This window comes from Coffea arabica, chromosome 6e (assembly GCF_036785885.1).
Source record: "Coffea arabica cultivar ET-39 chromosome 6e, Coffea Arabica ET-39 HiFi, whole genome shotgun sequence".
NCBI lineage: Eukaryota > Viridiplantae > Streptophyta > Magnoliopsida > Gentianales > Rubiaceae > Coffea > Coffea arabica.
Genome location: NC_092321.1, coordinates 54,293,678 through 54,365,766, shown reverse-complemented (window position 1 = coordinate 54,365,766; position 72,089 = coordinate 54,293,678). Strand labels below are relative to the sequence as shown.

Below are 72,089 nucleotides of genomic sequence, written 5' to 3'. Positions count from 1 at the left end.
AACATAACAAAGCTCAAGGTACAAATCAATTTCATCCCTAAACAATAAGATGGTTATTAAATTTAATCAACTTATCAACTTTAACTATGGTTGGATTTCAAACTTGGCAAAATTTTTGGGGCAAAAAACATGCTAGGAAGGAAATAAGCTAAAGCCTCAAGAATTAACTTTACCTAATACCAGAAAAAAAAAAAATTTTAGCCACCTTCAAGCAGCCCTCATAAGAGAGGGCCAAAATGAATTGGCAGAGGGCTTGGGAAAGTGTGCAGAGCAACTTAGAGAGTGCACCAAAGAAAAGCAAAGCTATCCGGTTGATTATTTCATGCGTGCCTTGAGAGTGTTCAACTGGAATGCGTCTCAGTAGGTGATTGAAAGGGCGATGTGCAGCGCGACGCAGAGACGGAGAGATGGAGAAAACAGAGGGATTGTATTGGTGTACTTCGATGTTGAGAGAGGCCGGCCGTGAGATGGTGAGAGAACTGAGGAATGTGTATATGAACTGAGGAATGTCCAAAGCACATTTGCACCATTTTTAAGAGAGACATGCAACTTTACCAGCTTCCAATTGCTTCCACGTAAGCTAACAAAATCAACCAACTCTATTTGTACAACACCAATGCATCAAGTTGACCCTACTCATGGTGCCCATAGGGGACCATGACTATTACTATTCGTAAGCCAACTCCTCTTTTCAATCATTTACTATGTCTTGGGATTAATCTTGGTATTAAAATTATTGGAGAATATAGTTTCTGGGTCTTTGGGTCATTTTAATTTTGCCTATTATATTTCTTTTATGATCAACTTTGAACTCTTAAATGTGCAGCATTTTGCTTTCTCCATTAATTTGCCTCCACTATACTTTAAGCAACCCCTTGGACCTTTTTTCTTTTTTTCTTTTGTTTATTTTACTTATTTGATATTCTAGAAGTAGCTAACACAAAATTAACAGAATAACCAAAACGTAGGTTCAATGGATTAATTGACGAAAAAAATTGATAGGAAAAAATGGAGTTCCAAACTATTTGTTGGTTACTACTAGCACACTTTAGCTGATTAAGTTAATTTTCTCAGAAGAAGAAACACTTTAGTTGATTAATAATTTTTGAATACCACAATGAATAAAAGTAACGTTTTACCCCTTTTTTTACTTTTCTTTTTTTCTTTTTTTTTAATTTTGGTCTAATTCTTTTTTGTAAAGGAGGAAGATGGGGTTATAGGTAAAATGGAGAATTTTTATATCTCATCTTACAAGTTACAATCTTAATTTCATCCTTTTGAACATCATAACATATAAGATATAAGCAATATTTCTATGTATAAAGATACGATTAACGTAAAAAAAGTTAAACAGTAATTGGGTGACATGAATGATGTTGCATCTATGACAATTGAAAAATAATGATCATAATAGAATAGTCTGCACCAAGCATTTTTCCAACAAATTTTTCTTGTTGTTTGCCCCACATTTTTTTAAATAAATTTTTTATTTTTTAATCATTTTCTTATTTCACAGCAAAACTCTGGGCCAGCCTTTATGGGCTCAAGTTAGATTGGCATGTGGGAGAGAATCAAGTCCTTGTCAGCCCACCAAGATCTATTAGCATGCAATGGGCTTGGAGCCCATCTTCATCTAGACCCCCGAAACAAAATGCTGTAATATAAAAATAATCTGTATAAAAGTTAAATTTCAAATTCAAATTTTATATAGTTGTCATTACCCAATGCTAACAATCTATACACTGTCAGTGTAAAAATGATTAATCTTTAAAATAAAACTTTTACAAATAATCTTCAATCTAATGAAGGGTCTAATTGAAATATAGAAAACTTTTATAAAAGGCATTCGTTGTGCTCTAGTCCTTATTCCGTTATTAGTTGGGGGAGAGTAACCAAATTATTAAACCACTTTTTTTAATTATTAAACCACTTGTTAATTCTAAGCTACTCCTTTTTGTTATATTTTTCTAATCCTTTTTTTCAGCACATACTTTTCTTATCTTAAAGTCCTGCAAGCTAGTTCTACATTAAAACCATCGCCATTGTGCAACACAGATGCAATTGTTAGAATTTGATGCTCTTGTGCTTTTCATTGAATAATTATCTTTTATGTCAATGTTACATTCTGATATGAGCACAAAATTGATAGTACCCTTAAAAAAAATTAATTGGTACCCTTAAAGAAATTAAGAGCTAATTGGATTTTGTGCCCTTAAAATTTATTGCTATTCTGACATCACAATCTAAATTGAACTTTTGGACACTTTTTCTCAAAATGAAGTTGTTTATTCCGACTGCATCCCAAACTTTAATTTTGAGACATTTTCCAACCTCAAATTGTTTTATATATTTCTCTTTGGGAAAGAATAGTTTATAATGTTTAAAAATTGATTGATTCATGAATAGATTGGAATTAGATATTCAGGAAGTGAATTGGTGTTTAACAATGACACTCTTTTTGGACCCCAGAAATATTAAAAAATGAACCCAACCACCTTGCACCAAGTAGCAATCACTAGAAATTAAAGACCCTAGCTTCAATTCTTCGTTGTCCCTGCTTGCTTCTAAAATCCGACTCTTCCTCAACTAAAAAATTAAAAATAAAAAGAAGTGACAACCACCAGTTGTAATTTTAATGTTTTGATGGTCTCTGACTCTTTAACTGATACTAAAGTAAGCAAATTCTTATGCATATCCGTACTAATTACCTTGGTAATTAGCCAAAATAGTTGAAAGTACCAATATCATACTATCGAGTTTGGAAAATTTAAACATACCAATTACTGAGCATATTAAAATGAAATAAGGAGTGAACTGGGGATATGATGTTCATACCAGGAGAAGGGATCTTAGAATTCTTTTTTCCACTGTCAAGTTTAGGTTTCGAATTTTGCGTCTAGCAGTTAGGGGTGAGAAAAGTGTCGGGGGAAGTGAGAAATATTTTTTTAAAAAAAAATATCTAAATGAATAATGCAAACCTAACTAGCTAATTTAAGCAATCGCATGTTATTGTATAACATTTGTCATAGCCGCCCAAATTATATCATCACAATTCGCCACCCCAAAGATCAGGCAAGATACGATTGTTGCCTTGTTTTGCTATTTTAATACGGTGCTATCTTCCTCTCTTCTGAACCTTCTCAACTTGTCTTGTTCAATTAAAATCCATTTATTGTTCTTTAAAATTTTGTGTCCCTTCCACATGCGATTCGAGAGTTTTAGTGTATTTTGATTTGCAATTACCTTTCCCAGTTTCAATTCAATGCAATTTTGCTTAGCTTAACAGTACCATTACAGTAACTACCAAAATTAAAAGGAATATTGAAAGCCTAATTTACTTGAAATGCATTAAAAATTTCCAATGCACTCGAAAAGGGAAAATGCTTGTTTTCATCCTTAAAACTTTAGGTCATTGATACATTTCATTCTCAAACTATCTAGTGTAATATATTTAGTATTTGAACTATCAATGTTTGACAAATTTCATCCTGAAATGTGAAGTTAATTAATTTGAACAGAAATTGGAGTTGGAAAGAAAGATAGTTTTAAAGTTGGTAAAGTAAAAATAAATTTTCTATTCTACTGATTTTAATTCATGCAACATTTTCTACTTAACGGTTTCATGCTTATCACGTGTTGATTTGAAGTCATACAAGGCTTTTGATTTAACGGGCTCATGCCCATCACATGCCCAATTTCCATTCAAATTGATTTCCTGTTTGAGAATGAAATTAGTCAAGAATTGATAGTTTAGATACTATATGTATTATACCAGAAAATTTGAGGATGAAATATGTTCATGGCCTAATGTTTAGGGATAAAACTGTCATTTTCCCCGCTCGAAAGCTTATGGATGAACTATTCGTGCATTATATATGGGGATGATTCTGAAATCTCCCTTAAAGTTCTAACAATTGCAGTCATCTCTTCTGAAATTTGAAAAATTATACATTGCTAACTAGGTGTTATGAAAAGATTATAATAGCTTTCATAAACTCTACAAATCTGAAGTAAAAAAATAAGTTTAAAAGAGAGGTAAAAAAACCCTTTCTTGCTAACATTCTTTTATCCAAAAACTCTAACATTATCTTATCTAGTACATTATATTTCATTCCCAATTTCTCTACATAGACTTTTGCTCAACTCTATAAGAGCAGATAACCAATAGGAACGCATTTGTTAAAAGAAGAATTTTCACAAATTGCTTTACAAAAAAAAAAGGTCAGAGCACCAAAACTTGATTTAAAAATTTTTTTACAAAGAACTACCTTAAAATTTTTACCTTGAGAGTAACGGTAATATTTGATTTCTTTTATCCTTTTCATTTGTTTTAAAAACCTGATAGAGGTAATATGAGATATTCACAGGACACTTTATATTTGTATCACCAATTGCTACCAAGAGATGCTTTTTATAATTATATCACCAATTGGCAGCAAGGGGAACATTGACACATGACAAAATTTTCAAGTTGGAATACTCTTTTGTCCAATCAACAGCCCTTTGGGGAGTTGACCACCACCAAAGATTATAAGTTTTGGTGGAGTGGGAGATTAAGGGTTCAAATCTTACTTTCCATCAATGTGCTATTATATGTGACTTCTTCTAAATTCATACGGATGCATAGTGCACGCTTCTGGTTCAATGATAGTTCAATTTTCATCGATTTCTCTAGGCTTCGTAATGCCTCTCCCCCATAGTGTAGGTTAGAGTAGGAGTAGAAGTAAGGTAGACTAACCGCTGCTGTATGATTAAAAAAAAAATTGCTCTTTTGTACACTGAATAATAGCACAAAACAGCTCCTTTATCAGGCTTTAAGGATGCTCGCCAGATGCCCATATAAATAGTTTGGGAAATTCGCCAATTTAGTTCTCAAACTATTTTACTAAAGCCGATTTGGTCCTTAAAAGTTTTATCGCACCAATTAAATCCCTTAACTAAAATGCTTGTGCCAATTGAGGACTTATACGGCGTCGCCACCCAAAACTCATGTATCTGTACAGAAAACAACGGCCAGGCAGGGGCCTTTTTGGAAGTTCGCATCCTAATTTCTACGGGAAACAAGACAGAGCCTATTTTACATCCGAATTGGGGGAAACCTGTGAAATTAGGGGTTTTCCAAGACAGAATATAGCTGCTAGCATCAGTGGTAATAAATAGTTCATCTACGTTCTACCATTTTGATGCATTTTTCCAGTGAAAATATCCAATCCTTTCTGAGTTTGCAACTTGCATCTCTCTCTATCTAAGCTTCTGGTCCAAAACATCAAAGTATATAAGAAACAGATTCAACACTAATAAATCAGTAAGAAAGCTGGGGAGGGGGATTTTTTTAACCTTTCAAACTGCTTAAAATGAAAGACTTCTTATTTAGCAGCATGTGCCCAGTATGCTAGAACATAAGAAACCTACTATTCCGATGTTTTGATTCTCAGATTCATAAAATGAAAATGAGAATACTGTTAACAACAGTGCAAGAAGAAGTAACACATGCAAATGCACTTTGCCCTGTTAGTAAGCCAAAAAGCAATTTGAAATGCTAATAGACTTTGCCACGATATTTTTTTCTTCAATGATGATGTATCTTCAACTTTTCTTAAAATTTTCAATGATAATATGTCTTCAACTTTTCTTTCTTCGATAATGATATAACTTCAACTTTTCTTCAAGCACAACATTCAAGTACCTATTCATCATTCCGAGTGAAACCTTTTAAGTAGCTCAGAACTATGCATGTTTATTTTAATGATCATGAATTAGTTTGGGTTTTCACATTCACCTTTGACCCCACAGAATTGTCTATCCACCTTAAAAAAAAAAACTGTTGTAAGCGGAGCTTATCAAAATCTGGGAGAACATATCCTACACCATGAACAGAACTGTGATAGAAGTTCCTTCCAGCATCTTCTTTATTACCATCGCACATGCAGGCCAAGACTTACCGGAAATCCTCGCTGCCATCCCGTCGGAATATTCATCCTCCAGCTTTTCCTTGCGCTGCTCTGTTGCCCGCGAACCAATTTGGGAATTCCGCTCTGTTTTCGTCATCTTATCTCCCTACTGTGTGGAATTTTGAATCGGTTTCAAACCCCCAATTTCTTCCGCTATTTGCATGCAAAATGGGTTTCTGTCTTGGAAAACCCTTAATTTCATAGGTTTCCCCAATTCGGATGCAAAATAGGCTCTGTCTTGCTTCCCGTATAAATTAGGATGCGAACTTCCAAAAAGGCCCTTGCCTGGCCGTTGTTTTCTGTGCAGATACATGAGTTTTGGGTGGCGACGCCGTATAAGTCCTCAATTGGCACAAGCATTTTCGTTAAGGGACTTAATTGGTGCGATAAAACTTTCAGGGACCAAATCGACTTTAGTAAAATAGTTTGAGGACTAAATTGGCGATTTTCCCTAAATAGTTTTTTCCATTTGATTGGTAACTCATCTTGCTTTCTTCAACCAATTGATTTTATTACTGATTTGATGGTTGGAGTGACATTGGAGAAAGGTCCGACCATTTAATTTTCCATCATTCGACCATATATTGTCCACCCTCCAGCTCGTATCCAACTCAGAACTTTATCTTGGTAAACTTATTCTGTCCAAAAAAAAAATCTGACATGAAAACTTGACTTCTCAAAACTCAAAAGCGTGTAACCTTCATGCCGTGCTTCCTTAGCTTTTGAAATTGAGACACATGAGAAAGCCTTTCAGGTTGGAACACTCTTTTATTTACTGTATAATAACATGAAGCACCACTTTATCCAGTTTGAAGGGCACCCTCCAACTGTCTGTTAAACAAGTTCTTCTCCGTTTTAGTGGTAACTCATCTTACTTTCTTCAACTCTTTAATTTTAAAGTTGACTTGATCGTTGGAGTGAAATTGAGAAGAAAGCCCCAACCTCCAGCTCTTGTCCAACCTGAACTTCCATCTCAGTGGAATTAATATTTCAACAGTTAGGGGAAAAAATATGTACTGACAATATATATACTTACGGGTTTAGATGCATGTCATACACGTAAAGTCTGGTATTTAAATTCACATTTAGACTCATTAATGTGTATATTAGCAGTGTAAAAAAATTAATAGAAAAAAAACTCTAACATGAAAATTTGAACTTTTCATATTTGTAACCCACATGCCTGTGCTTAATTTGTAGCTTTTGAAATCCGCGGCTAAATTAAGTAGGGCAGGGGTGAAATTTATTTCAGAAGTAAAGGTCCTAAGACTTTTGGAATCCTACTTCCAAGGTAATTTTTGGTGACTGGTTTCCTCCTCCTACCAGCAACCAAAGAAAGAAAAAAACATTGAGGTACCATTTGGACCCATTTCGTGATTTTGCAGGTGTAAGGAACCAACTTTAGTATTTTGCTTTGCTTGCAGCTTAAACTTCTCTACCCTGATTCTATAGCTGGATCCCAATTTTACTCTTGTCAGGGATATGACGGTTGTGTTCCTTTTAGCTTTCTACACTATACAGGAATCCACTTTATATTTTATGGCGTGGAAGTTCGAATTTCCAACCTACTCTGGGGTATCCTGTTTCATGCTTTAGTTTATCGGCTCCATGTCAATTCCTCAGCCGCACTAAACCAGACTAAAAAGTCGTATAAAGTCCAGCGATTTCCATCCTGGCATTGCCTTGTTTGGATCGTAGATTTTTAGAATTTTTGTATAAAAAATGTATCAAAATAATATAGTGCGTATAAAGTGAAAAAGTGATTAAAAAATATGTAGAGATAATTTTTCTACAAAAACTCGCAATTCAAACAAGAGCTTAGTTTTGCTAGAGGAAACCTCGAGTACCAAGTAATGTTTTCCAACTCAAGTGAGGTTTGATTTCGGCTTATTCTCAAATGATTTTTTTCTTTTTGATATCAAAAGTGGTAAAAATATTAGTAATAAGAAATGTCCTCATTAAGAGTGGAAATTACAAAGTTTGGAGGGGAATCTCTTTAAACAACAAAATCATTGAAAAAAACTAGCATTCCTCTCTAATACATGCGCAACATCATTATGAATCCTAGGAACCAAGAAACTTTCCAAGCAGAAAAACTTTGAAGAGCAGCAATGATGTCCGAAATCAATATTGCCACGCTCGAATTATCAATATCCTGACCATGAATGGATGAAACAACTGTTTTCTTATTATCTCCTTCAAGAACAATGTGCTGGAAATTCAGGTGATGTAAAAGCTGGACAGCAAATTTGGCTGCATAAGCTTCTAACTCATTTGAGGAAAATTCACCAAGCAACTTTTTGTACAATCCTGCTTCAAAAAGTTGTGCCATCAAAATTTGCCTTAAAGGATCCATGTCTAGGCTTCATCCATATGGAATTGGTTGACTGAATTTGACGTTATTCTCAAATGATTCTAGACACCTGATTTTAAATTTTGATTCATTATTGTGTTCTATTCTCTATTGCTTATCAAGACCTATTTTTTAACCCAAAAAAAAAAGCTGAAAATCAAAAGCGACATAATAGGTTCATTTAGATTCTGATTGTGCTTTTCAATATCAAAAGCAATTGTGGACAAGCCCTTTGTCTCTCTTTTTGTTTTTTGCTTTTGTTTTTCGGCAGAAAAAGATTGAATTGGTTCTCTAATGGCTTTCTTGGTCACTTAATTTGGCAAAATTTAATGTGGTTAAAGTTCCAACATAATAGATGAAATGAAAGAAACGATTCTAAGTCGGTCAAGCCATCCTGCTTTTCTCCTTTTTATTCCCTTTGACTGATTGTTTCTATGTGTTCTCACTTTGACATGCCAGGTATTGATTAGTCTACGGACTAGTGTCTTAGTTGTAATAGATGTTTTCTAAGGACCGGCTGCTGCCTACTTTAGCTGCCAAAGTTGTTGGTAGTTTACCATTACCGTGAACTTCAGCAGCAATCACTTGAATTAGGTACCGTACATGAATATAGAATTTGGAATTTAATCATTCAGACATTAGATGTATTTGGTAGAAGACAATTCCTTAGTTTGGTTTTACAAATGATAAATGAAATGCATTGACTAGCCAAATTCATGTTATTCTATGGATGTTATTTTGTATTGGAGTAGAATATACCAAGTTTCCTAAATCTCAAGGGTAATCATAAAAAATTTAGCAGCAAAGAAGGGCTAAGGCCCCGTTTGATAAAAATGAAGTTTAAAAATTAAATGTTGAAAATATTAAGTTGCTGAATTGATAAAAAAAAACTATATGTATTTGATAACTAACTGAATTATGGTACTGAATCAAAATGTCGCATAAATATTATACTTTCATGTTTGAAAAAAAAATTGTCTTTTATTATATTTGGAGAGAAAGAAAAATATTTTGTGTGAGAGAAAAAATTAATCAATTGAGATATAATACTTAAGTGTGTGTCTCTATGTATGTGTCTGCGTGTGTGTTGAACAAAATGAGGGCAAGTGTATTACTTTGTACGAAAGCATGTGCGAGAATGAATCATACATATGAGACGTATAATATATGTGATCAATTTAGAAAATTCAATAAAAAAATTTCACCTAAAGTTTTGTAAACAAATTAAATAGTGCTTAATATATTAAGTGGTTAGATATTTCAATTAGCAAACATGTTGAATACAGAAAAAGTTATGAATGAATTAATTTTTAGCATGAAGTTGAATTATCGAATGTGTCCTCCTATAATTACACTCTTTTTAGGACAATTTGTGCCCCTACGAATCTTGAACACCAATATAGATGATTGTTAGCACGTGGCATTTAGGATACAATGAATAAAATCAAAATTGTCACTTCCATTGATATGCACAATCAAAGGAAGCAAAAGTTTTTCCATGCGCCTTACTTTTGCCCAAAAATAAAGTTATGAGAACTTAGAAGAATTTATCATTAGAGAAAATTGTTGTCAAAATTCTCCAAAAGATTACCTTCATATTTAGTTTCAAGTTTTAAGTTACATATCCACATATAGTGTATAAAAGGTTCGTTTTGGTGATAAAAATAGTAACTCATGTAGAAACTAAGATTTGAAACCCCAAAACGTAGTGTTATAAAATTTGTAATGCTAATGATTAAAACCCAATAATTCTTTCTTTTCAAAAATTTGAAAGAATTAACTCCTGAAACTAAGGCTTCATAATATGGAAGGTGCAAATGGGTGAAATTTTATTCGACACATTGGTAGTAAACCTTTTAGTAACTTTTTTTACTTGCATTTTACTTAATTTTGTAGGGTTTCTATTGTTAGTGAAACTGTTAAATGTAGTTCATTAAATGTTAAAAATTTTCAATACATAAAGATTGGCTAGAGTACCTAAATTCCAAAAAAAAAAAAAAACCTCATAACTATTCTAACCAAAATGAATAATCTTATGCTTAACTGTTTTGGATTTATCATGTGAAAAGAGGATAATTTTTTTTTTTTTTTTTGTAAGCAGGAGGACTCGAACCCGAGACCTCTCACTTACACTCACTCCCCCCGTACCACCCAACCCAACCCTCCCCCCAAAAGAGGATAAAAATTGTTTTTTCTTTTCTAATTAGTAAATGCATCCACAATAATCGTATGAATGCTAGCTCATCATTAGATTATAACCAATCCACAAATAGTTCAATAAGTATTAAATTACTATTAGACTAAACTCACAACTTATAATTGTATGATTCGAAGCTGAGATCTTTTATACATGAGGTCTCTCTCTTTTTATTTCACTGTCCGACTAAGGCCTCATAGGCTTAAAAGACTATAAAATAGCTTTACAAACACTGAAATAAAATTAAGAGATGATAGTGGATTGGCTAATAGTAGTTTTACATTTCATAGTTAAATTGACTGGCTAAATATAAAGGATATTCTAATCGATCTAGATGTCACATTAAGTAAATTTTGATAATTATCCTTTAAACAATGCCAAGTCAAAGCTAATTTGGTAAACTAATTAATTGCCAACCATTATCCTTTTTCAAGAACATTCATGCGTCAATCACAATCAGTAGCTAGGTGCAGATAAAATGCTTAGAATTAGATTCTCACTCTGAGAAACGTGGGCTAACGGCAGGCAGACGTTTATTCAAATTTAGGACACAAATGTGAAGTTTTCAAAGCAAGAAATAAGAACCATAATTGAAGAATTTTTCGAGGGTGGTGTAGATTTCCTAAACATTGTAGCTAAATGCCAATCAATTTGCTTAATGCACAAATTGTGGCTGCCGGCAAATTTCTGGCATCAAAATGTCTTCACATGGCATCCTTTTCTTGGCCTTGTTTTCCAGTCAATTAATTAGGCACCTCGTCACCAAGAATTGAATATCCAGAAATATATTTTTGACGAAATAATTTCATTAGAAATAATTCATGATTTGCATGTGATCATTTTTTAGGTATAGAAAGGTTAGATCCCACTTGTGTAGGGGCAAAAAATTAATATGGATCAGGTTAGGTCTTACTATTTTAGGAAAAAAAATGAATATAGTTCGGATCAAATTCCATTTTTTAGAGACAAAAGTGAATATGGATCAGGTCATTTGTTTAACTACAAATGATATCTAATTTTTTGGCCTCTACTAAAAAATAATCATGTGTGAGTCACGTAACAGATTCAAGATAAAAAGTGGTTGAAAACCCATGTTGTGACCAAATTATGCCGATTTAAATTTATAAAGGATGTAAAATTAATATTTTAAAAGTGAATGATGAAAAAAATCATTTGGTAAAATATGATTGACGTTTTGAACAATTTTTTCTTGGTACTATAATATTATTGTGTTTTTGCACGTAATTCTATTGATTATGGTGTTACGGACTTGCAACATTTATTATTGTTATAAAAAGAACGAACACGAAAAAAAAAAAAAAAAAAAAAGAGAGAGAGAAAAACATAACGCGGCTGGCACTGTAGTGTGAGAATGTTGCAATCAATACGCAACCAATCATGTGAATCCACAATAAATGTTTAATTTCTTTTGTTCACACTGCACAAGGGAAATGCAATAGTTGAACTTGGTAACATTCAAATCTCAAGGAGTTTGCAAAGTCAAACCATGTTAGTCTCTCACCATCTTTTGTGGTTGACCATGGGACAGACTGCTTCTTGATACATGTAGTGGACAACTACTAAGTCAATAAGGATAGAAATAAAAAGAAGGAAAATAAAACCGTTTCCTCTGTCTAATAGTACTTGGAAGTATTCATGAACACGAGATAATAAAATAGTTTTTTTGCAACCCAAGATGATAAAAGAGATAATAATCTATTCTTGTTACATGTAGAAAATAACAATTATGGACTATTTCCTGTCACTCCATTTGAAATTTGAAACTACAAAGTACAGCCGAAGTACTTAATTAATTGGGCAAATTACATTTTACCCCTATAGTTTAGTATTTCTATACATAACCTCCTTATAGTTTTAAAAACTATATATAATCCCCTCATAGTTTGGATTAAAATGTTAAAGTGGCGGTAATGATCATTCGTAACGAAACCTTTGAAAATATTGAAATTACCCTTGTTTAAAAATTAAAATGGTTGAAATGACAAAAATATATAAATATAATATACATGACACACTAATCCCATATGATTTTATATTTTATCATATCACCCCCCTTATGATTTAATGCTTTATGATATAACCCTCTTATGGTTTTCAAAATATACACATAATTCCCCTATAGTTAATAAATAATTTTCAACTTTACATAGGGGTATTTTGATATTTTAGGTGATTTCGTTATGGATTGCAAATTCCGTTACTTTGAAACTTTAATCCAAACCATGAAAAGGTTATATATAGTTTTTGAAACCATAAGGGGGTTATGTAAAAAAATACTAAATCACAAGGGGGTAAAATATAATTTGCCCTAATTAATTACCCTAATCTGCTAAAAGATGGCATTATTTTCTACCATTTATTTTCTATGGTTAAACAAATTCTGGAGCAAAATAGCAATTAAACAAAGACTTTGGTTTATTTTTGTTAAAGTACATGAATGATTATGAAGGGTTGAATAGATTAACTTTTCTTACACTATTTAATTTTCTGTAGATAACTTGAAAATATTCACAACTCAAATTATAGACGTAACAATTCACTCCAAGATTATATTTGTCAAAATTCAACTATGACTATAACATGAATAAGTATGACTAGCCTTATCAAAGTCTTGATCAATAAGTATTTTTAAAAAGTAGTTCAAGATTTCGTGTTAGTTGAAATTAAAAAATGTACTATATGATGTCAAAAGCTATAATAAGTATAGATTGAATTTTGTAAGACCGTGTGTTAAAGTTTTCTAGTTATGTTCTAAAGTTTACGTGATACGAGTCATCAATATGTTAATATTCACCATCAATGTAAACAATGATGTAAAAAAACCAAAAAAAAAGATTTACACTGAATGCGTGATAAGATTAATTTTTTCTATACTGTCAGTGTAAGCATTATTTTACACTAGTTAGAAGATCTAAATGAATGATATACAACAAGTGCTCAAATCTAATTATTATTATTATTATTATTATTATTATTATTATTATTATTATTATTATTATTATGTTGCATGTGGCACGTATCCAAACTAGTATTCAAGAAGCTCTATTATGATTGCATAGGAAAGGTTAATTTCTTCTTTAAAGATTAAATTATTCTACACAGTTATACTATTTATTTTTATGTTACATGTGTTAATTCTACACTATTAGTGTTAAAACAATCTTTACATCTATTGTCTTTTATCTTTATCTAACATCAACAATCTAATGTACTCTTATGTCATGAGGGGAAAGAAGGGATCCAACTGAGCTCTCTGATTTAAATCTACTGCATTCTCTAATTTTTTTTTTTTAAGAAAAAAAGTATATTCGAACCTCCAACATGGTGTATGGAAGAGCTCTAAGAGACTTTCGATGCACAAAAAATTTATCCTTTCCACTAATTTGCAAACTTAAAAGAGTGTTAAAACCAAAAAGAGAAGGAAACAACAAAAAACAAAAAAAGGAGGAGCAAATAATCTTTGGTGCTGTACCTTGCGAAATGCTTGACGCCTTCATGATGGCTGCTTTTTTTTATTATAGCGAGCAAAGGCGCCGCAATGTGAAAAGTGTAAAAAAAAAAAATTGAAACTTGATTGGATGATTGGTTTGATGACATTAGCGGTGATGGCGCGGTCAGGGCACGTGCTCACGTGCCTTCGCATGTGAACCGATTTTTAATTTAATTAGAGCCAAAGCGAAGCAAAGCAAAGCATGGCGCGCGAGCCAGGCCACCGCCGTCCATAGTCGGCCCTTGGCTGTCAACTCATCCTCCTCTTGCCACGTGGTTCACTCACAACTCAAGCATTCTCTGACTCCAACCAGATCCACGGCAAAAGAAAGACTTGCTTATGAATTAAGCCTAAGGGTCTATTTCCATTGAGCTCCCTTGAGATGAGGCAATTGTCACTTTGAACCGTAATCGTTCAATTGGTTCAATCAATTCCCCATAGTAAGTTTGATTTTCTCACCAAAAACCTTACTATCTTTAATATAAATGTTGAGAGCGAAGTAATATGAAAAGTTTATACTCATTTATTTCTGTGCTGAAATATTGAAGGAATCTATGAAATTAAGGGGCAGCTTTGGATGCTTTCGAACATTTTATTTGTTCTTTATTAGTATAGAGGATTAAGAGCATTGATAAAATGTGTATGCTTTAGTGAATTGAGTTTTTATTAAGTTGTTGTTTCTCATTTTGAGTTTTTTTTTTAAAAAAAAAAGAAAGAAAGAGAGAGAATCACATCGACCTCAAACGAAATTTTGAGATTCAGAACTAGTAGATGCAACTTGAATCACTAAAATATAGATTAAGAAATTGTGAATTATTAGGTTGGAGTATTCTTTATTTTTAACTTTCTAAATATGGGTGTACGCATGGTTGTACATTCACACACAAACATTTTCATAAACCAAATATGTGGATCAAAATTATAAATAAAAAAGTAAAACAAAAAGATGAATTGAACTTTTAAGTTGAATCTTGAGCCTATATCAAACTCAAAGGCAAAATAATTTTCTTTGCCTCACGAAACCAATTCGACACCAGCGTAGTCGTAAATTCAAAATTTGGTGAATGCAAAAGATATTGTAAAGTTTTATGGGACTAATTGATGCACTTAAATTGCTATGGAGGCAAAATGATGATTAGGTACCTTTTAAAGGGGAAAACTAAAATTAACTTTAAAGGTAAAGGCATAACAAGAAATCTAAGGCCGTCATGGTACAAATACAATAGCAAGAAAGATTCTTTGCATAAAGACACCAAGTCAGCAACCGAATGAACAGAGCCACCTAATAAGTGCAAAGCAGCACACTGCAACGTTTTGAGCATATAAATATATCCCTTCTCCAAACATACCATTTGGCAGAGTCCTAAATTGCAAACAACTCAAATAAAAGCATTTTCGTCATCCAACCTTCCACCTTCAATTTCTCTATTCCTTCTTCAATGGGATGCTGGACTAGGGGTCCGATTATCGGACGGGGGTCCTCCGCAACGGTTTCTCTAGCCACCACGGCTTCCGGCGAACTCTTGGCCGTGAAGTCCGCTGATCTTTCTTGCTCAAGCTTGCTGCAAAAAGAGAAAAGCTTGATTTCTGAACTTTCCTCACCTTACATAGTTAAATATGTAGGCTGTGATGTTACAACAGAAAATGATAAGCCTTTGTACAATTTGTTGATGGAGTATGTTCCCGGTGGCACGCTTTCTGATCAAATAAGGAAGCAGGGAGGTCCATTGGAGGAGTCCATGATTCAAGTCTTTGCACATCAAATCTTGCAAGGATTGGATTACCTTCATTTGAAGGGAATTGTTCACTGTGATATCAAGGGCCAGAATGTGTTAATTGGCAGAGACGGGGCGAAAATTGGAGATTTGGGATGCGCTAGGATGGTTGAAGAAGGAAATGGGATGGCCGGAAAATCAGTAATCTCTGGCACACCTATGTTCATGGCACCAGAGGTTGCTCGTGGAGAAGAACAAGGATTTGCTGCTGATATATGGGCTCTGGGGTGCACTATCATCGAAGTGGCGACGGGGAATAATCCTTGGCCTGATATGGAGGACCCTGTTTCTGCTTTGTATAGAATTGGTTATTCAGGGGATGTGCCAGAATTTCCATGGTGGCTTTCAGATAGTGCTAATGAGTTCTTGAGCAAGTGCTTGAAAAGAGATGCAAAGAAAAGATGGACGGCTCGAGAGCTTCTTCATCATCCATTTTTTCATGGTGTTGGGGAGGAGAAGGAAGCAGAGTTTGTGAGGAATTCTCCTACTACTGTGTTGGATCAAGGCTTTTGGGATTCCATGGAGGTAGCTGAATCTTCTTTGCAGGATTCTTCCCACATTGTTTCCTCTTTGGGTTCTCCAGCTGATAGGATCAAGAATTTGATGGGAAATTTGTTTTCAACAAACGCAAATTTTCCCAATTGGTCAGAGGATGGAGATTGGGTCACAGTTAGAGGCACCGACTCGCAAGAAATCCAACCAGTTTCTCAGCAGAATGAGAATTCAGAAGTCCATGATTCCCAATTAGCTATGGATCCTTTTTTGTACTCAATTGATCTTGAAGAAGAGCTCGAGAGCTCAATTGTGATTGATGACTTGTTAATCAATTGCTTAGTTGATGAGATTAGTAATGTTGGAAATGTTAGTGGTGGATTAAATCTGACATTGTCCTGTGATAATGTGGAAGAAACTTTCAATTTTCTAGCTAAAATTCTTGATTTTGATATGAATATAATGAAATGTTGGTTTCTCATTAATTCCATACTCTCAGAAGCCCATGTCTTTTTATGTCTACTTTACTTCAAAGTTTCAACATATTTGATGCCATTAACCTTCAATCAAACTTTAGCATCTTGATAGCATAATAAGGTCCTTTCTGCCACCTTGGCGTCAAACAAAGTTTGGTTGGTTTAATGAACAAGTCATCATTTTGGGGACATACTATTAAAGAACGGTTGGTATGTGAATGATTAACACTGTCTATAGGATTTGCCGACCCCAAAAAGGAAAAAAAGAAAAGGGTTTTTTTACCAAATTACTGCCCTCTTAAGAAGAGTCTTGTGATCTAGTAATTCTTGATCGATAAAGATACTTTTTGTTATTATGCTTGTATAAAAGTTGACATACACAAATAAAATACGAATCATATATTGAGTAAAATAACACAATTTATGTTTGCTCACCAATTTTTAAAACCATTACACTTATTACATAGTATTGCACCATGAATAATTTTTTGTTTTGAATACAACAATTATACTTGATTCTATACTAGGAGGAGGGGGACGGGAACGGGGACAGTAACAAGTGTAGTAAAATACCCTCTGATAGTGAAATCAAGAAACTGGCAGATGATACAGTAAGATAATGTATTTAAGGTATCCTCTAAAAGTAACGTCAAAAAACATGGCAAATGATGCATTAAGATACATGATATATAAGTTGGGGATTAGATCCCACCTGCACCTAGGGAGGGACTAATCCCTTTTCCTAGTGGCGACTGGGCTAGAACCCAATGGTTACCACGAACAATTGTGCTTGCGTGAAATCGCATTTCATGTTGTTTGCTTTGACGTGTAAAGGCCAGTGCCGATCAAGGAGTGCGTGGTTTCGGTGGGGCTCGGTCACATCTGCTGGCGTGATGCATGACCGGCATGTATTAACACGCCGGCCAAGTCAAATTCTACACGGCCAGGTCCTTAAACAACCGTGGTGGCTGCCCGATCTTGACCGGAGCATATTGGCCCTGTTGTAATGGGAAGGTAATGACTTTAGATGAAGTCAAGTCACTCAAGTCAACCCCTCTCATTCACACTCATCCTCGTGTGAACAAGGAAGACTTCTATCATTTTCATTTTTGGGTTTTATATAAATAAAGACTTTTGGTGGTCAATGCCTTTTAGGCTTTTCGTGACATTGTATACCTATTCTAGAACAAAGAAAGAGAAGAACATCAATTATGGGAACGAAGTCAACGAATAATCCTCATTTGTTCCCATTAAACTATGACCAAATATGGTCAATGGAACTGGTGATACTTTTTGGAAGTATGGAGTTTGGCTGCCTTTAAGTTGACAAATTCTCTTAGTGGGTCAATTGGGTGTCCGATGACACCCGTTTTGCTATGCAGTATTTGTATGGTGTAGTGCAGGAGTGGTTGCAACTTGCAACTTACTACTAGAAAGTACAAGCTTGCTTTTTAAGTCTGGAGTTTATCCAAATTTGAACCAATCTTTTGGAATTCAATAAAAGGTGGTAGTAGCAACTCAATCAAGAGAGGCAGTAGGTTGCCAATTAGTTTTTCCCCCCAATCATTTTGTGGTCAAGGGGAAAGTGATTTGCACCTTTGATGGCTATATGCTTATCTAACATGAGAAAAGATTGCAACACAAATACATTAAGATTCTTTGTCATTTAATTTTTTAGTCCTTATATTAGCAAGTCATAATTGGGACTATAGTTAATTGTTATTATCTTACTATATATAAAATAGGAGGGAGGGATTTGGTGTAAAAAAATTATGTCATTTAATATATTACCTAATCTACCCTTACTTCTAAAGAGAATTATATTATTTTTAACTATTCACCTCTGTATAATTACTCCATATCTGTTGAATTAACCGTCACTTCTCTAATAAAAAAACTACCTTTTTTTTAAAAAAAAAAAAAACTACAACAGTTTAACTATTTTAAATTACTACTTTTCCAACAAAAAAATAATACTAATCATTTTTTATATCTTTTATTAGTAGAACACACATTGGGTGTACTTTCACCACTAGTTGCTATTATTGTTTGATAAGATTACAATTAACCCACAATATAAAGATCAAATTCTAGCTCTTTTTTTTTCAAAAAAAAAAAAAAAAAAGACAAACGGTAAGACTTATACTATTTTATTGTAAGGAAGGAGAACTCAGTTGAATTATATACTGGATTAGAGAGGAAAGGCTAATCTAGTCTAAATAGGTACATAATTACACATTCTTTGGATTTTTTTTTTCAGTGCAGTCTTTTAATTGGAGTTTGAAGGGGTTTTAACATCCAACCTACAATTAAGAGAGAAATTTTAAATTCATCCTAGTGGTCAATTTGCCTTTGACAAATTGACTAAAATCAAATTATAATTCAATAATTGCAAATTACAACTCAACAACATTACGAATTATTGCATAAATAATGGTCGAACACTAACATTTAAATTCATCCTAGTGGTCAATTTGCCTTTGACAAATTGACTAAAATCAAATTATAATTCAATAATTACAAATTACAACTCAACAACATTACGAATTAATGCATAAATAATGGTCGAACACTAACATATAATCAGATGTCGCGTAATAAAATTTGAATCCAAAACCTCAAACTCTCGATACCGCAATTTGGATTATCCAAATGCGGTCTACTTGGCTAGTTGCAACAAACGAACTTGTTACAACACTACTACTATTTACCACAGCCTCATGCTCAACTTTAGCCTGTGTGAATGAGATAGTGGAGGATGAATGTCAACCCTCAGTCACTCCTTTTTATTCCAAATCCAGTACACATTCATTCCTCTATCCAGACTTCAATCTGTTCAACATGGCAACTGGGATTCCACTGACTTAAGCAATGACTTCAGCCAATCTTTGTTTGTAAAATCTACTCGTACCACACTTAGTGCGCATGCATTCGAATTATTCTCTGGATCTCCCTATTCTTTTATCTTATCATGCATGATCCTTTGCGTAGCCACACCTTCGTGCTTCATATGCAGGGCGTGTTAGAGGCTCACAAGGGAGAATGATAAAAGGGCGGTATATACTTTTTTAACATTTGGAACTAGCACCTTCAAGAACACTTGTGGTCCACCAAATACATGGTATACAGTTCGAAAATGGATCGCAGATGTGAACTGATATAAACCTTTGTTTTTATATGATATTTTCATGTCATGAGTTTAAATATTCTACCTACCAATTTTAATTTGCACGTAATTTTTAGAGATTTTTTTAATGTGTAGGCTATGGAAATTTTGAAAATATTGCTATTCATTTAGTGAAAATTAAAGAGAATTAGAAGGGTCTTGATTAATCAAGTGTATGGCCAATCCATACAAATCCACATATATTTTAGGCGGTTTGGGTATTTGTATTGAACATCCATTACCCAACTTAAGTTAAAAAAACAAATTAACAAATTAAAATCAAGAAACAAGAAAAGACCAGCGACTATGTAATGAAGCCAAATGTGGGATCAAGCAAAACATCCCCTGGCCAATGTTTTATTCGGCAGACTTGTCCAAGTCTTATCTGTAGTTGCTTTCTATTCCGTGGCTTGAGCTTTTCTATAATATATACTCCCTCTGTCTCACTTTGATAGTCCTGATTCTTTTTTTACACAGTTTAATAAAAAATAGTTAACTTTGTTGGAACAATTAATTTAGGTAGCTATTTTTCTAAAATACCCTCACATTAATTAGAGTACAACTTTATGGAAACTTGAATTGATGGTAAAAAAAGAATCAACTCTCATTAAATAGGGTAGGTTTATAGTAACAACAACTTACATTGAATAAGGGTATTTTAGAAAAATTAAAATACAACTACATTCTTCAATTGGAAAGTGGACTACAACTTGGGACAGACGAAAAAGGAAAGCAAGACTATCAAAGTAGGATGGAGGGAGTACATATTAGCACAGTAGTATTTGCAATTTGTGAATTGTTGCTAAGTAATAATTGCAAACATCACATCATATCATATCATATCATATTAGAAATTAGATTTTTTTTTTGTTTACAATCTTTTAGGCGTACTCCTTTAATCATCAGGGTGACATCCTAATGTGCATCCTAGACTATATTGAAGCCAGATATGATCAACTAAAAATCCCTGCAAATTGTTGTTGTATCCAACTTGGACCAAAAATTGTTGCTTTGGTCTCTTAGTTTGGACCAAAGCTATACCCAGTTTGAAAATCCTTACCTGTATAAAAATAATAAGTTCATCCAAGTAATAGTGTGTATTTTAGTGTATTTGTATGTGTAAAAATAACGTATTTCAAAAGAACTTAAAAAGTGGGTGTGTGTTTGTATTTGTGAGTGTTTTAGTGTGTGAAAATATGTCTATTTATGTGAAAATGTGTTTATGTGTGTGAAAATTTTTTTTTGTATGTAAAAATGTATTTGAGAGAGTTTATGTATCAAAATCTATTAATTAATATATTGGGTCATATTTGGGTCATGAGTTTGAGATAATCCAATATGACCAAATCCAAAATTAACTCAATCTAAAGTTGGGCGGATTAGGTGTAACCTATTTAAATGAAAATCCAATATAACTCGCCCAAAACCCGCTCAACCGTCCCAATTGCCAGGTATAGTCATTGGGAATAGACCTTGGTCTAAAGTCAAATTCGACATGCAAAGCCAGTTAAACTGAATCAAATTTATAATTGCCCCACAACCTGGCTAGTGCTATGAACCTCAATTTGAATATATGATGTGCATTAAAGTATTAAAATCAATAAAGGAAATAAAAAAAGATCTATCACTATTGATAATTTCTAAAAGAAAAACAAATATATCAAGAAGTAAAAGAAAATTAGTACAAAAATATCGACTAATTCGTTGATTTTAACTGAAATTTTACAGCTCTGTTTGGATCCCCTGTTTTTGGGGTGTTTTTTAAAAACTAGTTTTTTAAATACAATAAAAATTCTTAAAAAGTACTCTAAAAGGTAATCTAAAAATTAGTTTAAATTTTTTTAAAATTTTAAAAAATATCTCAAAATATATTCTAGAAATTCTTCTACTCTTAAATATCCCAAATATTTTCGAAAAATATTTCAAAATACATTTTAAAAACTCTGCTACAGCAAAGTTTTTCAAAAACACCCTCAAAAACTGCTAGTCCAATGGATACCAGACTTGTCAATCGATTGGTCTCAGTTTAACCGGTCAATCCAAACAGGCTTCTAGAGTGAATGTTTGGCGGCTCGAAAATAGGTAAAAGTTTGGAACGATTCTGATCTTGCTATCCTGAAGCAGTGAAGGTTTTGTACTTCATATGTAGAGTTTTGGACCACCAATTGATGCAAGGCCCAGGTCCATTGAAGATTCAAGATCTTTATCTACAGCTTTCAGGAGGGTCCAAGTTGACAGTATGCTGTCTTGAAAGAGATAAATACCTGCAGAATCGAAGTTACAAAAAGTGTAGCAGGATAATGGGATAATTTCACAAACTCCCCTAAGGTTCTTTATACTTGCAGTGGGCTCCCCTTAAGTTTTGAAAATTACATATATCTCCCTTATTTGTATTATTTATGTAATAATGGAAGCCCAACAAGTTAGTCTTTTTTCTCCAAAATCCTAAATTGCCTTTTGTAGAAAAACTAAAAAAGAAAAATACAATATACTCAATTACTTTTTTCCATATTTTGCACAAATCTATTATCCTAATCCTTGACAAGTATCCAAGCATAAACTCTAGTTCTAAATCCAAGTAGCCGCCTAAAAGATTCTAAATTGCATATATAGCATCAATGCCTGCTATGCAAAAAAAAAAAAACACACACACACACATACCCTTTGCCCTTATTGACAACCAATTTTGTACTTCAAAATTAAATCTTAATGTCCCAACATCTTTCCAGTCTAATATAAAACCGTCATTATAACACTCATATGTCCTTAAAAATATTAACATCTAAGAAGTAAAGAATAAGTTCTACCTCTATAACAAAATCATAACCAACAATTACTAATCTAACGAAAGAAATCCTAATGCAAATTATTGACAATTTACAAAAAAATTTATTGATAATAGACAAAATATGACAAATTCCACATCTTTGGCCATTCTTCCTATTTCAATAATCAATTTTGTTATTTAGTTCTCTATCATTGCGAGCATCTTCATGTCCTTCTAGTTTGACACATAATTTGCTTCTGTGTTAATTTTACAATTTCAGTTTGCTAATACTCATAAAACTGAAGATAATAAAAAGATGGCATAGCAATATAATTTCTAGAAAAGAGAGGAGTGAAAATAGACACGAGCTAGAGATATATGATTTTGTTTTTGGTTTTGTAAATCTATTTCTTAAACTGTGAATTATCTATCAGGTAGAGGGCATTATAGATACTATACCATGCCAAAGGAGGTAAATGTAATTACTTAAACCTGAGCAGAACCAAGTGAAGTTGTTGGAAACCTCAAGGGTGGTTTATGAAATTATCCCTTGGCTAAAATTGATGTTTGAGTCCGTCATGATTTTTAGCCCATAACTTTAGCAATACACCTTTAATCATTGTTTTGAAAATTAGATCGGACTGATCGGTTCGACCAATCAGATTGCAAACCATTCATAGCTTTGCTTTAGTTCATATTTTGGGTTGATTGGACTTAAAATCCAGTAAGAACCGTTTGAACCGTGCAAACTGTTTGAACCAATTTTTTTTGTTTTTGTTTTTGTCTATTAAATTGGGAAAAAAAAAAAGAATAGGTTTTCCTTAACCCTAAAGACTAATTATTAAATGCCACATCCACTCAATTTTCTTCTCATTTTTTGCCTCTTTTCAAGTTTGTATCTCTATTTTCTATTTTCCTAACTTCCTCCAAACTCCAAGCTTCTTTTTTTTTTTTTCCTTTTTTAAGTTGCAATCTCTAAATCCTAAAAATGTGAATTAAAATTTAAACTCACAATATAACTAATTCCCATTGACGTAAATTTTGTATAATTTTATAAAATAGTGGTATTTTTGGGTTGGATTTAAGATTTTTTTTTGGTAGATACAATTGAGATTGAGATGAAATTCATTTGTTTCAACTTATAATTTAAAAAATTTATTTGTGAAAATTCAAGTTCTTTGAAAATATTAAACTTTTCATCATATAAAGTTTTAAATTAATCCATTGCATGCCACATTTTGTGCGTATATATTTATAAATTATTATTTAAAAAATGCATTGAACCGGATTAAATTAGTTTGACGGATTGAATTTCGACTCAAACATTCCACTAGTTCAATTAACAATCTGAGTTTCAAAACATTGTTTTTAATTGAAGAAAGTCCTAGTGTTTGGAATCCTAACGCTACAATTTTTCTGGAAGTCAATAACTAATTTTGTCTTCATCTTAGTCCAAAATTCAACAACAAATTCAGTGCAGTGAGTTGTGAGACTAAGACTTTGGAAAGATTATAGAAATTTGTTTTTATCCCCAGACTGAAATTGCTGTTTGAGTCCGTCACGATTTTTAGCCCATAACTTTAGCAATACACCTTTAATTGAAGCAAGTCCTGGTGTTTGGAATCCTGACAAATAGAGCTACAATTTTCCTTTGGAAGTCAACAACTAATTTTGCCTTCATCTTAGTCCAAAATTCAACAACAAATTCGGTGCAATGAATCATGAGACTAAGATTTTTGGAAAGATTATAGAAAATTGTTTTAGAAGGAAAATATTCAATGATGTGGATCATGACACTAAGATTTAGAAAGGGTTAGTTTGACAGGACAAGAAGCAGATACAGTTCAAGAGAAGTAGGAGGCGTCTTCCTTGTAATAGAATAGGATTTTCTTTTCTCCTAAAACGCCTTTTTGTAATAAAATAAGACTTCAAAAAAAATAACAGTAAGATTTTTGGAAAGATTATAGAAAATTGTTTTAGAAGTAAAATTCTTGTCTCAGCCACTAAACTTTTGCTGATTGTTTTAAAAGTAAAATTCTTCTATAACCGACTAAAATTTTGCTGACGGTCAGCGAAAGCTACAGGGACCTATTTGGACTAATAGAAATAAGACATGTAAGCTAGTGCTGCTCAAACGAATTTCTTGTGATGAGGATGATGTTTGACAGGATAGATCATAGAAATGCTAAAGTACCGCTAGTTTCTCTCTCCCAGTCTAACACGATTATATCCACTGTTACAACTTGGAGTGTGCCCAAATCTTAACCTTCTATAATCCAGGGAAAAAAATTAAAAAAAAAACTTACAACTTCCAATGTTGTTTGGGAATTACACAAATTTTTGTTTTCCTCCAACCAAGAAAGGAAAAAATATTATTTGCAAATATCTATCTTCTGCTTACCCAAAAAGAAAATATGTGAGATGCATCATTCTAAATATAATAAGAAAAATTGTTCAAAATGTCACTCATATTTTATTAAATGAAATTTTTTATTTTTTAAAATTGTTAACGTTATATCCTTTATAAATTCAAATTAGCAAAATTTAGTTTCAACTTAAGTTTTCAACCATTTTTTAGCCTAAAATCACTAGACGACCACATGCAGTAAATTTTTTATATACAAAAGGTTAGATTTCACTTTTCTAGTGAAAAAAATGAATATAGATTGAATAAAATCTCAACTTTTTAGGAAAAATATGGTTTGGGTCAGATCCACCTTTTTTAGAGGTAAAAATGAATATAAATTGGGTAATTCATTTAACTACAAATTAATCTTTTAGCCCCCAAAAAATGATCTTATGTGGGTCATGTGCTGGATTTAGGGTAAAAAAGTGCTTGAGTAATTTTCTTCAAAAACTCTCTAGAAAATGCAATCGTAACAACCTCTTAATGGCATAAAAAAACTATTGCAGTAACATTTCAATGCCCACTAATTTGAAAAGTAATAAAAATATTTGTCTTATAAACTTGTTCTATGAAACAAAAATGTCCGCTAAATTAATGATTGATGGTTTAACACCATTTCTATTTGCAAATGATAATGCTGATCGGCATAGAAGGCCAAAAGTCGAGACGCATAATATGCCAGTAAAATTACTTATATATTTTTTTTCAAACACGATAAATTTTATTATAGACCTACTCCTACTCTACACTAAGAAAAAGGGGTGGATCCAAAATGATCAATGGAAAACTCGAAGATGACTAAACTTTTATCGGACCGGATGAATGCCTTTGCACCCGTTGATAAAATTTTCAAGAGTAGTTGGTTCAGTAAAATAACCTATACATTGACTATGCAAGGCTCCTGCACAACTGATGACAAGGGGAAGAGCTAAATGATTAAGTAAGGCAGGAAGCTAACAAATGAGGTGTTGTGGCTACGGATCCCCGTCTGTCTTCAAGCACGAAACAAACAAGGCGACCCAAATGCTGTTAATGCTTAGCGGTACTCATATTTTCTTATTTTGGATATCCATCTTCTCATGATCTGAGTTTATCCACTCCTTTTATTGGTATATAGGTCATCTTATCGGGATGTGTGACAACCCCACCTTCTCTTAGGGCCTACCCTAGAAGTTAGCGGATCGCCTGCCTGGCTCTCGCCAGAACTCAATCACTTACATGAACTTCAGAGATAACATTATCATTGAACAACTGAACATTCACTCTTAAGTACCACTCCAATCAGCTTGAAACATAGATTTGTCCACTAAAAGAAACAAAATACTCGTTCTAAACATCCATTCTTAATATTACATCAACTCAAAACAGAAGATTCAACCATCTTAAAATACAAAAGAAAACGTGACTCCAATATATACACATAGTGATGGAATTTCCCAAAACAACTTTCCAATTCCATCCAATCACTTTTCAATCTCCAACTCCCGTAAGGAAAACAAAGCTAAAAGGGTGAGTTTACACCCGTGAGGTTTCCATGCAAGCAACAATCAATAAGCACTTAAATCAGTATACGGTGCTCGCATTAGAGCCACTTCAATGCGAGCACCAAACAATTACTTTTAAAAAGATACGGTGCTCGCATTAGAGCCACTTCAATGCACTACACACTCCACCGAACTCCTCCTTATAACCTCCAAAATAATAAACACTTCCCTCACTTGGATGGCCATATCAATATCAGTAATCTGCTACTCCATGGTAATACTCGAGTATACCGAAACACTTACCCAAAGCTACCGTCCTACCCGACCTGGCTCGAATAGTCCGTTGAACAGAGGGTTTTGGGGCCTAGTTTAGCTAGTGTGATAAGGTACACACATGGCTTACAGTCATGCACACTTACAATATCACTTGATCAATTATCAACCTTCAACCTCAACTAAGCCGAGTGCGATAAAGTACACCCTCGACTTAGAAGGTGAGGGACAATTGAAAACACTTCACAATGAATCACTTAGCAATATTTCATAATAAGCACATTTGCCATATAATTGCACTTAGGTACACATAAGCAGTTTAACACATAAATTCGGAAAACACTCACCAAAGATTTAAATGACTACTCTCGAGTCTCGAGTTGGTTTCCTGGTTCACGGCTACTTCCTGGTACAAGTTAATAATTCTAAAGTGAGTATTCATTTTACATACAACCACTCATCTTACATAATTTAAGGTTTAAGTAACTAAAACCCAAGTTCCTAAGCTTATAAAACGAATCACCAAAATCTAGCAACCTTCCTTACGTTTGTCTTCAAGATTACTAAGTTTGGTAGTTTTAAACAAGGTTAATGTACATATACACCAAATTTTAATATCATATAAACACTTGAGCTAAGATTAACTCATTTCCAATCTAATGTGCAAGGATTAAGACAAGCAAACGTTTCATTTCTTCCGTCTAGGCTAAAACAGATTCTTGTTTGACCTTAAAGTACAAATATAATATATTCAATATTCATTTATCATTTTATTTTGAAACTCATTGACTTTATTGTTTTAATCAAGAATTATACCTGTTTTTCCAAGTTAATAATTTATAAGATATTTATTTTAGGATTAAATCATTTTCCACTCAAGATTCTAAGATTACGGTTTAGGAGTACTTCATTGGTCCCCTTTTTAATTAATTAAACTCTAGGTTATTTGTAAGTTAAATTTTATTCCACTACACCAGTCCCTCAAATTTTATAGTCTTTAAAATATTTGTGAAGACAATATTAAGTAATTAGAAGCCAATTTAGGTACATAATTATCATGAGTTTTCCCCTCATTTGCTTTAGTTTAACTCTACTTGTGGAGCTGTATATAGCCATTAAATCTCAGGGTAACCGTAGCTATCATTTATGAAAGCTTACAAAGTTGGAAATTAGAGGAAATGCTGGTTCAAAGTTGGTTCCTCACGGCCATTATCAAAGCAAAGTGCATCCGGGAACAAAAGGAAAGCAACAAGAAAGGCAGCTTTGCCACCCTCTGATGTTTTGATCACAACTGGAGCTACGCTTATCGGATTGAGGCGAATTTTATAGCGTTTCGAAGCTAAGACATAGGCCTACATTTCTTCTGAAGACATTGACATCCAGTTATCGCATTTTCAAGGCCAAAAAGGGACGGTCAGAAGCACAATCTGTTTCATTTTCTCGGTCAGCAACCAAAACTAGTAACGTTACTTCAAGCTTTCGACGAAAACTCTATTCTTTCACTTGCTTAAAGCTCTAAATATTTAAAGTACATTCAGTCCAGCATATACCAAGGCAAATAGCATCTAGTTTCAACAAATTATTCAACCCAAAAGCTACGCACAATAATCTGTCTTCAACTAATTACAATTTACAGCAGTATACCAGTTTAACATGTGGTGTTTTCTCATAATTTTCTTTTCAGTTTCATGCTCCAACTAGACATGCAGGGGATGATCATTCAACTACAGACCATCTTAAGCAAAACATAGAAATTTATAGCCAAAAATCCAAGAGAAAAGCTGAACCAAGATTTATATCCTCTCTCGGCTATAAAGCTGGTTCGTAGAAGCAAGTAATGCCTAAAGACGAGTTTCTTCTACTAGATCCCTCCATTTTATGCTCAAACCTCTCATGCATGAAGAAATCAAGATGTTGTACAACATATTACAGATTAACACAGAATTTTAGAGTCATTATTCACCAAAGACAGCTGAAACTTTTCCATCCCCCCCCCCTCACTCGGATGAAGCTGGAAAAATTCCAGCAAGGATCTTCGATCGGTCCTCCCAATTTCCAACTTTTCCCAAATTTCTTCAACTAAACTTCTTATAATACCTGAGATAACCATATTACATGCTTTTCTCATATTATATTTTCCATTTTTACACTGCTAATGAGCTGAAATTCATGTAATTAACTCCCGGTTGCTACAAGATAAGTTTTAGCAGAGGAAATGAGCTTCGATTGAAGAAAAATTCTGGTTTGAGGTTAAAATGATTATTTAACCTCAAACCAGAATTTTTCTTCAATCGAAGCTCATTTCCTCTGCTAAAACTTATCTTGCAGCTTGTTTATATATATATATATATATATATATATTCATTTATACTCAATAAATAAGTATTGATCACAGAGAATTTACCTCTTTCCTTTAAGAGTTAAAATTGCAGACTGACCAGATTTTCCCAGCTTTGTTTCCTCAAGGTCTGCACCAGCTATCCCTCCTGTTTTCCTTGCCTTTCTCTTCTTGATTATGATCAGCAGATGATAAAGCTAACCAAATTTTCTCTCTCGCACTCTTAGTTCCACCCCCTTGGTTCTGTTTTTGGAAAGAAAGAAAGAAAGCTACCTTGTGTTTCTTTCCTCTCGGTCACCGCCCAACTAGAAATTTCTCTCTCTTTGTTTCCTCTCGGTTGTCTTCCAGAAGATGGCTTCTTTAGGTTGCATAGTAGTTTAACCAAGATTCAGGGTTAGTTAGGTCATTGGTATTAACTTATTTGCTCACTAAGGGGCTGCGGTTTTATTATTTCATGCATTGACTCCAAACTTCATTTGTTCTAATTTATATACCCTTACAAAATTCTCGTACATTAATCTAGGAGATTTTCATACATTCGGTTTTAAAGGAAAATCAACTAGACATATAATTTATTCAACTGTATAATATATGCTACGTGTCTAGTAATATATGCAAATGACACAATTTACAATATACATACCATGTGTTTATTTGATTCATAAAAATTTTTCTACACCAATCTAGGATATTTCTAATTCTCGATTTTATAGAAATTCAATTGGACATTTAATTTAACCACTTATTCGTTATATGTAATATTTCCAATATCAAGGTAAATAAAATAAAATAAATGCAAAGCACACACCTGATTTTCTCGAGTTCTCACAGGATGAAATCTGCATCAGTTCATTATCCTATATGCCTATTGGCATGTATAATTTCCAAGGGGAAAATGCAAATCAAAATTAAATATGATACCCTAAATTCGAGTAATTTGTTTACAATTTCATTGAAAGCACTTTAATTTGAGGACGAAGTCTAGTCTATATAACAATTAGTATAGTTTGTGGCATTTGCTACTAACACAATATAATTAATTGGATTAAAGTTACTAAGCAAGTGAAAGGTAAGTGTTAAAAGTAACACTTACTAAAGATGTTGCCATTGTCGAATTCATTTTAATTTAATAGTAGGACCACTCGTCTTAACTTACTGATGGTCGGCTAATGTATGAGTTTTATATGAAAATAAAATCTAGAATGTATGATTATTCAAAATGTGATCAATTTTAAAATATACATTGCTAATTGAATGTAAATGAATTATTCCATCATGTACAACTTAATCATTCATTATGCTTGTCCTTTTTTTTTTTTTAAGAAACTACCCTTTAAATATTAGTTTTTTTCCTTTTTCTTACAACTCAATTATCTCCTTAAAAGCTAAAAAAGAGCCTTTAAATTTCACAACAAAATCTTAATTCAGTATATCATGTGACATATAATTCTTGAATTCTTTATGTAAATAATTTATTTAAATGGTTTTGACTGTGTTTACTACTATGAATCAGAATAGACTCCCAAAACTTTAAGTTGCTAACGCGAGTACTAACATATTATTTTTTACCGCAACCGTCATATCATTAATGAAAATTAACATATGACTTTTTGAAGAGAAAAAAAAAATCCATTCATACTAATTGAATTGACATGTGGTGGCATAATCAACTTCAATCTCTCTCTCTCGAACCAATTCACGTATGATGTGATATTTGATATCAATATATTTACTATGCCTATGCAGTACTGGATTCTTGGACAACTCAATCACTGACTTACTATCACAATAAATTTTCATAGGATTAACTTGCTTATATTATAGAACACAAGCATGCGACGCAACCACAAAACTTGAGTAGCACTATTAGCCGCTGCAATATACTCCGCTTCCGCTATAGACAATACAGTCACCTATTACTTTTTAGAATTTCAAGAAAACACACTAAAACCAATAAAAATGCATATCCTAAAGCACTCTTCCTCTCTATTGTATCACCTACCCAATCACTATCTGCGTAGCCAAAAAACTAAATTGGATTATTTCTTGAATAAAAAATGTCATCACTACGAGTACCTCCAATATATCTCAAAATTCTCTTAACCGCCTGCAAATGTGACTGATGTGAATTTTTCATGAACCTGCTAATCAAACCAATAGCACAATTGATATCTGGCTTTGTAGTTGTCAGATACCTCAAACTTCCTACCAACTTTTAAAGTAGGTAGGATTTACATCTCCACCCGTACCCTCCTTGGTCAACCTCAATTTTTCTTCAACTGGTATCATAATTGGTTTCGTTGTATCCATCTTGAACTTCTTTAAAATGTCACCTTTATATTTTTTTTGAAATATAAAAATTTCACTGTCAGATTGAAAGCCTTCAATTCCCAGGAAATATGACATGAGTCCCATATCTGTCATCTCAAATTGTTTAATCTTGACTTCTCTGAACTCTGCAATCATCTCTAAATTATTTTTTGTAAAAATTAAATCATCTACATACAAGCACACAATAAGAATATCACAATGAGTAGAAAATTTAATATTTAAAGTGATTCGGTTTTAAAGGAAAATCAACTAGACATATAATTTATTCAACTGTATAATATATGCTACGTGTCTAGTAATATATGCAAATGACACAATTTACAATATACATACCATGTGTTTATTTGATTCATAAAAATTTTCTACACCAATCTAGGATATTTCTAATTCTCGATTTCATAGAAATTCAATTAGACATTTAATTTCACCACTTATTCGTTATATGTAATATTTCCAATATCAAGGTAAATAAAATAAAATAAATGCAAAGCACACACCTGATTTTCTCGAGTTCTCACATCCTTTCCCCCTTAAGAAAATTTCATCCTCGAAATTCGTACCTTTAATCATAAAAGTTCCGGGTATTCTTTCCGCATTTTGCTCTCCAGTTCTCATGTCATCCCTTCCATTCCATGATGCTCCCATAGGACTTTGACTAAAGGAATTTATTTATTCTTCATTTATTCTTCAATTGTTGTCTCTGAAATAACATGCCACAGAAATGATATTTTCTGCATTCGAAATTCACACTTACTAAATTTTATACAATTGACGCTTCCTTAAAGTCGATAACACTATCCTTAGATTCTATTCATGATCTTCCTTCTTAATTCTCCATTGATAGTATCCTTGTCAAAGATCTATCTTAGAAAACACTATTGCCCCTTGCAACAATTATAACATCATTATAAACTCAACTTGCAATCTCTCTCTCCCTTTTTTTTTTTCTAATCTTAATCTTGTAGTTTCTATACACCACTTTGGTTACCAAACTTTGATCACTAGTGCTTCATAAGGTAGTTTTTTAAACTACAAATACAAATGAATGTATCGCACTAGGATCAATCAAAATCTTAGTTAAGGGATTGAAGACAGGGATGGTACCTTCTACCACCTCAGTTGTCTCTGGCACTTGCTGCTGATCTAAAGCATATACTCTAGCTAGCACTTTTTGTCGATTTCCTCCATCATTAGTTTGTCGAGGTGCAGGGGGTAGGGTGTTAGTATTTCGTGGTAACTTAGTCGGGCAACTACCAATTAGATGCTTTGAACTCCCACAAAATAAGCATTTTCGTCCCTTCACCCAACAATTTTCCTCATAATGATTCCATTTTCCACAGTATCCACATGCTGTTTGGGAGCTTGGCACTTGCTCTCCTATGGGAGGCCTTTCTTGTTGTCCTCTTTTGGCTTGAGCTTCATTGACCAAAGTCCCAATTGATTGATTCTGGGCTTCGAGTGAAAATCTCACTCCACCATTTCCCCTTCCTGCTTTGGGCTGCAAAACATTTCCTCGAGATTGTCCAGAAGTAAGGCTAGGGGCATTTCTTTTCTTAGCTTGGAAAGCCTTAAGTTGGGATTTAGCATTCTCAATTCTCTAGGCTTTGTCAAGAGCCCCAGTGAAGGTATCCAGGGTCACTGGCGCTAAGGATTCCCGAATCTCCAAATTTAATTCTTGAACAAAACGCCTCACTCTCTTTTGTTCTGTGGGTACTAATTCGGGGAAAAATTTAGACAATTTTGTGAACTAGGTTTCGTATTCAGCAACACTGGAGGTCCCTTGCTGAAGTCTAATGAATTCATCCTCCCTTTTTTGTCTAACCAAAGGAGGGATGTATTTTTCTTTAAACTCGTAGGCAAAGTTAGTCCAAGTCCATGGGATTTGCTTTCTCTCCCACTTAGTTTTAACCATGTTCCACCATGAACGTGCTGGCCCCTCAAATTGGAATACAGAAAAGGTAACTTGTCTATTCTCAGGGTATTTTAATGCCTCAAATATGTTAACCATAGCTTCTAACCAATTTTTTGCTATCTCAGGGTTTGGTCCTCCCATAAATTTAGGTGGAGCAAATTTCTGGAACCTTTCTAAGGTCTTATCCTCCCCCACTTCTAAATCTCTACGTTGATGTGTAGGTCCGACTCCAAAACTAGATTGATTAACTACTCTTTCTAATAAATCGGTCATCTTATTCAGGGCCATAGCCACTTGATCGTCTCTATTGACTTCTTGTTCTTGGCTTTGATCCGCCACGGATTCGCCGTCTCCATCTGGGTTCTCGGTTTGTCTAACCCTACGGGGTCGTCCACGTCGTCGTCCATTGTTCTCCATTCTACACCTAAGTATGCCATGTACTTAGAATCATAAATAAATTGAGTATATTCCTATATATACATATATATTGAGTAGTATTTAATTTTAGAAATTAAAATGCATTTAGAACATAGATTCACACTTAGGTTATAGGCCAACCATTATAAAACGACAGTAAAAGTCAAGTACAGTACAAGTATTTCAAATATACATAAAAGTAAACAGTTTACTAGTACAGTACATTTAGCATATCAACCATGAATAGCTCAACCTTTAGTTTTTAAGTTAACCTAGAACTCCATTAGTCTAATTTAAGATAGTCCCAGTCGATCCCTAATCTACCTTAGCACTCGGGCGAAGCATCCTTTCACATCCTGCAGTCGCTTTCACTTCCTACAGTTGCTGCCTCTTCATTTCTAGATTTCAAAAGTTAGCTTTGATCCCTTCGATCCTACTTTCCCAAGTTTAATCATAATTCCTATTCACATCATAATACAATATACTAAATTCTATCAAATTTGCAAATATACCAATGAATGAAAAATATTTCGTACTCGGATACAAGAATCAGAAAATAGGATAATTCACAACTCAAGCCGGCCGGTCCCAAGAGTAAATCATCCATATTTGAGATTCTTACCCGACATACATATCTAATTTTTTTCCTCAATAATGATAGTTCATTTAACACTTAACAAGCCATTTTTCACAATTCGAGAACCCTCTCTTGGCACGAGTTTATTAAGAGCTCTGATACCACCTGTGACGACCCCACCTTCTCCTAGGGCCTACCCTAGAAGTTAGCGGATCGCCTGCCTGGCTCTCGCCAGGACTCACTCACTTACATTAACTTCAGAGATAACATTATCATTGAACAACTGAACATTCACTCTTAAGTACCACTCCAATCAACTTGAAACATAGATTTGTCCACTAAAAGAAACAAAATACACGTTCTAAACATCCATTCTTAATATTACATCAACTCAAAACAGAAGATTCAACCATCTTAAAATACAAAAGAAAACGTGACTCCAATATATACGCATAGTGATGGAATTTCCCAAAACAACTTTCCAATTCCATCCAATCATTTTTCAATCTCCAACTCCTGTAAGGAAAACAAAGCTAAAAGAGTGAGCTTACGCCCGTGAGGTTTCCATGCAAGTAACAATCAATAAGCACTTAAATCAGTACAATTAAGCGAGTAGTGCACATTTCACTGTACAATCACTTTCATTAAGCAATTGAGGAAGCACATCACCAAACAATCAATTTTAAAAGGATACGGTGCTCACATTAGAGCCACTTCAATGCACTACACACTCCACCGAACTCCTCCTTATAACCTCCAAAATAATAAACACTTCCCTCACTTGGATGGCCATATCAATATCAGTAATCTGCTACTTCGTGGTAATACTCGAGTATACCGAAACACTTACCCAAAGCTACCGTCCTACCCGACCAAGCCCTTTGCTGGCTCGAATAGTCTGTTGAACAGAGGGTTTTTGTGACGCCCCCACTTCTCCCTAAGACGAACCAAAGGGTATCCGTGGGACGCCTGCCCAACTCTCGCCAGGACTCACTACAATCCATCATTCAAAAGCTCGAAATATTTCAATAATACTTCAAATACATAATTAAAGTACTCCAAAATATCTCACACTTACAATTATGTAGCTTTCAATCTTAAATACAACCCAACGGAAAATGGTACAATAGCCATCCGTTATAATATAACTTAAAGCCTTCAAAAGAAAACAATCTAGTACTACTCACGAGCACCCTTGGTCTCGAACCCTGTAAAAGAAAACCACAACGTGGGATGAGCTACACAACCCAGCGAGGTTCCAAGACACTCTAACAGTTCAAATAAATCAAGTAAGTTGGGCATATCATATGCATGGTTCAAGGTTACACAATGGCATGTTATCATGAGGTGATAATCATTGTATGGGTAATTTGAGACATTTATCATGGTTCAAGACATTGGCATGTATAGTTCACGAGTGATTGGAGCTTATTACGGGTGCGAGTAATTAAGCATGTTACAGGTATGGAGCATTAACATGAAACAGGTATCATGATATGAGTACATTGGACAGGTAACAGGTATGGAGCATATCACAGGCATAGCTCAGGATTTCATGTTGGCATCTTAGCATGAAACAATTATCATGATACAAGGTAAACATATACTGTAGGATACGGTGTTCCAATGGAACTCTGTCGGTCATCTGCACCTTATGACTTCCGGATCCCCTCAGTTTGACTGGCCATCACCTTATCCCTCTAGTGGTAATACTCGAGTATACCGAAACGGTGGCCCAGGGTTCCAACCTACCCGACCGATCCCAGTCCTGACTCGAGTAGGTCAGTAACCAAGGGCAGGGCCCAAGTTCAGCTTAGAGCTTACAACATGCACAGGTAACCAAGTAACTCGACAAAAGGTAAAATTCATCATTTGAGTAGGTCGAGTGAGGTAAAGTACACACTCGCCTAGCAATGATGGACGGCTTCATATAACATGTGATTCATGATAATCAAGTAATCAAGTGGATACTTAACACGTAAGCACGTAAACAATACAAGTTGATTTCATGGGAGCATGTAATTCATGGATATCGAATAGTCATGTAGATTGGAAATCATGTGAGCAAATAGTCAAGTAATCAGGTAGTCATGTGGGTTGGTAAACGGTTCACGGTTAACGTTTGACGGTTAACGGTTGAGTAGTGACGGTTAATTGACAGGCATTTGTCATATGAATATGTCATCATTGGCCGTTATCCCATTTTTACCATGTGAGAGTCGAGGAAATTCACTCCAATGACGTATGCAACCTTAGCATACCCAGTCATGTTATTCGAGCATTTCCAAGCATGAGTTATTCATCTCAAAAGAGAACGAATGTGATAAAGTACACACTCGACCCCATTTTTCAAAACCAAGTAGGCTAAATAAACAATCTAGCAAGTTAAGCATGTATCGAGTTCATATGGTCATTTGATATGATTAATCATTTAACCAATTCATGTAGATATACAATGCAAGTATACATTCCTTAAATAAGCATGAGTATGGTAAATACTTAACACATAGTACTTAACACTTAATAATCATGAAATAAACATGTCCTAGACTTATTCAAATACATATTCCTATATGGAACACTCACCTAATCCAAAATAAGCGAATGGTTCTCAACAAGCGTTTAGGTGTCCGCTCCGAGTTTCTCTTGGAGATTCCCTCGAGTGCCTAAGCAAACAATAATCAAGTACCACTCAATATCACTACGAAACTCTAATTATCGAGGAAGATTGTACGCTAGAGCAATCTAAGGAAATCTTATGAAAATGAACCTTAATTACTCGTAAATCGAGGTTCAAGAGGAGTTTCTTAAAGTACATGAGCAATCGAGTTTTCAATTTGGAAATCAAGTATAAAATGTTCAAGTAATATCGAAGGAATAAGGAGTATTTGAAAACTCTCTTCCCTTGGAATTTGAAAAATTTTCAGGATTGATACGATACTTTGAAAAATCGTATCTCACATTCTACATGTCAAAAATTGGAAAAATTGGTACAATTGGAAACCTCTTTGAAAGTAGTAAAAGTTATTAGAAAACACTTTTCCATGAATGTAAGTGAAAGGCACTCAAATTTTGGTTCAAAGTTGGTAACTTGAATTACCAAGACAGATTTAAGTTGGTTTTTCGCCAAATTTGGAAATTCAGCAAAATTCACTTGTTTTGTACTAACCTTTGAAATTTGAAACTCAATTAGAGTTGCAAACAAGGTTTAAAAACACAATAAGCAAAACAAGAATCAGAGTTTTGAGTACCAAGATATAGTAGCCCCAAGTTGTTGAAAAAGTTAAGACTGTTGGGCTATTTTCAAGGTTTGAAGACTAGATTCGAAGTATCATTTGGTCATCGAGTTGGCATTAGAAATACATCAAACTTGGTACACTAAATCTTCCATGTGTGAACAACATTTCTACCAAGTTTCATACAAAAACTCTCACGGTAAGGCGGTCATTAAAACAACCAAAGTTTATAAAGAGTTTCAAGGCTAAACTACCTTCTCACTTTTCTTTTGTTTACAAACTTTTTGTACCATGAAATCAGTTCCAAATCTCTCCATTATTGAAACCAAGAGTTCATAAACATCCACTGAGCAATTTAAAGACCATTGACATCCAAATTTTCGAAATAAAACTCCCCAAATCAGATTTCACCATTTGACTAAGAGAAAACGACAAGTTTTCCAGATTCGATGAGCGAATTTTGTGACATCATTTGCATATCACAATGGTCTTAGAATATTACCAAATTTCACACAATTAAACCTCCATACGAAGATTACTCTTCTATAAAATTTCATTTGAAAATTCACACGAGAAGGTAGTTAACTAAACCATCAAAGTTCAAGAAATTTCCCCAAGGTAAAACTGTCTTCTAGCTCTTCTTTCCTTTTTAAACCTTTTGTCCAAAGCAACCAACCCAAATATAGTTTATTTGTGAAACAAAGTCCAAGGAACATCTAATATAAAGTTTGGTAGATGTTGGACATCAAAGTTTCCAAAACAACAAGTCCCAAATCAAGTTAGGCTATTTAACTAGTTAAAAGAGGATTTTTACTCTCTGCATCAGTTTCGAAATATGGCCACAACTCACTCAATTCAACTTGGAATTGAGCATGGTTGGTGGTGTTGGACAACACATTCATAAATCTGAATTTTATCAGAAGAAACCATTTTCAAATTCTATCCACAAATAGCTCGTTTATTAGCATCAAGATACAAGTCCTGTCCTGTCTCCTGGAGAGAACCGAAACAGGACAGTGATTTTCAATCGAATGGTGTGGCTCACTCAAGTGGAACTAGAATGTGCATTTGGTACCAATGGAAAGCTGGGAATGTCTAGTTTCAAATTCCACTGACGGCACTCAATTTCGACATCGGAGTACAGAGTTACGAACGAAACAAGCAAGCTGTCTGAGCATTACAGGAACAGTTCCCAGGTTCACTAGCTTCACGAAAATAATTCATTTGACCTACCAAACCTCAATATTTTTCAATGAAATTTTTTACATGAACTATACAACATATAAACATCATATACAAGCCATTAAACCCTCAAAATTCTGCAGAAAAGGGTACGATCAAAGCAGGGGCAAAATCGGAACGTTTTACTCCATGCACTCCTCGAAGTTTCTACTAGTTATACACCATTAATCTACCATTTTGAGCACTAAACCAACATTAAACCCATCATTAATCATCACATCAGCCATCATCCAAGAGTGGGAGTTCATAGAGCCCACTCACCAATTTTACAACAAATTAAAGCTACCCATGAGAATCCAAGAGCTCATGAGTGTAATCTAACTTCCATAAATCAAGAATTAAGAGGTTGATCGTTTATTACCTCTCTTGATGACTAAATCAGAATTTTTGGTCACTTTGAAGCTCAAGAAAACTGTGGAAATGAAGCCCCTTTTCTAGCTTAAGATGATCACCAAGTGATTAGCTAGGTGTGGTTCAATTTTGGTGGAGTTTGGTGGTGTTTTGTTGAAGAAATGAAGATGGAATTTGAAGAGCTTTGAGTTGTTTCTTTTGTTTCCTTGGCCGGCTGTTCTTGGAGATAATAGACAAAATATGACAAATTCCACATCTTTGGCCATTCTTCCTATTTCAATAATCAATTTTGTTATTTAGTTCTCTATCATTGCGAGCATCTTCATGTCCTTCTAGTTTGACACATAATTTGCTTCTGTGTTAATTTTACAATTTCAGTTTGCTAATACTCATAAAACTGAAGATAATAAAAAGATGGCATAGCAATATAATTTCTAGAAAAGAGAGGAGTGAAAATAGACACGAGCTAGAGATATATGATTTTGTTTTTGGTTTTGTAAATCTATTTCTTAAACTGTGAATTATCTATCAGGTAGAGGGCATTATAGATACTATACCATGCCAAAGGAGGTAAATGTAATTACTTAAACCTGAGCAGAACCAAGTGAAGTTGTTGGAAACCTCAAGGGTGGTTTATGAAATTATCCCTTGGCTAAAATTGATGTTTGAGTCCGTCATGATTTTTAGCCCATAACTTTAGCAATACACCTTTAATCATTGTTTTGAAAATTAGATCGGACTGATCGGTTCGACCAATCAGATTGCAAACCATTCATAGCTTTGCTTTAGTTCATATTTTGGGTTGATTGGACTTAAAATCCAGTAAGAACCGTTTGAACCGTGCAAACTGTTTGAACCAATTTTTTTTGTTTTTGTTTTTGTCTATTAAATTGGGAAAAAAAAAAAGAATAGGTTTTCCTTAACCCTAAAGACTAATTATTAAATGCCACATCCACTCAATTTTCTTCTCATTTTTTGCCTCTTTTCAAGTTTGTATCTCTATTTTCTATTTTCCTAACTTCCTCCAAACTCCAAGCTTCTTTTTTTTTTTTTCCTTTTTTAAGTTGCAATCTCTAAATCCTAAAAATGTGAATTAAAATTTAAACTCACAATATAACTAATTCCCATTGACGTAAATTTTGTATAATTTTATAAAATAGTGGTATTTTTGGGTTGGATTTAAGATTTTTTTTTGGTAGATACAATTGAGATTGAGATGAAATTCATTTGTTTCAACTTATAATTTAAAAAATTTATTTGTGAAAATTCAAGTTCTTTGAAAATATTAAACTTTTCATCATATAAAGTTTTAAATTAATCCATTGCATGCCACATTTTGTGCGTATATATTTATAAATTATTATTTAAAAAATGCATTGAACCGGATTAAATTAGTTTGACGGATTGAATTTCGACTCAAACATTCCACTAGTTCAATTAACAATCTGAGTTTCAAAACATTGTTTTTAATTGAAGAAAGTCCTAGTGTTTGGAATCCTAACGCTACAATTTTTCTGGAAGTCAATAACTAATTTTGTCTTCATCTTAGTCCAAAATTCAACAACAAATTCAGTGCAGTGAGTTGTGAGACTAAGACTTTGGAAAGATTATAGAAATTTGTTTTTATCCCCAGACTGAAATTGCTGTTTGAGTCCGTCACGATTTTTAGCCCATAACTTTAGCAATACACCTTTAATTGAAGCAAGTCCTGGTGTTTGGAATCCTGACAAATAGAGCTACAATTTTCCTTTGGAAGTCAACAACTAATTTTGCCTTCATCTTAGTCCAAAATTCAACAACAAATTCGGTGCAATGAATCATGAGACTAAGATTTTTGGAAAGATTATAGAAAATTGTTTTAGAAGGAAAATATTCAATGATGTGGATCATGACACTAAGATTTAGAAAGGGTTAGTTTGACAGGACAAGAAGCAGATACAGTTCAAGAGAAGTAGGAGGCGTCTTCCTTGTAATAGAATAGGATTTTCTTTTCTCCTAAAACGCCTTTTTGTAATAAAATAAGACTTCAAAAAAAATAACAGTAAGATTTTTGGAAAGATTATAGAAAATTGTTTTAGAAGTAAAATTCTTGTCTCAGCCACTAAACTTTTGCTGATTGTTTTAAAAGTAAAATTCTTCTATAACCGACTAAAATTTTGCTGACGGTCAGCGAAAGCTACAGGGACCTATTTGGACTAATAGAAATAAGACATGTAAGCTAGTGCTGCTCAAACGAATTTCTTGTGATGAGGATGATGTTTGACAGGATAGATCATAGAAATGCTAAAGTACCGCTAGTTTCTCTCTCCCAGTCTAACACGATTATATCCACTGTTACAACTTGGAGTGTGCCCAAATCTTAACCTTCTATAATCCAGGGAAAAAAATTAAAAAAAAAACTTACAACTTCCAATGTTGTTTGGGAATTACACAAATTTTTGTTTTCCTCCAACCAAGAAAGGAAAAAATATTATTTGCAAATATCTATCTTCTGCTTACCCAAAAAGAAAATATGTGAGATGCATCATTCTAAATATAATAAGAAAAATTGTTCAAAATGTCACTCATATTTTATTAAATGAAATTTTTTATTTTTTAAAATTGTTAACGTTATATCCTTTATAAATTCAAATTAGCAAAATTTAGTTTCAACTTAAGTTTTCAACCATTTTTTAGCCTAAAATCACTAGACGACCACATGCAGTAAATTTTTTATATACAAAAGGTTAGATTTCACTTTTCTAGTGAAAAAAATGAATATAGATTGAATAAAATCTCAACTTTTTAGGAAAAATATGGTTTGGGTCAGATCCACCTTTTTTAGAGGTAAAAATGAATATAAATTGGGTAATTCATTTAACTACAAATTAATCTTTTAGCCCCCAAAAAATGATCTTATGTGGGTCATGTGCTGGATTTAGGGTAAAAAAGTGCTTGAGTAATTTTCTTCAAAAACTCTCTAGAAAATGCAATCGTAACAACCTCTTAATGGCATAAAAAAACTATTGCAGTAACATTTCAATGCCCACTAATTTGAAAAGTAATAAAAATATTTGTCTTATAAACTTGTTCTATGAAACAAAAATGTCCGCTAAATTAATGATTGATGGTTTAACACCATTTCTATTTGCAAATGATAATGCTGATCGGCATAGAAGGCCAAAAGTCGAGACGCATAATATGCCAGTAAAATTACTTATATATTTTTTTTCAAACACGATAAATTTTATTATAGACCTACTCCTACTCTACACTAAGAAAAAGGGGTGGATCCAAAATGATCAATGGAAAACTCGAAGATGACTAAACTTTTATCGGACCGGATGAATGCCTTTGCACCCGTTGATAAAATTTTCAAGAGTAGTTGGTTCAGTAAAATAACCTATACATTGACTATGCAAGGCTCCTGCACAACTGATGACAAGGGGAAGAGCTAAATGATTAAGTAAGGCAGGAAGCTAACAAATGAGGTGTTGTGGCTACGGATCCCCGTCTGTCTTCAAGCACGAAACAAACAAGGCGACCCAAATGCTGTTAATGCTTAGCGGTACTCATATTTTCTTATTTTGGATATCCATCTTCTCATGATCTGAGTTTATCCACTCCTTTTATTGGTATATAGGTCATCTTATCGGGATGTGTGACAACCCCACCTTCTCTTAGGGCCTACCCTAGAAGTTAGCGGATCGCCTGCCTGGCTCTCGCCAGAACTCAATCACTTACATGAACTTCAGAGATAACATTATCATTGAACAACTGAACATTCACTCTTAAGTACCACTCCAATCAGCTTGAAACATAGATTTGTCCACTAAAAGAAACAAAATACTCGTTCTAAACATCCATTCTTAATATTACATCAACTCAAAACAGAAGATTCAACCATCTTAAAATACAAAAGAAAACGTGACTCCAATATATACACATAGTGATGGAATTTCCCAAAACAACTTTCCAATTCCATCCAATCACTTTTCAATCTCCAACTCCCGTAAGGAAAACAAAGCTAAAAGGGTGAGTTTACACCCGTGAGGTTTCCATGCAAGCAACAATCAATAAGCACTTAAATCAGTATACGGTGCTCGCATTAGAGCCACTTCAATGCGAGCACCAAACAATTACTTTTAAAAAGATACGGTGCTCGCATTAGAGCCACTTCAATGCACTACACACTCCACCGAACTCCTCCTTATAACCTCCAAAATAATAAACACTTCCCTCACTTGGATGGCCATATCAATATCAGTAATCTGCTACTCCATGGTAATACTCGAGTATACCGAAACACTTACCCAAAGCTACCGTCCTACCCGACCTGGCTCGAATAGTCCGTTGAACAGAGGGTTTTGGGGCCTAGTTTAGCTAGTGTGATAAGGTACACACATGGCTTACAGTCATGCACACTTACAATATCACTTGATCAATTATCAACCTTCAACCTCAACTAAGCCGAGTGCGATAAAGTACACCCTCGACTTAGAAGGTGAGGGACAATTGAAAACACTTCACAATGAATCACTTAGCAATATTTCATAATAAGCACATTTGCCATATAATTGCACTTAGGTACACATAAGCAGTTTAACACATAAATTCGGAAAACACTCACCAAAGATTTAAATGACTACTCTCGAGTCTCGAGTTGGTTTCCTGGTTCACGGCTACTTCCTGGTACAAGTTAATAATTCTAAAGTGAGTATTCATTTTACATACAACCACTCATCTTACATAATTTAAGGTTTAAGTAACTAAAACCCAAGTTCCTAAGCTTATAAAACGAATCACCAAAATCTAGCAACCTTCCTTACGTTTGTCTTCAAGATTACTAAGTTTGGTAGTTTTAAACAAGGTTAATGTACATATACACCAAATTTTAATATCATATAAACACTTGAGCTAAGATTAACTCATTTCCAATCTAATGTGCAAGGATTAAGACAAGCAAACGTTTCATTTCTTCCGTCTAGGCTAAAACAGATTCTTGTTTGACCTTAAAGTACAAATATAATATATTCAATATTCATTTATCATTTTATTTTGAAACTCATTGACTTTATTGTTTTAATCAAGAATTATACCTGTTTTTCCAAGTTAATAATTTATAAGATATTTATTTTAGGATTAAATCATTTTCCACTCAAGATTCTAAGATTACGGTTTAGGAGTACTTCATTGGTCCCCTTTTTAATTAATTAAACTCTAGGTTATTTGTAAGTTAAATTTTATTCCACTACACCAGTCCCTCAAATTTTATAGTCTTTAAAATATTTGTGAAGACAATATTAAGTAATTAGAAGCCAATTTAGGTACATAATTATCATGAGTTTTCCCCTCATTTGCTTTAGTTTAACTCTACTTGTGGAGCTGTATATAGCCATTAAATCTCAGGGTAACCGTAGCTATCATTTATGAAAGCTTACAAAGTTGGAAATTAGAGGAAATGCTGGTTCAAAGTTGGTTCCTCACGGCCATTATCAAAGCAAAGTGCATCCGGGAACAAAAGGAAAGCAACAAGAAAGGCAGCTTTGCCACCCTCTGATGTTTTGATCACAACTGGAGCTACGCTTATCGGATTGAGGCGAATTTTATAGCGTTTCGAAGCTAAGACATAGGCCTACATTTCTTCTGAAGACATTGACATCCAGTTATCGCATTTTCAAGGCCAAAAAGGGACGGTCAGAAGCACAATCTGTTTCATTTTCTCGGTCAGCAACCAAAACTAGTAACGTTACTTCAAGCTTTCGACGAAAACTCTATTCTTTCACTTGCTTAAAGCTCTAAATATTTAAAGTACATTCAGTCCAGCATATACCAAGGCAAATAGCATCTAGTTTCAACAAATTATTCAACCCAAAAGCTACGCACAATAATCTGTCTTCAACTAATTACAATTTACAGCAGTATACCAGTTTAACATGTGGTGTTTTCTCATAATTTTCTTTTCAGTTTCATGCTCCAACTAGACATGCAGGGGATGATCATTCAACTACAGACCATCTTAAGCAAAACATAGAAATTTATAGCCAAAAATCCAAGAGAAAAGCTGAACCAAGATTTATATCCTCTCTCGGCTATAAAGCTGGTTCGTAGAAGCAAGTAATGCCTAAAGACGAGTTTCTTCTACTAGATCCCTCCATTTTATGCTCAAACCTCTCATGCATGAAGAAATCAAGATGTTGTACAACATATTACAGATTAACACAGAATTTTAGAGTCATTATTCACCAAAGACAGCTGAAACTTTTCCATCCCCCCCCCCTCACTCGGATGAAGCTGGAAAAATTCCAGCAAGGATCTTCGATCGGTCCTCCCAATTTCCAACTTTTCCCAAATTTCTTCAACTAAACTTCTTATAATACCTGAGATAACCATATTACATGCTTTTCTCATATTATATTTTCCATTTTTACACTGCTAATGAGCTGAAATTCATGTAATTAACTCCCGGTTGCTACAAGATAAGTTTTAGCAGAGGAAATGAGCTTCGATTGAAGAAAAATTCTGGTTTGAGGTTAAAATGATTATTTAACCTCAAACCAGAATTTTTCTTCAATCGAAGCTCATTTCCTCTGCTAAAACTTATCTTGCAGCTTGTTTATATATATATATATATATATATATATTCATTTATACTCAATAAATAAGTATTGATCACAGAGAATTTACCTCTTTCCTTTAAGAGTTAAAATTGCAGACTGACCAGATTTTCCCAGCTTTGTTTCCTCAAGGTCTGCACCAGCTATCCCTCCTGTTTTCCTTGCCTTTCTCTTCTTGATTATGATCAGCAGATGATAAAGCTAACCAAATTTTCTCTCTCGCACTCTTAGTTCCACCCCCTTGGTTCTGTTTTTGGAAAGAAAGAAAGAAAGCTACCTTGTGTTTCTTTCCTCTCGGTCACCGCCCAACTAGAAATTTCTCTCTCTTTGTTTCCTCTCGGTTGTCTTCCAGAAGATGGCTTCTTTAGGTTGCATAGTAGTTTAACCAAGATTCAGGGTTAGTTAGGTCATTGGTATTAACTTATTTGCTCACTAAGGGGCTGCGGTTTTATTATTTCATGCATTGACTCCAAACTTCATTTGTTCTAATTTATATACCCTTACAAAATTCTCGTACATTAATCTAGGAGATTTTCATACATTCGGTTTTAAAGGAAAATCAACTAGACATATAATTTATTCAACTGTATAATATATGCTACGTGTCTAGTAATATATGCAAATGACACAATTTACAATATACATACCATGTGTTTATTTGATTCATAAAAATTTTTCTACACCAATCTAGGATATTTCTAATTCTCGATTTTATAGAAATTCAATTGGACATTTAATTTAACCACTTATTCGTTATATGTAATATTTCCAATATCAAGGTAAATAAAATAAAATAAATGCAAAGCACACACCTGATTTTCTCGAGTTCTCACAGGATGAAATCTGCATCAGTTCATTATCCTATATGCCTATTGGCATGTATAATTTCCAAGGGGAAAATGCAAATCAAAATTAAATATGATACCCTAAATTCGAGTAATTTGTTTACAATTTCATTGAAAGCACTTTAATTTGAGGACGAAGTCTAGTCTATATAACAATTAGTATAGTTTGTGGCATTTGCTACTAACACAATATAATTAATTGGATTAAAGTTACTAAGCAAGTGAAAGGTAAGTGTTAAAAGTAACACTTACTAAAGATGTTGCCATTGTCGAATTCATTTTAATTTAATAGTAGGACCACTCGTCTTAACTTACTGATGGTCGGCTAATGTATGAGTTTTATATGAAAATAAAATCTAGAATGTATGATTATTCAAAATGTGATCAATTTTAAAATATACATTGCTAATTGAATGTAAATGAATTATTCCATCATGTACAACTTAATCATTCATTATGCTTGTCCTTTTTTTTTTTTTAAGAAACTACCCTTTAAATATTAGTTTTTTTCCTTTTTCTTACAACTCAATTATCTCCTTAAAAGCTAAAAAAGAGCCTTTAAATTTCACAACAAAATCTTAATTCAGTATATCATGTGACATATAATTCTTGAATTCTTTATGTAAATAATTTATTTAAATGGTTTTGACTGTGTTTACTACTATGAATCAGAATAGACTCCCAAAACTTTAAGTTGCTAACGCGAGTACTAACATATTATTTTTTACCGCAACCGTCATATCATTAATGAAAATTAACATATGACTTTTTGAAGAGAAAAAAAAAATCCATTCATACTAATTGAATTGACATGTGGTGGCATAATCAACTTCAATCTCTCTCTCTCGAACCAATTCACGTATGATGTGATATTTGATATCAATATATTTACTATGCCTATGCAGTACTGGATTCTTGGACAACTCAATCACTGACTTACTATCACAATAAATTTTCATAGGATTAACTTGCTTATATTATAGAACACAAGCATGCGACGCAACCACAAAACTTGAGTAGCACTATTAGCCGCTGCAATATACTCCGCTTCCGCTATAGACAATACAGTCACCTATTACTTTTTAGAATTTCAAGAAAACACACTAAAACCAATAAAAATGCATATCCTAAAGCACTCTTCCTCTCTATTGTATCACCTACCCAATCACTATCTGCGTAGCCAAAAAACTAAATTGGATTATTTCTTGAATAAAAAATGTCATCACTACGAGTACCTCCAATATATCTCAAAATTCTCTTAACCGCCTGCAAATGTGACTGATGTGAATTTTTCATGAACCTGCTAATCAAACCAATAGCACAATTGATATCTGGCTTTGTAGTTGTCAGATACCTCAAACTTCCTACCAACTTTTAAAGTAGGTAGGATTTACATCTCCACCCGTACCCTCCTTGGTCAACCTCAATTTTTCTTCAACTGGTATCATAATTGGTTTCGTTGTATCCATCTTGAACTTCTTTAAAATGTCACCTTTATATTTTTTTTGAAATATAAAAATTTCACTGTCAGATTGAAAGCCTTCAATTCCCAGGAAATATGACATGAGTCCCATATCTGTCATCTCAAATTGTTTAATCTTGACTTCTCTGAACTCTGCAATCATCTCTAAATTATTTTTTGTAAAAATTAAATCATCTACATACAAGCACACAATAAGAATATCACAATGAGTAGAAAATTTAATATTTAAAGTGTGCTCATATAGACACCACTAAAAATCACGAGTCAGAAAATAGGAATCAATTCTTGCATACCACGCTCTTGGGATTTGTTTCAATCCATATATGACTCTCTTCAATCTATACACCTTATTTTCTTGTGGTCTTCTGACAAATTCTGCTGACTGCTCCACATACACTTTTTCATTAAGAATTGCATCCAGGAAAACTGACTTGACATCTATTTGATAAATTTTCCAATTATTTTGGGTAGTTAAAAAAATTATCATACGAAATGTGTTAAGTTTGGTAACAGGTGCAAATATTTCAAAAGAGTCAATCCTGTGTTTCTGCTTGTATCCCTTCACCACTAATCTCACCTTGTATATATCAACTTTTGCACTGGATTTAAATTTTGTCTTATATACCTACTTCACTCCAATGACTTTCTTACCAGTTGGAAGAGAAGTAAACTCCCAAGTGTCATTATTCTTTATTGCATGAATTTTTCCCTCTATTGCTTTCACCCAATAATCATCACTAGTTGCCTCCTCATAAACAATTGGGTGACAATTTGCAAACAAAATAAAATTAACAATATGCTCGTTAGAAGGAATATCATCTGGTGTAATAACATAATCCTGTAGATGAGCTGGCATCTATCGCTGACGCTGTGGACATCCAATTAACTCAATCTGTGGATCCTGAGCAATTGGTGATGGCAGAATATCATCATTAGATTCTCTTGCTGATAATTTAGAGTCACCTATGCTATTTTAGGATCTCCAGTACATTAGTCACAAACTCTTCTTTCGTCAAAAGTCACATCTCTACTCACTATCAACTTTTATGTTACAGGATTATACAGCTTGTAAGTACGGAAGATTTCACTATAACCAATACTAGTAAAAGTTGGCTGTGCATACCTTGAAGCATTTAAGGTTAGCAAAATTTGATGGAATGTTTGTCAGTAGAGTGTCATGTGTGGAAGTATACGTAAAGTATGTATATTACTAAAACGGAGAGAAATTAGATTATCAGTATTTAAATTTGAACAAATGAACTTTGTTATTTTTTTTGTCAATTTTCTTATGAATCATTAATACATTAATATTTAGTTAAAATATGAGTCATTAATGCTGAAATTACCACCAAGTATAGCATGCAAATTTGATGAGAAAAATATGTCTTTATTACATTTATTAAGATGCTTTTTTTTTCCTTTTTTAATGATAGCTTTCAAGTATACATTTTTTTTTGTGATTGTCACTAGATTTATAATTGTCTACATTTTTCGTTTAATAATGTTACTAAGAATTTGAACATGAACAAATCAAAATAAAATTGACACAGAAAAATGTACATTGCATTAAGCAAAAATAATAATCTTGTTCTTTATAATAGGATAGAATAAATTTTAAATAATCTTTTGCTTTACATTAACTTTAAATGATAACTTATTTTGACAAATATAATTTTAAATGATAAGGTTGAAAACTTGAATAGAAATAATTAAATCTTAAGTTAATTTGTCAAATATCAGTTGAAACGTTAATATAAATAGTAATAAATATAAATTCTAATTGAATTATATATGTTCAAAATATAGAGATTGAAAAGTCTGCTCAAAATAATTTAACCTTATAAAGAAATGGTAAATGCAATCTAATTTGGGTCATTGAGTAATTTAAAGCAATGCAAGTCCATAGAGAAAGCAAAAGAGAAAGCTTAAAATTCAGACAATAAAAATATGAATAAACATAAAGTCAAATGTTACTAAATATTTGAATATGAACAAATCAAAATAAAATGACACAGAAAAATGTACATTGCATTGAGCAGAAATAATAAACTTGTTCTTTATTATAGGATAGAATAGAATTTAATTAATCTTTTACTTTACATTAACTTTAAATGATAACTTATTTTGACAAATATAAATTTAAATGATAAGGTTGAAAACTCGGATAGAAATAATTAAATCTTAAGTTAATTTGTCAAATATAAGTTGAAATGTTAATGTAAATAGAAATAAATATAAATTCTAATTGAATTATATTTGTTCAAAATGAAGAGATTGAAAAGTCTACTAAAAATAATTCAACCTTATAAAGAAATGGTAAATGCAATCTAATTTGGGTCATTGAGCACATTTAAAGCAATGCCAAGTTCATAAAGAAAGCAAAAGAGAAAGTTCAAAATTCACGCAAAGTGCCACGTGTCAGCAAAGGGGACTACTACAGTAACTATTGCCTTTTGTTTATCTTATAGTAAGAAAGACACACTTCTCCTCTTTGTTATTAAGTTTTTTTTCTTAATTGATCGGGAACATGGAAATATGCAATACACCCAAAAATTTTCAGATGATCAAGAAATAGTCTTTTATCACTCCAAACTTCTTTAGGAGTTTTTTCGAAATTACTTCTGGCAGAACATCTATTTAACAGATAAATTGCACAAGAAAGTGCCTCTGTCGAAAAAGACTTTGACATATTTTTCAGTTTCAACATACACCTCACCACATTCATATCTGTCCTATTCTTTCTCTCTGCCACTCCATCTTGTTAGGGAGTGTACCTGAGAAGCAACTGATGTTGTATCCCATTTTTTTTCAAGAAAATTATCACACACCAAATATTTCTGATCCCTATTTGTTTTCAAAATTTTAATCTCACACCCACTTTGCATCTCAACAAAAGTTTTAAAAATTTTAAAAGTATCACAAGTATCAGATTTTTGTTTCAAATAATACACCCAAACTTTTCTGCTAAAATCATCAATAAAGGTAATAAAATACTTGCAATCACCATTAGAAGAAACCTCCATAGTGCACAAGTCTGATAGAATAATTTCTAATGGTTTTTTGGCCCTCCATAATTTATCAATCTGAAAAACATTCCTATGTTGCTTTTCCAAAACACACATATCACAGATTCTACCAGAATTTCTAATACTAAGCAATCCACCAACCATCTTTTTACTGGCTAAAAATCTTAAACTATCAAAATTCAAATGACCAAATCGCATATGCCATAACCAATTACTGTCATCTTTCATTGTATTCAAATAGAAAAAATTGAAAGAACTCAAATTCAGTGAAAATAAGCGATTTGAAGTCATTGGTACATTGACAATCATTCCAATATTTTTTTTTTATCAAAAATGGTACAAGTACCATTCCTGATACGAATATTATATTTTTCTTAGACAACTGGCCCATACTCAACAAATTATGATGCAACCTAAGAACATATAAAACATCAAAAATAAAATTAGTAGACCCATTTTTCAGGCTAATAGAAAATTGTTTTCCTTGTCAAATACTGGTAAAATAGTGTTATTTCCAAATTTAACTTCACCATAGACAAATTCACCAAGTTCAACAAATAATTCTTTCTTGCCAGACTTATAGTTACTGCAGCCCATATCCAAATACCATTTATTTTTTATCAACCACATCAATAGCATTACAGGCTAATAATAAAGTTTCAAATTTATTATTATTATCTTGCACCTAATTGTTAGCAATATTAGTTTGAAAATTTCTATCTATATTTTCTCTAAATCTACTTTGAAATTGTTTATGTCTCAAATTTTCACAATTATAACATTGAATTTTCTATCCAAAATTATTTTGAAAATTATTTTGATCAAAATTACTTCTTCTGCCAAAATTATTACCTATACCTCTACCTGGACCACATTTAAAATTAAAATTATTACCTCTATCGTGTTTAGGATTTGATGTACCTCCTCTACCTCTATTATTGTGGCACGACCACTTCTGTTATTATAACCACCTATGTTTTTCTAACTGGATTCATCTTACTCTCTGACATCATTATTGCCTTTCAAATTTAGCTGAATCTGTAGCGCCTTCTCTACTGTATTCTTCTTCGAGGTATCCTCCAACTTCCCTTAATTCTTTGTTCTTGCAAAATTAATGACCCATGCAAATCTTCAATACTCAAATTCCCCAAATCTTTTGTTTCCTGGATCACAACTACTATATGATCAAATTTCATGGTTAGGGTATTGAGAACTTTGTCAATAAATGTTCTGTCAGAAAGGTCATACTAATTGAGTTTCATCTCGTTTTTAACCAATTACTTAAAGACACATGGCTACATTAATAAAATAATGCTTGGTTTAATTTTTTCTACACAAATTTCCTGCAACTCTGGAAGTTATTTCTTTGCGTCTGCCCCCATTTGTTCTTATCGATCTCCACTTTTCATCTTGACAGGGCTGTAAAGACCACTATCCCCAGGATTTTCGCTTTAAAATCCGGGCTTTCTTCTTCAGAGGATTTAATGGAAAGGAAAAAACTTATGTTTAATTGCTTCTTGCCCTGCTGTTCAGTCTTGATCAGTTTCATAGTTCGATTTCTTTGTGGCCTCCAAACTTTTCCTTAGACGATGAAGCTCTTTGATGTAATAATGAAGTCTGTCAATCATCACTCCCAGGAACAAGCTAAAACCTGCACAAAACCATCTTTCTCAAGATTTTCTTTAAGATTCTCTTTAGAGAAATCCTAACGTTCGAATTAAGAAATGGAGTTTCATTTTAATGTAGTTCCGAGGTCCAATAGTAATTTTTAAATGAGATTTCGTAAGAAAGAAAATCATAAAACTACCAGATTATACAATTCAAGATTTCGTGAATAATTGATACATTTAAACGCAACTGATGTTCTGGTAGTATTTGAAGCATCTGTAGGAACTTAAATTTAAAAAGTAATCAAGAAAGAAAAAACTCATCGAGAACGTCAATTGTCCTATTTGCCCAAGTTTTTTTTGGATAATCTTTTTATACATTATCAATGTAAAGATTTTTTACATAAGCAAGTTTAGATCATGCCACATAACATGAATTCAAATTTAAAATTCAAATCATGCATATGTGATATACATCTAAAGTTGCTAGTATAGAAAAAATTAGTACACTGTCATTTCATAAAAAGATAATCTTTTTTTTTCTGCTAAGTTGCCTGATTAAGAGGACTAAGAATTAAATTTTGAAAAAGTGAAATTAAATTGAGAACGTGACTCATGCAATCCATGCACATTAGTTTTTTGTATAACTATAGTTAAAATCAAGCAGGCGATTGTCTACATGTAGGTAGGACAATAAATATTAGCGTATGCATGTAGGTTTATAAATTTATGCACAAGACACAATAAAGTCAATTCATGGGAATTCATAAGAAGACATGAAAGTTTTTGCTTACCCAAGAGAATGGCTTCTAAAATTTGATTGACCAAAAGAATCTGATCAGTTGGGTTAATTGTGCCTGCCTCGACTGCACGATTCTGAATTTTCATGATATTGTTGAGGGTGGAGATGAAAATCATGAACAAGGTTCCTGCAACGGTCTTGGCTACCACAGGTCCTCGACCTTGCTTCATTTTGTCCACCATCATAACCGTTGGCTTTCTCAGAGGTGTTCTGAACAGAAGGGTCAGTATCAAAACCACTTCAGCAATAACAAGGGCGGAAAACGGTTGAATCATTTTTTTTCCCTATCAATGGAAAGAATATGTAATGGAGGCAATAAGAAGTTTTTGAAATTCAAATTTTTTTTTTAAAGAAATCAAATGTTAAGCTCTCAATTTCTGCAGGAACAAATTCTCATCCATTCCACCTTCTTGTCATCTTGGGGGAAAATTTAATCAAATTAGTCAGATAGTGGACTCTAATACAAGGCAAATTGATTGACTCAGGAAAGATCAATTTCATGTCGGAATAAGAGGAAAACTAAATGGTGGTTCAAAGACATCAACGGAATGTGTACAAAGCAAGCATATCACAAGGGCTAGGTGGTTGAAGCAAAGAATATATTGCAGAAATGCCTTTCTTTTCCTTTCTCCGTTTGCTATGTTTTTTTTTTTGGATAAAAATTTCGTCAAAATTTGAACTAATGGTAGAAGTTACATCATCAAACATATACAGGTATCAAAGAACAAATTTGAAGAATAGATACACAATGGCATGGTGGTTGAAGCAAAGAATATATTGCAGAAATGCCTTTCTTTTCCTTTCTCCGTTTGCTATGCTTTTTTTTTTTTTGATAAAATTTTATCAAAATCTGCAATAATGGCAGAAGTTACATCATTAGATATACACAGGTATCAAAGAATAAATCTAAAAAATAGTTACTACATATCTAAAGAACAGATAAAAATTAGACTGTAAAATTCCAAAAAATATTTTAAAAATAAGATAAAATAATTGTAATCCTACAAAAATCTGTGCAAGTTTCCAATCGCCAGATTTGCTTTTTTCAAAAGATATGATTTTTAACATATTTGATAAAATGATAGTTGGAAAAAAGGTATTAAAAAAATATCCCTTTATCAGATGTAGGTTACTCTTGCTCCGTGGTTTGGTTTATGTGTCATATCTTCAATATGAATGTGGCCACTCTTCGAAGGATTTTAAGATTTGGTCCAAAAACCTCGATTCTTCCATCCCATTTTCTTTCCCTTGAAAAAAAAGTTAACATTAATCGAGTCGAGTCAAGTGAATAGTATATTATTCGACCTCAACTCGAGTTAAAAAATTTAGAGTGGAACTCAAGTTCGAACTCATAGAGTTCTTGAAAGTTCGAAAGTCTGGCTTGAGTTCAAATTCAATTTTATTTTGCATTACTCAAGGTCATATTTATCAAGCCCAATCGAACTTATTTCGAGCCCAATTTAGCTTATTTTGAGCCCAATCAAGTTTAAAAATATAAATTTATATTTTATATAATTTTAAACAAGAGACAAAATAGATATTTCATACTAATAAATAAAAAATTACATATATATATATATATATATATATGTATGTATATGTGTATCTATGTGCGTGTGTATGTGTGAAGTTCGATTGAACTTGATCAAACTTGACGAGTTCCATTAACCTCAACGAGTTTTCAAGTTTCACATATTAAATTCAAACTCAACTAGTCTAAAAACTTGAAATCGAACTCGCTCAATATAAGTTTGGAGTATGATCTGGGGTCTAGGTTTGTTTAGTCAGTAAAAGTCAATTGACTTCTTGACAAAAAAAAAATATATAAGTTTGAAGTTGAATTTTGGCCGAGCAAACTTGTGTGTTATTCAATTTAACTCGTTTGGTTTGCACCCCTTACAGAACCCCACTAAATCTCACACCCGATATTTGGGTCAACGGACTAGCCCAATCTCCTATCTTAACAACATTCTGAGCCCAGTCTCTCAATGCACTAGCCCAATTGTTCAATTAGCCTGGGTTATGGAAAATTCGCTGAGTGAACTGGGTAACAAAAGTAAAAATAAAAATAAAATTGCTTACTGAAAATTTTATAGTGCATACTAAGTAAGGTAAACAAAAATGTGACTTGTTAATTGGTTAATTTATCAAATAATAAAAATAAGTTATTATGTGAATAAATAAACAAATTACATATTATAGTTGTAATTTAGTATGGGCAATAATAAATGTATATAGCTATTTGATTTTCTTGATTTTAGAGAAAAAGATTGCAAATACTACTTATTTCAAGTTATTAGCCTTCCAATGCATGCAATTCTAAAACTTCCCATTTGCGTATATACAATTGAAAACTCAATGTATATTGTTTTAACGAGTTTGGTAAATATTTTTTTAATATATTTTTCTAGCGGGAGAAAAGTAGAATTTAAAAAAGTAGCAGAGAAAAATGACATTCAAATCTAGAACTTCTTTTCTTTTTTTTTTTTTTGAAATTTCAATTTTAGTCATTAGATCAAAACCTCTTTGGCTCGATAAACATATTACAAAATCCTGAGACTTCACGCACGATAGACCAACAACAGCCAACACTTTAGACCAGGTCTTGACAATTTCAAGGCCTTGAAGGACTAAAAACATGCTCTTGCCATCAAAATCTACCGGCAAAGAGTGAACATGATCAAGTATCATGTCCATAAATTAAACACAATGTACAAGATAGTAAAAAGATGTTCCCAAGAAATCTAGAAAACTAAAAATAGTAAAATTTGTACTATCACCAGAAAACTTTTCACACTGCAGGAATTTATAATGTAGGAAGGAGGATATTTCATAATTTGGGATACTCCTTTGTATGTTAAAGTGGAACATAAGTACCTATCATATGAAAAATCAAGTAATAAGTGGGTCCACAGTTGATGCAATTTTTCTATTGGGCAATCTGAACTGGACATCTTCTCACCCTCGTAAATGGCATTATCTATTCAAAGTCTTTTTGGTGATGCATTCTTGTGTCCAAGTTGATATATTTAGTACAGAAGGCAGTTCTTTGGAACACAGGAAAAGATTACAGAAGACAGTTCCTGAGAATGCAGTAAAAGATTTATCTGAAGGGCCTTTCATAAAATGGCGCACGTTTTGGAATACATGCTACTAATTCTACTTCACAATCTTGGTTTATAATTTATCATAGAGTGCACTTACAAAAAAAGTTGTAAATTACGAAATTTTTAAATGACAGATACAAATATAAAAATATCTAAATTTAAAGAGGTGGATCATCATTTAATTTATTTTGTCGCTTAATTTGTATGTTAATTAGTATAGAATTTTCCTTTATTGTATTAAGCACAATTTGGTCCCAAAATCTAATTTGAGACTATATGCCCCATAATGGTAGAATCATATTCGCTATGGCCGAAGTCTCTTTAATCAAACATAGACTTACAAAGACAAAAGAACCCTAACCTAATGCTCTCAGGCCTCAATAATACTATGCTAACAAGAAATGAAACATTTTCCCGCCAATTCAAAGGGTCCATTAAAAATTGGATCAAACACTTGTAAATAATAATCTAAGTTTAGGATTAAACTATGAAAGAATTAAACTCTCCCAGTGTGAAATGTTATATGCGATAATGGCTTTAATGATCTACTTATGAAGCATGAGTTTGCCCTTCTATAAAGAGACTACTATTCACTTGAAATTTGAAAGGCATTGTTCTACACCATAAGCTGAAACTTTCCAAATAGAGCTATTATTCAAATAAACCACATTACATAGCAACATAGGTTGTAACCCCAACCATAAGGTAGACCTAAACACTTAAGATACAGTGCATACTTCCTATCACACTTAGGACGCAATAGAAGTCATGGAGAATATCCTCTAAGGAGCTCCCGGACCACCAAATCCTCCACCAAATCCACCACTTCTGCCACCGAGCCCACCACTTTCGCCACCGTGGCCGAAACCAGCATCACCTCCAAAACCCACGCCAAGTCCGGCCCCACCGTGAATGCCACTTCCAGGTCCAGACCCAAGCCCAAACCCGAATCCACTGCCACCGCCACCGCCACCTCCAACACCAATCCTTCCACCTATACCACCAAGTGGTCCTCCTCCACCACCAGCTCCGAGGTCAACACCACCTCCAAAACCAGCTCCACTACCAGCACCAGTACTTCCTGAAATGCCTCCCATTGGAGGTGGACGACGTAAACCACTGCCTATAGTACCACTGCCATCGAATCCATCGCCATTGTCTTCCGCATCACCTTCATCACCGCCCGGGCTTTGATCAAATCCATTACCACCATCTTCTTCTGCATTGCCTTCTTCACTTTGCGGAAGGACGGAGGTTTTGTTTCCTTCATTATTCAACAAAACTCGAGCCCCAACAATGCATGCAAGGGCACTAATTACAAGCACCAAGACAACAACCTTACTAGACATTTCTACCATGCAAATGTTAGCTTACAGTGATGAACTTGCCAATATATGAGAAGGAATTATAGCAGAAGGGCTATATATACGTAAAATCATGCATAAAAGACAAAATTGTAAAGGTAACAGTTGAGATTTGAGAGTGAAGGCTGTGAAGCTTAAATGCTTACATGATTTCAATGTATCAGCTGACAAACATGCAAGCATGCGTGTGGGAAATGGTATATATATATAATTACTAGTATATGAGAAGGGATTATTGCAGAAGGGCAAATATGTCTGTAAAATCATGCATAAAAGACAAAATTGTAAGGATCAACGGTTGAGATTTGAGCGTGAGTGTTAAATGATTACATGATTTTAATGCAATCAGCTGACATATATGCATGCATGCACGTTGGGAATGGTACAATTGCTACAAATTCTAGGCCCTTGCCTGCAGCTCTGAGAAGCCTGAAAAAGAGAATTGATCTTTACTCCGCAATAAAGTCGATGTGCACTTTGATTATATCGAAGACTCGCAGGCCATATGATTATAAGGCACTATTTGGAGGAGCTGAAGTACTGAAGAATACCAAAAACAAAAAGAACAAAGAAATGATTAATACTGGTAAAAATTTTCATGGTGTAGGACAATGAATAACTGTACAGTGGGAAATATTGCTCTAAATATACTTCAATTGTTCCCTTATTATCACAGATTTCAGCAGATTAAAAATTGAAATAAAGCGTATCAAGAAGTTTCATTTCAGGTAAACAAGTATTTAGTGATTTCAGAACACCTTTCTTTTAGATAGTCTCTGGATATGGTAATGGGGTTAGGTAATTTGAAATTGTTCTATATATTTTGTTTGGAGGCTCATGATTAACTGATACAACTATTTTAATCATTTCGACTGCTTTGAATTTGTTCCTATGAATGCTTTAAACTTGTTTGAATATATAAGTTTATCAACTGGAAAAAGGTTGGAAGAAAAGGATCAATTTGGTCCTTTGGGAGTGGATAATATTGGTACTGTACGATCTTGGCAAAATTAACCTAATCGCATCTCCTTAAAGAACTTGACCCAACATAATCACACTTGAAATAAATATGACGTTGCTCTACATGAATATCACATGATTTTTATTTCAAGTACTCAACTATGTATCAGGACGAAAATAAGACAATCAACCCTTTTCATATTTCTCCATCTTAGAGTCAATACAACCATTGCATTTGGAGGTGGCAAGGGAGAATTAGAATGGACATAACTCAAGTTTGACCGGATTTATTCTGCTATAATGTCTCTTATCGCTCTCTTGATTGTTGAGCTAATCATAAGGTGATCATAAACAATTAGCAATTCAAGATATTTTGTTAACAATTTTTTTTTGAGAAAGGGGCTTAATTTGTTTTTGCAAAAGGAAAGACGACCTAATATTTGAGTGTAAGTCGACCTACAGATTCTGGCTTACCCTAATATTAGAATTGGATAACCTACTCAAAGTTTTATGTGTAGAAAAAACTAATTGATAAAACTTGGAAAAGTAAGAGCAAATGATTCCAATATTCCCTTGATTTTTACCAATAATCTTCTTTGACCTTTCGATGGGAATTTTTCAAGTGAAGATAAACTAGTACTCGAGCTACTGATAAATAGATGCATCTTTCCAACATGTTTATTATGACAAGGAAAATAAGCTAGAGCCTTACAAATTTGGACTAAAGATTGCTGGAAGAGTGCTTTTTGGTTTTTGAGTCAAGAGTTGACACTGTAGACACCAAATTTTTGGTGTAATTTCTTTTACTTTTTATTCTCATTTGTCGTGGTTACTTTTAGTTTTTTTTTAGTTTCTAGTTTCTATTTTTATTTTTTTTAAGTTTTAGCGTAGAAAAATCATGAAAAAAAAAAGGGAGAAAAAGGAAAATTGTTCACAAAAATACATTCAAATTTAATTTTTTTGGCATTTTGGTTTATTTTTGTTAATTTATTTTGAAAAAGAAAAGAAGGAAAAAATGATGAAAATGAAAGAAAAGATCGAAAATGGTAATTTTGTTATTTCTAGTTTGATTGATTTTGATGTGTTTGTAATTAAAATTGTTGTTTCTATTATTATTTAGTTTTACTATTATTTTTGTTAAATTATTAAGTTGAGAAAAAGAAAAAAAAAAAAAAAAAAGGATCACAATTCCATTTTCTGCCGGATCCATTTCTCCACTGCAGCACTACATCTTATAAACTACCGACTCCACTCCACTACCTCAGCCTAAACCAAAAAAGAACATTCCAGCTCCACTCCACTACCTCAGCCAAAACCACAAAGAACATTCCAGTTCCACTCCACATTTTTTTTAGCTTCGGACCAAGACCAAAAGAGAGGGAGAGACTTACCTGGTAAGCACCGCGAGAGGGAAGAAAACAGCGAGCTGCAATCTTTCTTCTTCTCCCTTCTGTCCAGACCGTGAGCTAGAGCAACGGAAAGGAAGACACTGCGTGAGTTCCTCCCATTTCTGCACCCTTCACCCTCAACCAACTGCGATCATCCACCCACTTCAACAACCGCAGCTGCAACACCAACCCGCGAACCGAACTGGTGCGTGAAGCCGAGAGGAAGGAAGAAAAATTTTCAGATTTTTTTGTGCGTGAGCTGAGTTGTTACAGAGGTAATTTCTGAGCCAAATTTAAGCTAATTAATGGTAGATGATAGAGATTAAGAGTCTGCATGTTGGATGGTGCGACTGGATGATGAAATTACCACCTGAGAAAATCTGTTTTGCAAAAGAAATGAGTTGGCCGAGAACTGATTTGGATAATGCAGCGTTAATCTTGTTTCTTGGAGTAATCTGAGCTTTTAAATGTTATTAACTAACTAAGAACTGGATGGTTAAGTCTTGCATGAAGTTAGTTAGCTCAGATTAAGCTAGAAAAGAAGAGATGAAACAAAATCGGCTTGCATGCAAGCTCATCCGAGGGAAGCTGAACAAATTGCTGGTTGATTGACGAATTCTTGGTAATAACCGAACTGAATTTGGACTGGAAATGCTAGCTAATCAGTTCAGTAGTTGTGCATGTGAGATTTAAAGTGCCAAATACAAGGTTTTAACCGAAGGAAAATTCTGTTTAGGACTGACTAAAAGTTGAAAAAAAAACTGTGTGATGGCCGAGAGAGCAGAGTTGGAATTGTAGTTTGTTATCAGAATTTTCTTTGTGAGAATTATGCTAGGAAAGAGGGCTGCTATCCACGGTTGTCTTGAGCATCTAATGACCGAAATTTCTGACTTCATCATCTAATCAAATAGATGTTAATCCAACACTTAAATCTTGCTTTATGAAGATCATCTTACATGTTTAAGGTAGTAATTGCATTTGATGCCCGAAAGTTTGCTGGATAGTCCTTTCCCCTTATCCCAAGTTTTTGCATTTGGTTGAGTGTCGAATCTATCATGATTTTCTCGAATTGCTATGCATGAATACCTCTCGGTTGTGTAAAGAGTTTAAAGCTGCAACTTTGCAGCAATAGGTTGCAGAATTGCCGAAATCATGACTATTTTGACACTCTTGATGGTTGTTTGCTATTTGTTCTTGGTAATCATGTTAGAGTATTGGTTTAGTGTGTTGCCTAATGGATTTGCAAGTTCCACTGAAGTTCATCGCTGGGGTCTGCGAGGAATGCATTTTTTTTGGGTTGTAAAATGTGGTTGTTTCTGTTTGAGTTGTATAGTCTCAATTTGTTTGTTTGCAGAAGTGTCGACCAACTCTTTTCCTTTGCATGCTTAGTATACTATCTTAATGATAAGTTTTAGCTGGATTCTGGTTTGAGATGATTTTTTGGAACTGGCAACATGATGTTGCCGAAGTTTCAGAGCATGAAAGTCACAAAACATTTTCCAGATTTGCTGCATACTCTTTACTTCTGTCATTGCATTAAAACATGAGAGTTGGGTATTAAAAATGGAAGGAATGAATGGTTGCATCGCTGTTTTGATCCACATTTGAGTTGGTTGAAGCTAACTAGTTTATGTTTGGGATGAAAATTGGCATTCGGCATTCACAGAACCGAAACCGCCATAAAAATTGCAGACTTATACCTCCTGTAGACCTGCATAGAACTTGCATGATTTCCTTATAAGTGGTGTTGGTTGGGATGTGAAAGATATGTGTTTCGTTGCTTAGTTCAAGTTTCTTTGGAGATTAGATGGGAAGTTGTGATCAAAGAGCTCCTGAAATCTGCATTTGGAACCAGAAATTGCCGAAAGGATGTTTGCTGCACTTTGTCTCTTGCTTTTGCTGTTATTACCTGCTTCCTTTGAGTGTAGTGGAGAAAGATACTTGACTCACAGTAGCGAATTGATCAAACTTGATTTTAATAGGGATCTATTGCAGTCTACTTTTATTGATGTTATTACATCTATTTTCTTCTCAAAAGGTTCTAAGGAGGTGTTAAGATTCTTCATTTTTTTTTTGACACCCTTGTTGATGGAAAATCTGTATTCCGAGGGGTTTAGTGTGTGTTTGGAGGATTTTTATATACCAAAGACATCTGGGTTTCTCCCTATGTCATGATATGATAGCAGTAATATGTAGAAAACCTGTTTTGATGACCTGTTATCATTGAGGAAAAATTAATAAGGTTGTAGTGCCTCTTCCAAATTTTTATGCTTAGTTGTCTTGGTGCTTTGAGTTGCGACAACAGGGATAGAATTCCCTGGGCTTTGTTGCAACAATAGCCATCCCGTTTGTAGTTGCTAAGGTTAATAAGTATGGGATTGGTTTGTTGTTCCATTTGAGACACTATGTGTATGTTCGCTGCAAGTCTGTTCCCTAGCATCTTTGCTGCATTTTATTTTCGTGTCCGTTTGGAACTTGTGAATCTGATGGAAGATAAGTCGATGCATGGAGTGAAACATTGATGAATGATGAATTTTTTTGTTTGAGAAACTCACAAGAAGATTACACAACGTGAGTAGTTTTGTTGTTTTGCTGAAGCCGAATAGCATAGGAAAGAAATAATTGCAGAAACAAGTTTCCTTCGTAGGTTGCATGTTTTTGCATGAAAGGAGTTCTTATAATAGCACTTTGACCCATCAAGTTCCCTTTTATTCTACAAAGGCCCAAATATGTATTGATTTCTTGCAATTGAGTCCTAAGGTATTTGCAATTTGAACCATTATTTGGCTTTTATTATTTTTGGGACCTTTGAAATGCTTAAATGTTTCAATTGGATTTGGATGTTTGGTAATAGTTGCATTTGGGTCCTCGATATTTTGCTATTTTAGAAATTTGATCAATGATTCGCTTTTGCTTGAGAATTATGCATTATTTGGCCATTTTTAAGTTGCAATTGAAGAAAGTTTGATGTTTTGGTGGGCTCAAATTATTTAGTTTATATCTTATCACTAAATTGGTGCATTAATCTTTTGTTTTTGGTGATTTTAGCCTAAGTTAGTCTTTTCTTGGGTGACTCTAGCCAAGTTGACTTTGTTTACTTCCTTAGTATCACCAACGGGGAGGTATAATCTCTTTTACCCCTTTTGTCTCTCCTATGTGATCCAATGTGCTAAGTGTGAATCGCATGCCTAATTTGCTTTCATTACCATTCTTTAGTTCCATTATTTCATTCATTCTTGCTTTTATTAAATTATTCTTTTAAATGGGGTATGTGTACACCTCTTGGCTTGTAATAGATAGGGCTGTGGCGAGCAATTTGGTCCATTTTCCCCTTCCCCTTTTGTTTTAGTTAGTGAATGTAATAAGTTCATTAGCTTGGTTGCATGCCTATGTGTTATATGTTAAATGCTTTATTAGGATTTTGCATCTAGTCAAGCATGCTAAGTGTTATGTGCTACGTGTTTATAAGTGATTCGCATGTCTACTCGTTTTTCGTAAGTATAAATGAATGGAATGGATGAATGTACGTCACCACACTAGTCCAACGCTAGTTGTGGCTTCTTTTATCGTTTCCACTAGTCCAACGCTAGTCGGAATTCATAGAATGGGCTAGTCCAATGCTAGACCCAATAGGTTCTTTTTTCCCTTTTTCATTAAGTGCATGATCACCACATATCACGCATTTTTCCTTAGCTTATCATTTGGTATGTTCCTCAAACCCCTTCCCCTTCACTTTAGGACTTGCATCTCATGCTAGTTAGAGTTCATTTGCGTGAAAATCCCCTTAAATATGGGATATAGACGAGTGTGGCTTTTTCTAAGCCTTAGCACGCTTGTATCCTCTCTATCAAAGGGCAAATTGAGTCACGATTTAGGTCTCCCCGTACCCATTATGCATGAATTCCCTAGGTTCATGCATCCATTCTATCATAACACTTTTCTTCCTATTTGCACACGTACACCTTTTTATCCCTTCACTTGCACACGAACACTTTTTGCACACGTGCATCTCTTTATCCCTTCACTTGCACACTAGCACTTTTTATCATAACTTGCACACATGCACTTCATATTACCATCGCACATACCATACCTTGCCCACTCACGTGCACATTTTCACTTATGCATCTTTGTTTTTTATTACTTTTTCAAACTCATGCCTTCACATTGCATACATGCATTTCCTTCATTTGCATCTCACTTGCATTATTCGTGACTTCTTCAAAGGATCGTTATTGGGCTTCACAATTAATGTGATTGGCACCACTCAACCTTTGAAGAGAAATTTCCCCCAATACCCCTAGGTCTAGGGTTTTGCATTCATGTAGCACATCCAAATGTAATAAATTCTTTGGTTAAAACAAGAAAATTTTTGATTAAATCAACGCAACTAGCCTTGGCTAGGTCGAAGGGGTGCCTTGGATTTTTATCCTTGCCTTCCCCTTCGTCAAATGTGACTCCCGAATCTTTTTCTTTGTTTGCGTGGACTAGGAGTCGTTCAAAAGGGTTTCTTACTTTTTTCCTTAAAAATTCACTTTTTGGGTGACTTGGTACACCCTAACTCTATACCAAGTGGCGACTCCATTTTTCATATAAAAAACCCTTTTTGAACTATTTTTCTTGGGTCAAATCGTCGCAGTTTCAAAAGTCCCATTTAGACCCATCTTTCTTTTAAATCACAATTCATTTTCCAAATCACAAAATACATCTTTCTCAAACCATTCATTTTTATTTTTATCAAAAAAAAAAAAAAATGGGGCGCGACAGTTGGCGACTCCACTGGGGACTTTCGAGAGTCCGAGCAAATTTGATTTAATCAATCTTTTTCTTCTTTTAACCTTTTCATATATCACATTTGGGTGTTTTAGGGTTGCATTTTTTCCTTTTTTAGGATTTTTTGCATTTCACGCGTATCCAACTACTCCCTCGCTCGTGAATGTATGATTGGTTGATTGGATGTATGTTTACTTGTTTATCTCGCGCTTGCATTGCATTTGGGTGGGGGACATCACCTTAGAGCCTCGCGTTGGTTCTTGATCCCTCCCCTCCAAACGAGCACTAGCATACGTGCATACGCTTTAATTATTTATCCCTTTTATTTTTCTTTAGTGGCTTGTCACGCCACTCCACCCTATTAGGATTAGGTGACTCACTTGGACATGTGATCACGACACGATGTGTGTGTAGCATGTTCCAATGGGTCACTCAATCTTCCGCTTAAAGCTATTGGTTGATAGCCTTTAGCTTTTGGTCGAAGATTGAAGTTTTGATAGATTCACTCAAACACGTAGCCGTGACACGATGTGTGCGTAGCGGTGTTTGGGGAATCGCTCGAGCCACCGACAAAGAACCTTGGGATTGATGACCCTTGGTTTCTAAGTCTGAAGGCTCGGGGGCCTATGACCTATCGAGTCTAGATGCATTAGTAAGCCAAGCCTCATGCATTCATATTAGAATTGCCTAGGGTAGAGTCAGCCATTATCCTGAACTAGGGACACTATTCACGAGGGGAGGGGTCCCAACCCTCTTTTCTTATTTATCTTTATTGCCTTTTATATTATCTATTTGTCCAAATGTGTTATGTGATTATGTGTTGAGCTCACGTTTCCTTGTTTTTTGTTTTTGGCATTCACAAACATTAAGAAATAAGAGGTCTGGCATGACCTTCTTTTAAGACCTACCCTTGTAGATAGGCTATTGCACGTTTGACAAATTATGGTTTATTTTGTTCATAAATTCATAATGCCATACCGTTTTAGGCCTACTCTGGCAAATAAAGGGTTCCTTAGGTCACGTTTCATTTCAAATTGCATATTTTATTGTTTTAATAAAATGGCATCATGCATAAACCCTAGAAAGGGAACGCCACGTAGGGAATCCCGTTTTAGGAATAAAACCAACCCTTTTGTGTCCCATGGGTATTTAACCCTTCAAGGGACTGCACGTTTAAGTTATCGCATAACTGGAGGAATGAGACTCGTAGGTAAGGTAATTGACAAACTACCCTCTTCATTATCAGATGGCTTGCCCTCGCCGCATCTACCAATTGTTAATACCGTCGACTGAGGTTCAACAATGGCCCACCTTCATGTTACCTAGTGAATTGAATCAAGTAGCCCAATTTTTAGGACCAATTGGAGACTTTAAGCAGATCAAATCCAACAATTACTTGGTAGAGGCTTTAGTTCATCTTTGGGACCCCGAGTGTACTGCTTTTAGAATAGGCAATAGGCAAATGACTATAACACTCGAAGAAGTAGCTGGCCTCCTTGGTTTACCCACACGAGGAACTGCCTTGGTGCTTCCATTTGCTTCCGACAAGGCCGAATTTTGTCAAATTATAGGATTGAAAGAGTCCGTGCTACGAGGGTCAGATCAGGGCGTCGCTGTGAATATTCTGTTTGAACGATTTGCGCCACGCGATGGATTCGAGAGGCATGTGACGGATTTTGTGTTCACTTCCAAAGCCGTATGGGAGCGCAAAAGGCTACTAGTATATGGGGTAGTTATGGCTGGGACCTATCTCTTTCCGCGAAAAGATCAAAAGATAGCCTTCAAATCAGCAAAAATTGTGAATGACCTTTTCTTAGGAATTCAGGGTAAGCAATGCTCTATAGTCCCGACCATTCTCGCAGATATTTTCTTAGCTTGTACTGGTTGTCGAAAGGGAGAAAAGTTTTTCCATGGGGCGAACTTGGTTCTATACATATGGGCTACGGAACATTTTAAGAGACAAGCATCAGTTGCCGATAGTTTGCCGGTGGTTGGATATAATTGGGTAATCACACATCCCAAAAGAGCCAACGAGGGAGATCTACCTAAGAACGCATCCGAATGTGTGGATTACTTGGAAACATTGCAAGATTTCAACATTAGGTGGGTATTAGATTGGACAGACTGCTTTGAGCCGATACTTCGCACTAAGGAATCCGAACGTGTTCTCTTGCTGGGTACTCAAGGAATCATCTCGTATACCCCGAAGAGATTTCTCAGACAACTAGGTCGCATTCAGGGGCCGCCACCGATTTCCGAGTTTAGTGAAGTCACCATTTTCTTTGATCAGGGGGTATGCCCAAAAGAGATCCCTATGAAGAGTCAAATCACTGAATCTTGGAGAACAATATCCGACGATAGAAGCATTCGTTATCTTCCGGAGCTCAAACAGAAGGGGGTAATGACCGCACCATACGAGGATTGGTTGAAAGATTCCACCACGCAAGGGTTGCAACATGAGCCGTATGAGGAAATTGAGAAGCTGAGAGCCATCATTAAAGCCAAGGACATGGAGGTGGTACAGTTGAAGAAATCCATCGAAGTGCACAAAGGAAAGGCAGAAGAAAACAAGAGGTTATATGAGAAGGAGCGAGAAAGGCGCCAAGAGATGAAGCGGAAATGTGGGGAATTATATGATCAAGCCGAACGTGTCCAGATGCCATATACTAGAGAGAGTAAAGACTCTGTACTAGATAGGCTTAGGAACTTTGGTGATCTTGTACAAAATCGCCTTCGCAATATGATGTAAACAGATGTATTTGGTTTTTGCAATGAATCCCTTCTCACAAAGTGTTTGTCAAATAACAGGTTTGATTAATGGGTCTCATTCCGAAAGTGTTGCATCATGCTAGGCCTACCCTTGGCACAAAAAGGGCCCCCCCATAGGACATGCATCCGAATTTTTCGAATAATTACTAACTCATGCCTTTTTCTTTTTTCTCTTTTTGAATAAATTGCAGAAATTCAGTAATCATTGGTTTATCTAAAGGAGTTCTTTCTTCATTTCAGGTAAATTTCAAAATAGCTTTTCGGAAAAGCCCCATTATTACGCGATCCCGAAGTAGAGCCCAAAGGAATCGTGTAGACATGAGTACTCAACCAGAATCATCCGAAAAGTTCGTTGCAACTACCCAGCCGGAAGCCGCAAGTCCTGGGGTTCAGTTGACTGAGTTACTCACAAAATTTGGGGAAATGGCGTCGGAAATGGCCGCTCAGAAGAAGTTGATTGACGAGCTCGTTAGTAGTGGAGTGCAACCTGAGCCTGTACCCGCTACACAACCACAATCAGAACCATTTGTTATTCCTTCATTTCAAACCACGTTTGAGGGAACTTTCAATCCGCAATATGCTTATACTCAAAATCCTCCTTTTTATCCCCCTTATGGGCAAGGTTTCCAGCCTCAGGGTGATCCAAACATGCATGTAACTCCACCGACTTTCTTTCAGACTACCGCAGAGCCCGTTGTGCCGGAGCACGTTTTTCAAAATAAGCCAGAAATGGGAGATTCGTCTGCCCAGATTGATATGAAGTTACTTAAACGCTTGGATCGTTTTGATGAATTTATCCGGAAAAGCCAAGGTTTAAGCAAGCAAGGGGTGCTGGACTACGATGATTTGTGCCTATTTCCAAACGTACAACTGCCGGTGGGGTTCAAGACTCCGAAGTTCAACAAATATGATGGCACGGGCAACCCAAAGACGCACTTGCGCTTGTTTGCTAACAAGTTGGGCAAGCCAGTGGATGACGAGAATTTGCCGTTGAGATTATTTCCAGAAAGCTTAGAAGGGGATGCTCTCGATTGGTACTCCAACCTAAAGCCAGAGGAAGCGAAGACCTGGCTCGATCTGTCCAATGCCTTCATTCGACAATATGAGTACAACTGCGAGCTAGCGCCAACCCGGACTACTCTGGAAGGAACGAAAAGGAAGCCTTCTGAGGACCACAAGACCTATGCCAAGAGGTGGAGAAAAGTAGCTGCGAAGGTGGAACCACCGATGACTGAGGATGAAATTATTCGCACATTCATCAAAGCCCATGATCCGCCGTACTTCGAAGAGATTTTCCGCATGACCGGATGTTCGTTTGCTGCAATTGTAAATAAACTTGAGGAGTTTGATGACTTTGTGAGAGCTGGGAAGATTGTCAATGTCTCCGCCCTTAAATCTCAGTTGGATGCTTTACAAGGTCAAGGAAGCAATGTGAAAAAGCCACCGTTCAAGAAAAAGGAGGGGGATGCAACCTTTATTTGGAACCAAAACCCTTCACCCAGACCCCGATACCAACACAGCCCAATCTACCAACCCCATTACCCTTACTACTCAAATCCGCATCCTGTATATACTACCAACATCCACCACCTTCGACCTCGCCCAAGCTATCCAAACCCACCTTCAGCCCCTTTTCAAATTTCCCAATCAAATCCACCCCAAAACCGACCTCGCCCTCCATATAACCCAAGATTTCCTCCTCCAAATAGACCTGTTTACAACCATCCTCAACCTCCTGAACCTTACAACCGACCCCCTAGCCGTACATTTACCAATTTAGGCAGGCCTCTGGACCAATTGTATGACCAGTTGAAGGCCGCCGGGAAAATTGGTACGAGTGAGTCTTTGGAGCCGGTGGTTATTGAATTCCCGAAGCAGGAGCCTGTCCTGAGCCTGCAACAAGTACCATGGAATTATGATGAACCTGACGTGCAGATTGGGGAAAGGTCAATTGCAAAGAAGGAAGTATCAGTGGTCACAAGATCGGGGAAAATTGCAAGCCCGTTTGAAGCAACCATTCCGATTCAAGCAAATAACTCTGAGCCACCCGCCAAACCAACAATTACCGAGAGAGAAGCCTTAGATTTTCCTTAAAAGGCTCCAAAGAAGCGAATACAATGTGATCGAGAAGCTTAGCAAGTCGCCCGCTCAAATATCCATATTGGATCTACTTTTTTCATCAGATGTGCATAGGGATGCATTGCTCGAAGTACTGACTAAAGCTCAAATTCCTAGAGACATTTCAGTTGATAATTTCTCACACGTAGTTGGGAATGTACTCTTCACCAAGCAAATTACTTTTTCCGACGAGGAATTGCCGTCGGAAGGCATTGGACATAACAAGGCCCTGTACATAGTTGTGAGGTGCAACGGAAAAATGCTGCCGAAGGTATTAATTGACAATGGATCTGCTCTTAATATATGTCCCTGGAGCACCTTGGAAAAGCTAGGATTGCAAGACGTCAAGTTGAGGCCTTCAGGGACCATAGTCCGAGGTTTTGATGGAGCGCAAAGAGAGCCAATAGGAGAAATTGATTTAGTAGTTGAAATGGGGCCCGCCCAGTTTCAAATAACCTGCCAAGTCATGCATTTTTCTAGTGTTTACAACGTTTTGCTTGGCAGGCCATGGATTCACAAGTCTGGGGCTGTGCCTTCTTCATTGCATCAATTGCTAAAGTTTGTAGTGAATGACAAGCTGATCACTATATTTGCCGAAGAGGATTGCCTTGTAATCACTGATTCTGGGACAAAAGAGGATGGAAGCCGCAATGTCACCATGACTCCCCATAGCACGGCTGATATCGTCTCTGTAAGTTGGATCACAAACGAGGAGCAAGTTCTACCAAAGGCCAGTGTTATGATGGCTAAGGAAATGATCCGAGGAGGTTATGAATTTGACAAGGGACTAGGACGAAATCTGCAAGGAGTTTTGAAGCCAGTGGAGATTATGGAGAAGAAAGATTCATTTGGCTTAGGGTTCCGACCAACTGCTAAGGATATCAAAGAAATGAAGGAACGTAAGAAAGCAGAGAAAGAGGGCAGGCAAAGGGTTTTTGACATAGATAGCAAGGGTCTGGAAAAAGGGGGAGGAAATCAGAGTGAGAAAGCTTGAAGGAGAGATAGAGAGAAAGGGTTGGAAAAAGGGGAAAGCAAGAAATGAAGCAAGAAGAAAGCCAGGTAGCGAAAAGCTAAAGGAAGAGGCTGACGGCTTGAAGGCAGAAGGAAGAAGAGAAGAAAGTCGGTCGGTTGCTATTCATCGAAAAGCAAAGAGCTTTCGGAACTGCTAATCTTCACTATCGCTGCAGTCCCAGCCGAGAAGGTCCATCGCTGTAAGTATCTTTCTTCCTTTTAAAATTCCAGAGTTTTCTTCAAAAACACATACCCTTGAAGACCTTGTTAGTGGAGTTTATTGTTTCGTTGCTTATTGTCCTCCCCTTTCCGTTGTATGTTTGCTGAAGATTCCATTTTTTCATCTCTGTTTATAAGTGGCTGCGTATGATCTAAACTGGTGTAATCGAAAACTTGTGAAGATCAGTTTTTTTTTTTTTTTTATATAAAACAGATGTCCTCTGCTGTTACTTTACTTGGTGGATCCCCGATGGTCCCAAAGATCGAATTTTGATAATGTGGAGTTTGTGTAAAAGAGTAGCAAATATGGTTTGAGTCGTGAAGTTAATGCTCCTGGTTATCCTTTGTTCTAAGTCTTGCTTCATGATGACTGAAGTTGTGTTCTTGTTATTGGGTTTGCCGTTGACATTGGTAGTGGTTCACTGGGCTAGGTGTTTTGTTCATCTCTATTTGCTTAAGTTTGTAATAAAAATGTAATCTTTGGTTTGTTTGCTGTTGGAGATGGGGTCCGTATGAATTGAGCATATTGATATCAGATAAGTTTGGTTAAAAGGTTGAAGATTCAGAACGTGGTTAGATTTGCAGGTTTCCCTTGGTTTCTGATGTTTAGATTCAAGAACCTTTATGGCATGATTTGGAAATGCTGCTTGATAATGTGGTGACACAAGTCAGATGTTAGTTTGGTCAAAGTTGAGCACAAAATCTGCTGCTGTAACAAAATTTCGGAGTTCATGTTTGACCATTTTTTTTGTTTTCATGTTTCAT

At 34.6% G+C, this 72,089-nt stretch overlaps 2 protein-coding genes and 4 long non-coding RNA genes across 7 annotated transcripts; 2 read left to right on the top strand and 4 right to left on the bottom strand.

Moving 5' to 3' along the window:
* Positions 1-4,963: 4,963 nt before the first annotated feature.
* On the bottom strand, positions 4,964-6,231 carry LOC140009197 (uncharacterized). Of its 2 annotated transcripts, none has more exons than XR_011816553.1 (2): positions 5,917-6,231; positions 4,964-5,253 (listed from the first exon to the last, which is right to left on the bottom strand). It is a non-coding gene; the product is annotated as an uncharacterized lncRNA (long non-coding RNA). The 2 variants fall into 2 exon arrangements; XR_011816554.1 differs by having other exon boundaries at positions 5,943-6,231.
* A 9,052-nt stretch (positions 6,232-15,283) lies between these two features.
* Positions 15,284-16,864, top strand: LOC113699570 (mitogen-activated protein kinase kinase kinase 18-like). The gene has a single exon (XM_027219940.2). It carries the CDS (start codon positions 15,452-15,454, stop codon positions 16,862-16,864), a length of 1,413 nt encoding a protein of 470 aa, XP_027075741.1. The 5' UTR covers positions 15,284-15,451.
* Positions 16,865-21,467: 4,603 nt separating this feature from the next.
* On the bottom strand, positions 21,468-29,540 carry LOC113698208 (uncharacterized). The gene is made up of 3 exons (XR_003450139.2): positions 29,257-29,540; positions 27,200-27,258; positions 21,468-22,185 (listed from the first exon to the last, which is right to left on the bottom strand). It is a non-coding gene; the product is annotated as an uncharacterized lncRNA (long non-coding RNA).
* Positions 29,541-42,975: 13,435 nt separating this feature from the next.
* Positions 42,976-46,213, bottom strand: LOC140009669 (uncharacterized). Its single transcript, XR_011817167.1, has 2 exons — positions 45,923-46,213; positions 42,976-43,924 (listed from the first exon to the last, which is right to left on the bottom strand). It is a non-coding gene; the product is annotated as an uncharacterized lncRNA (long non-coding RNA).
* A 6,191-nt stretch (positions 46,214-52,404) lies between these two features.
* On the bottom strand, positions 52,405-54,263 carry LOC113700217 (uncharacterized). The gene is made up of 2 exons (XR_011816552.1): positions 53,608-54,263; positions 52,405-52,857 (listed from the first exon to the last, which is right to left on the bottom strand). It is a non-coding gene; the product is annotated as an uncharacterized lncRNA (long non-coding RNA).
* A 14,361-nt stretch (positions 54,264-68,624) lies between these two features.
* Positions 68,625-71,088, top strand: LOC140009936 (uncharacterized). The gene is made up of 3 exons (XM_072056283.1): positions 68,625-69,542; positions 69,786-69,979; positions 70,170-71,088. The coding sequence occupies exons 1-3, from the start codon at positions 68,625-68,627 to the stop codon at positions 71,086-71,088; spliced, it is 2,031 nt and encodes a 676-aa protein (XP_071912384.1).
* The last annotated feature ends 1,001 nt before the right edge of the window (positions 71,089-72,089 follow it).

Bases quoted from the DNA above. Each gene is read 5' to 3' on its own strand.
- LOC113699570 (XM_027219940.2), top strand. From the start codon at position 15,452: ATGGGATGCTGGACTAGGGGTCCGATTATCGGACGGGGGTCCTCCGCA.
- LOC140009936 (XM_072056283.1), top strand. From the start codon at position 68,625: ATGCATGTAACTCCACCGACTTTCTTTCAGACTACCGCAGAGCCCGTT. The intron at 69,543-69,785 runs GTATATACTACC...TTGTATGACCAG, and splicing joins ACTACTCAAATCCGCATCCT to TTGAAGGCCGCCGGGAAAAT. The intron at 69,980-70,169 runs GTTTGAAGCAAC...AGATGTGCATAG, and splicing joins TCGGGGAAAATTGCAAGCCC to GGATGCATTGCTCGAAGTAC.